The following is a 72,089-nucleotide window of genomic DNA, read 5'->3' on the forward strand; positions in this document are numbered from 1 at the left end:
ACGAGTGACGATTACTCAGTGATTCATGGATAGAACATGCGTAGTTCTTTGAATGATGCTGATATTGCACGTGTTCGCAAAATTGTGAACTTGATAATGGATTACTGATAATATTGATAGTTGGATCAATATTTGAGCAACTGATCAAGTATTGCACAATTCGAGGAATTACTGATAAATTACTAAATATTTAGCTGGATCAATATTTGAGCAACTGAGCAAATATCGCTCAATTCGACGAATTATTTATTGGTAACGTGACCCAATAAAATATTAATTACAATATTGGTAGATTACCTAATATTTTATAATTAATCCAGATGTTGATTGCTAAATCAACATAAATTTATTAGTCTTTCAATTTTTCTCAGAATGGTGATTCATGGAGCGTCTATTCGAAAACCCTAATTTTTGATCAATTGTTCATCACTTGACGAATTGCTGAAAATTGGTCGTGAGTGATGGAGGGAAGAGCACATGGGATGATGGACGTCCATGTGGCACCCGTGTGCTCGAGTGAGCGTGCACCAGGGTCCTTGGTTGGCCGGTTGGTGAAAGAATGATGATTAAATGCCGGTTTCATCATTTATTGAAATAGTGCTCGATTGAGCATTAGGCGACAAAACCTAATTATGGAAGAGTGAGAGACCGACCAAGAGGTAATGAGACTGGCCCTTGGTGGTCGTTGGACCAACTAATGGTCGTTTGAGCAAACTCCAGGTTTGTTGAAAAGAGTTTGGGCCCAGTATGAGCAATTGAGAAATTTATGTCAAAATTGTGAAAGTGTATGGGACCGGATTGTTGCAAGCCTTAGAGCCGCACTTAGTCGGTCAAGAGAGCATTCCCGTGTCACCACAATGACCGTATCTCAATCCTGAGAGTTTCAGTATTTTCTGGTGTGCGTTTGAGCAACATGTTGGATTTTCAGAAGAGTTTGATCTTGACTGAAATTCTTGTTTTTTGCTGGAATGAGCATGTATGCTCAATTGATCAATATTTTGTAAACATTAAAATAATGGTATTTTAATATTTTTCGTGAATGGCCTAGTCGGTCGTGTGACCATGTCCACTTTTGGCCTTTTCATGGTTTGAGAAATATTTGAGAAAATATGAAGAAATCATGATTTTTGCTCAAACTGAGGAGTTTCATGAGATGAGGGAAATAATATTTATGAAAGAATAGGGATTGCAAGGTATGAGACCGGCCACGACTAGGACATGGCCGGCCGTCCGGCCCAGTTGCCCAGTCCAACGACACCTTTCCCTATTTTATAATATTATTTTTCGTGAAACTATGGAGAAACCATGAGTTTTGTTGAAACATATGAGTTTCATGAGATTAGGGAAATAATAAATATAGAAGACTGAGGATTGGAAGGTGTAGGACCGGCCGCGGCTTGGGCATGGCCGGCTAGGTTGCCCGGTCCCGCAACACCTTTCCTTATTTTATATTATTATTTCTCATGAAACCATGAAAATATGGAGAAACCGTGAGTTTTTCTCAAACAAGGAAAATTCCTAGAATGAAATAGTTTTCATGAGTTTATGAAAAATAACAAAATAAAAAAAAAATAATGGGAGAGGCATGGGACCGGCCACGGTTAGGGCACGGCCGGCTAGCCGGTGGGTCCGGCCCATGAACGCCTCTTATTATTTTATTATTATTGTTTTTCTCCTATTTTGTACAGGATTCCTTGTTTGTCCATATTTTCGAATGCTCGTTCGTGCATTCGGGTGTTTGGTCGTGCATCATTGTCGAGTACACTTGCACCCTTTTATGGGGATTACTCAGTGATGGTCCTGATGCCCGATTGTTGAGTATTTATTACTAATTTATGAAATTCAGTGGAGAATAGTTCATGAAACAGAGTAATAAAAGTGAGCAGTTTTTTATTATCAATCCATAGGATCAGCCGTGGATTCTACCATGAATTCGGAATAATAAAGTGAGTATTACCATTCTATGGGATCGCGGATTCGATCATAGAATCGGAGTAATGGTTGTTTATTACCATTTCATGAGATTAGCCGTGGATTCGATCATGAAATCGGAGTAATCTATTACCATTTCATGAGATCAGGCGTGGATTCGATCATGAAAACGGAGTAATAATATATCTATCACCATTTCATGAGATCAACCGTGTATTCGATCATGAAGTCGGAATGATGAGATAAAATTGATTATCTTCTAGGAATTCAGTGGTGAATGTCACGGTAGAATCAATCCATTGCAGAAAGGATATTAGCCAGTTAAAGCGTCACATCCATCCTGAAAGGTGCATAGTCAGGGAGTCACAAGTGTTGATTACGACCTGAAGGCGTTAATGCTCTCAATTTAAGGAGAACCGCCTGAGTCTATACACTATCTCTCCACATAGTCAGGGAACAGTGAGTGTCACTGACGTCCTGAAGGCATTAAGCTCTCAATATGAGGAGAACCGCCCAATCGTTCTTCTATTTGGAGGGGGTCTCTCTATATAATCAGGGAAAAATGAGTGTCACCGACGTCCTGACGGCGTTAAGTTCTCAATCTGAGGAGAACCGCCCAATTATGTTATTCTACATTGAGGGCATGATGAAATGCAAGGCATCGAACGCTCATCTAGTGGAGGCCTTTCATAAAACATGTTCATCATGGTTCGTAAAATATGAATCATCACATGCCTGAAAGCCGTGTTAGGGACATGCAGTATCATGATTTTACGATTTTGACCTTTGTTGAAAATCCACCATCATGCCTTTGATTCGAGATTTAGGGTTTCAGTAGAAACAGTAACAAACTCGTTTACCCGTTATGGGATAAATATCCACGTTTCGACTTGCAATGCCTCTCATCACCATGTCTGGAAGCAGTGTTTCTTCAAGAAGTGAATCTCGCACAGAACGTCTTGCGGCAGTATCTGTTTCGGTGAGTTACACATTTTCTCTTATGTCCGTTCAATTAGGGTGATTGATCAAAAGAAAATAATTTGTCGTAGGATAATCAGAAGAATCAGTATTTTTCTTGTAGTTTGAGACCCAAACGGACTGTTAAAGATCCTGACCGATACAGGTCGGCTCATGCTGAAGCTGGAGCATCCGTAAGTAATTCCATAACTTCTCAACTGCAGTTTTACCATGCTCGATGTTCGATAAAATTAAATACTCTTTCACTTCATCGCAGGTTGATGTTCGTGTTGTTGTCGATGCTAGAAAGAGGAAGAATGGGAAATTCGTGGTCGTGGTTGACGATAGCAGCAACCGTGTCGACGAAGACTTTACTGATTCCGTGGGGTTTGGGGATAGAGTTCACGCTCACAAATTCCCAACAACGGAACTCCCATTTGAAGCTCCCATGACTAATACTTTCCCAAACAATGAGGTGGTCGGTGGATTCGTCATTCCCAAATGTCATGTACCTCTGTACACCAAAATTTGGAGACGGTACGGGCACATTGCTACGACCGAAGTATGGAGAGGCTTTCTCCCAACCTTTCTTACTACAGTTGTCGGATTGTTGCCGATCATTGAAGATATGAATAAGATGAATCTGCGAGATGTCAAGAACCATGAAATGCACAGGTGGGATGAAATGATTTCAAACTGTGAAACCTTGTGATTCAACGTAAGCTGGCTTCGTCATCGACTCGAGATTATCAAACTTCACAGGGCGGCGGCTGCTGCTGATGCGATTTCTGCTACCACTTCCATATTGGAGGAGGAAAAGGCACTTGCCTTGGAGTCGGCAAGAGTCGAGAAAGTAGTCCAGGATTTGAGAGTAAGAACCAAAAAATTTCAGAAGAGGCTCGACAGGAATTTCTATAGAGATTATCCATTGTTGGATGGTTTGCTCTGATTGAGTGTTTCTGAGAGAATTTTCTTTTTTGAGATTGAGATTTGCTAAATAAAGTAGATGTCTGGAAGAATTTTGTGAGATTCATGAAAATTTTAGATTTCGAATGAATGAGCATATTGCACACCCTTTGAAGGAATGGAAATTATATTTTGAAATTAAACATATTATTGTTTAAGCATAATATGTCTTGAGCCACTTGACATTAATGATATTTCCTTCCACTCCTCCATTAATAGCTAGGATTTTGTAATATCCGCTGGGTACTGCCTTGATGATTACATAAGGTCCTTCCTATTTTGGAGAGAACTTGGGAGCGGACATATCTTGTTGAATATGCTTTGTTGTTTTCAAAACCAAATCTCCTACTTGAAACGTTCGAGGTCTTACCATTTTGTTGTATGCCATGGAAACCCTTTGTTTGTAAGTTTCCATGTATTTTTCTACCTTTGCCCTTCTCGAATCGAGCATGTACAGTTCAGCTATTCTTGAGTTAGACACTTCAGCTTCGTCCCACTGCACTCCACTGGCTACTGCGATTCTTGTAGAGGGAATCTTGAACTCAGCTGGGAGAATAACATCAGCGCCATAAACGAGAGAATACGGCGAGGTCCCAATTGAGCTTCTTGGTGCGGTGCGGTAGGCCCACAAATCCATGGGTAATTCTTCATGCCATGTTCGTGGAGTCATGAACTGTTCGACTAAGAATCCGGATCAAGGTTTTATTGGTGCTCTCCGCTTATCCGTTTCCTTGGGGATAGTAAGGTGTGAAGAAAATCTGTTTGATTCCATATTCCTCGAGCAAGTATGTAACATGTTTGTTGGCAAAAGGAGTTCCATTATCCGTGATGATATGTTTAGGAACACTGAACCTTCATATGATGTATTCTTTGATGAAAGCTGCAATTGTGACTCCAGTGGTGCTTCGAAGAGGAATAGCCTCAACCCATTTAGTGAAGTACTTAGTTGTTGTGATGATGTATTCATGCTTCTTCGAAGATGATGGATTGATTTTTCCAATGATATCCAGTCCTCGGCTATAGAAAAGCCATGGGCTGCTGAAAAATGTAGTGGAAGACAAGGAGTGTGAATGGGATTACCATGCACTTGGCATTGATGACATCTCCGAACGTAGGAATCCGCGTCATCTTCCATGGTTGGCCAGTAATATTTCTCATGGATTTGGAGAAATAATTTCTTCTTTCCTTGGTGTTCCCCTTCGTGCATTTCTTTCAAGATTGTAGGAATTTCATGCTCAGCTAAGCATCTCAGGAGGTTTCCACCAAAGCTTTTGCGGTATAAAATCCCTTCCAAGTTGACAAATCGTTTAGCCCTCTGAATGAGTTTGATCGCTCATTTCTTCTCCGACGGTAGATCGTTGTCACGAAGATATTTTATGTAAGGTTCTCTCCAGTCCCCAGTATGGTGGATTGTTAGAACTTCCAAGTGATGAGGTGGTGTCTGACAATTGGGACATGACCCTTGTAGCATTCTTGACTGAACCTCCATGGAGGGCCAGTAGTACCCGAGCCTTTGCAGCCTACTGTAGAGTGTGACTACTAGGGTTTGTCCACATATCTCCTTATGTATGTGTTTGAGTTGCTCAATTGCTTCTTCATCTCCAAGGCATCGTGACAAGGATCCATCAAGATTGCGATAATACAATGCTCCGTGTAGCATAAAAAAGTTCTTCAACTCCTTGAGACTGATTTTCTCTTCCGTAAGAGAACTGCTCAACTCATGAATGATGGGTTTCTGACATCTGAAGCAGTCACTTTGTTGGTCTTCCAATTAGTGCAGGTTTCGACAGCAAGAATTTTATAGGATTAGATTTGGCCACCAACACGACTATGTTTGACAAAAGATAATGCCCGAATCTCTGAATTACATGAACCAATGCTAGGCACGCTCTTTCAGCCTTTGGGTATCGGAGTTGAGCATCCCTCATTGTGCGACTGAAATAATAGATCGGGCATTTGATGCTTTCTTCATCTTCTTGAGCGAGGAATGCTCCAATAACAACGTCACTGGAGGATGTGTAAAGTATTAGTGGTCGGCCTTGCACCGGAGATTTCATGACAGCAGGTGATAGTAACATCTGTTGTATTTACTGAAACGCTTCTTATTGAACAGTTGTCCATGTAAAACTTTCCCCTTTCTTCAGCAGAGGAGTGAATGAAGCAATGAGTTGATCCAGTCCGGGAATGAAACGCCGAATATAGTTTACCTTTCCCATGAAACTCTGGAGCTCTTTCACGGTCCGTGGAGGAGGCATGGTAGTAATAGCTTTCGTCTTGTCTGGATCAACCTTAATTCCTTCTGCAATAACCAGAAATCCAAGGAACTTTCCAGAAGAGACACCAAAAGCGCACTTTAGAGGATTCATCTTTAGTTTGTATTCTCTGCATCTTTCAAAGACCTGCCTCAGAATGTCTAGGTGGGATGCTCGAGTCTTCGATTTCACCACCACATCATCGACGTAGTTTTCTACTTGCTTGTGCATCATGTCGTGGAATATTGCAGTCATGGCTCGCTGATAAGTGGCTCCTACGTTCTTCAGGCCGAAAGGCATCACCATGTAATGAAAGTTTCCAATGGGAGTTCGGAATGCGGTCTTGTTAGCATCATGCTCATACATTTTGATCTGGTTGTATCCGCTGTAACTATCCATGAATGAGAACATATCATGACCGCTGGTTGCATCCACCAGCATATCGATATTTGGCAATCGAAAATCATCCTTCGGGCAACATTTGTTCATTTTCCTGAAATCCACGCAACATCAGATCTGGCCATTTTTCTTCTTGACCGGTACAATATTCGCCAACCACGTCGGATGTTGAAGAGGTTTGATGAATCCTGTTGTTAGTGATTTCTGGATCTCCACTTTGATTTGTTCCTCAACCTCGTATCGGAACTGTCTGGGCGGTTGCTTGACAGGTTTGGATCCGGGAGTGATGTGGAGATGATGAGTAACTAATTTGCCGTCCAGGCCGGGCATCTCTTCGCACGTCCAGGCGAAGGTATCCTGATATTCTTTCAACAGACCTATCAATCCTTCTCGTTCCTCAAGTGAGAGAGCAGAACTGATCAAAATTGGCCTTGGGTTCTCGTCTATTCCGATGCTGATAGTCTCAAGATCATCAGTTGTGGAATTCGTGCCATCATGCAGCTGTCGTGGCGCATCTCGAATTTCTTCATCGGGAGATTGCTCGTTCTGGCATGATTCTTCATGGCGGGGATACTTTTCATCGACCTCCCCTGTTAATTGCTAATCCTTACGACGGAGATAAACGAGTCTCCATTCTGCGTCATAATTAGTAATAAAGTTGGACTTTTTATTAGTCGTACATTGACCCTGACGACGCTTGAGCGGTATGGTAGACGGCTTGACGGTTTTAGCATCTGTTGATGATGGTTTGTCATTTTTCTCAATATATTTCCAACTTTGTAGTGGAGTACCACAGATCTTTCTTGGAGGTTCGGGGATGCTCTTTGGAGGTTCCAGGAACTCAGCATCATAAACCGGAGCATAAGGAGATATTGAAGCTGGGATACGGGCAATTATGTTGTTGAACAAAGCTTTCATACATTGATGGTACGTCGAGGGAACAACCTTATTGTCATGAAGTCATGGTGTCCTTACTTTTAGATCCACATATACATACCCGTATGTGTGACTCTGGTTTCCTTCAAAACCTGTCATCAATATTAGATGATGAACGATTTTGATTTGCGGAACTTTGGCCTCCTTGGGAGTATTCATAATGATGAGATTTATAGAAGCACCTGTATCGATGAGAACTCTCTTGAATTCAGAATCTTTAATAGAAGCAGTTACGAACAGGGCCCAGTTGTTCCCTTCTTCTGCCATGCGGTCTTCCTCAGTGAAAGTGATGTTGTTAATTGAATGTTCAGAGACCATGGACACTTTCTCGATTGCCAGAGGTGACGGAGATATCTGCACGTCAGATGATATTTGGTTGAGTGCAGTAAACGTGTTGGTTCGTTGATCTCTGGAGAAATGCAGGAGTTCACACATATTTTCAATCAGATGGGCAACTTCCTGATCCACCGGTTTCTCGTAAGTTGTTCAACTGTTGGCTTGAGGGGGATCATCAGTTGAGGGATTTTGGCGTTCCACCATTTCTGCTCCCAAAATCCTCGTCATATGTACCAGGCAAGTAAACAGGTTTTCGACCGCTCCTTTCACCCGGTCCACATTTCTTGACAAGTTTTCTTGTCTCCGTGCTAGTTCATCCAGGCTTGGTATTTCTCCGTTGATTGAAACAACAGAGATGAATGGGGAGGTAAAATATGAAAATTCATTGTAACCAGAATTATTTGAAGGAACATGAGGAGTGTTACCATTTGGGATATTATGGATAGGATTTGTAGTGGTTGAGTTAACCCTAAGACCAACCATCTTTGCGAAAAGTGAGATTGCAACCTAGAGATTAACCTCCCACTGTGGTCGCCAATATGTAGATAGGGAAAAAAGAGTCGCTAGTTTTTCAGGGAATTGAAAAGACGAGCGTGTTGTCGAGACTCCTTAACCGAGAAAACTGTTCAACCTCACACAGATGCACTGCAAAGGGAGTGCTTAGATTCAAGAGATCAATCTGTAGATCAATTTTATTTTTGCCTAAACCAAGTCAATGGCCATTCCAGAGTCAATTCGGTCGCAAAGAGGGAAATGGGTTGATCTGTAGAAGGGAAGATGAGAATTGTGCGGGATCAATGATGATCCAGGATTGTGGATGTGCTTAAGGTTTCTGCAATAATGATGAACTGTTGAGTTCGAATAAGTTCTGAGAGATTGACGAATTCTTGAGAGTAATTACTCGATAAATTCTGTGTAGACAATTACTGATGATGGTAATCATTCGTTGTTCTCAATCATGGATTCAGAGACTTATTTATACTGTTAGAATAGTAAACACATTGATCCCTGTAAGTGTGACGGTTTCTTGAGTAAAATAGTGGGAAAGTGGGAGATCATGGTGAAACCAGTTCCAGGTCGTGCAGAGACATGGTTGATCATTCACCCATTACTTTGCTAACTCCTTCAACCGTTTGCACGACTTACTCACACTTCTCTTCATGGATGTATCCACGTTCCGTAGGCCGCCATACAAAAACCCTAAGTGATATCCCCCCATGTGACATGATTGATGTCTCACCAATCGTAGAGTCTTCATGATAAACGTGTATTAATTAGTCGGTTGTTGACTGATTAGACAGTGAGTCTAGATTTTGTTGAATTGAGCACGAGTGACGATTACTCAGTGATTCATGGATAGAACATGCGTAGTTCTTTGAATGATGTTGATATTGCACGTGTTGGCAAAATTGTGAATTTGATGATGGATTACTGATAATATTGATAGTTGGATCAATATTTGAGCAACTGAGCAAGTATTTCTCAATTCGACGAATTACTGATAAATTACTAAATATTGATAGCTGGATCAATATTTGAGCAACTGAGCAAGTATTGCTCAATTCAACGAATTATTTATTGGTAACATGACCCAATAAAATATTAATTAAAATATTGGTAGATTACCGAATATTTTATAATTAATCCGTATGTTGATTTCTAAATCAACATAAATTTATTAGTGTTTGAATTTTGCTCAGAGTGGTGATTCGTGGAGCGTCTATTCGAAAACCCTAATTTTTGATCAATTGTTCATCATTTGACGAATTGCTGAAAATTGGACGTGAGTGATGGAGGGACGACCACATGGGATGATGGACATCCATGTGGCACCCGTGTGCTCGAATGAGCGAGCACCAGGGTCCTTGGTTGGCCGGTTGGTGAAAGAATGATGATTAAATGCCGGTTTCATCATTTATTGAAATAGTGCTCGATTGAGCATTGGGTGACAAAACCTAATTATGGAAGATTAAGGGATCGACCAAGAGGGCATGAGACCGGCCCTTGGTATTCGTTGGACCATCTAATGGTCGTTTGAGCAAACTCCAGGTTTGTTGAAAAGAGTTTGGGCCCAGTATGAGCAATTGAGCAAATTAGGTCAAAATTGTGAAAGTGTGTGGGACCGGCTTGTTGCAATACTTAGAGCCGCCCTTAGTAGATCAAGAGAGCATGCCCGTGTCACCACAATGACCGTATCTCAATCCTGAGAGTTTCAGTATTTTCTGGTGTGCGTTTGAGCAACATGTTGGATTTTCAGAAGAGTTTGATCTTGACTGAAATTCTTGATTTTTGTTGGAATGAGCATGTATGCTCAATTGATCAATACTTTGTAAACATTAAAATAATGGTATTTTAATTTTTTCCGTGAGTAGCCTAGTCGGTCGTGTGACCATGTCGACTTTTGGCCTTTTCATGGTTTGAGCAATATTTGAGAAAATATGAAGAAATCATGATTTTTGATCAAACTGGGGAGTTTCATGAGATGAGGGAAATAATATTTATGAAAGAATAGGGATTGGAAGGTGTGGGACCGTCCACGGCTAGGGCATGGCCGGACGGCCAAGTTTCCCGGTCCCACGACACCTTCCCTATTTTATAATATTATTTTTCGTGAAACTATGGAGAAACCATGAGTTTTGTTGAAACGGAGGAGTTTCATGAGATTAGGGAAATAATAAATATAGAAGACTGAGGATTGCAATGTGTGGGACCGGACGCGGCTTGGGCATGGCCGGCTAGGTTTCCCGGTCCATCAACACCTTTTCCTATTTTATATTATTATTTCTCATGAAACCATGAAAATATGGAGAAACCGTGAGTTTTGCTCAAACAAGGAAAGTTGCTAGAATGAAGGAGTTTTCATGAGTTTATAAAAAATAACAAAATAAGAAAAAAATAATGGGAGAGGCATGGGACCGGCCACAGCTAGGGCACGGTCGGCTAGCCGGTGGGCCCGGCCCATGAACGCCAATTATTATTTTATTATTATTGTTTTTCTCCTATTTTGTGTAGGATTCCTCATTTGTCCATATTTTTGAATGCTCGTTCGTGCATTCGGGTGCTCGGTCGTGCATCATTGTCGAGTACACTTGCACCATTTTATGGGGCTTACTCAGTGATGGTCCTGATGCCCGGTTGTTGAGTATTTATTACTAATTTATGAAACTCAGTGGAGAATAGTTCATGAAACTGAGTAATAAAATTGAGTAGTTTTTTATTATCAATCCATAGGATCAACCGTGGATTCGACCATGAATTCGGATTAGTATAGTGAGTATTACCATTCCATGGGATCGCGGATTCGACCATAGAATCAGAGTAATGGTTTTTTATTACCATTTCATGAGATCATTCGTGGATTCGATCATGAAACCGGAGTAATCTATTACCATTTCATGAGATCATCCGTGGATTCGATCATGAAATCGGAGTAATAATTTATCTATCACCATTTCATGAGATCAGCCGTGGATTCGATCATGAAGTCGGATTGATGAGATAAAATAGATTATCTTCTAGGAATTCAGTGGTGAATGTCACGGTAGAATCAATCTATTGCAGAAAGGATATTAGCCAGTTAAAGCGTCACATCCATCCTGAAAGGTGCATAGTCAGGGAGTCACAAGTGTTGCTTACAACCTGAAGGCGTTAATGATCTCAATCTGAGGAGAACCGCCTAAGTCTATACAATGTCTCTCCAAATAGTCAGGGAATAGTGAGTGTCACCGACATCCTGAAGGCGTTAAGCTCTCAATCTGAGTAGAACCGCCCAATCGTTCTTCTATGTGGAGGGGGGTCTCTCTATGTAGTCAGGGAACAATGAGTGTCATTTACGTCCTTAAGGCATTAAGTTCTCAATCTGAGAAGAACCGCCCAATTATGTTATTCTACATAGAGGGCATGATGAAATGCGAGGCATCTAACGCTCAGCTAGTGGAGGACTTTCGAAAAACATGTTCATCATGGCTCGTAAAATATGAATCATCACATACCTGAAAGCCGTGTCAAGGACATGCATTATCATGATTTTATGATTTTGACCTTTGTTGAAAATTCAGCATCAACAATATGTTTAACATTACTTTGCAAGTTTGGAGAGGAAGAACAACAACGGAGGCAAAAGCTAGGGTTTTGACGCGGTTCTCATCAATCGTAACGATATCTCTTTACTTTTCTATCATGTATAACATGGATGCTCCTACATCCATGAGTATCTAAATACCATATTGATTGAGGATGAATTCTGAGTTCTAGACAAGATTTGAGTTATTATATTAATCTATTTTGAAGTCCTTCTCATATGGTTATCGTTTGTTCATGCTAAAAAGAATGTTTATGATTGATTGATTGAATGTTTAGGTGGCCAACTGAATTGATTAGTTGATTTAATATATTGCTAGTATTGAGTTAGGAGATAAGTAATCGTCGAACAACTTGTACACAAGTAGAGAAGATGAGACCTTGCAGAGGGATTTTGTGGAGCAATTGTGTGCATGAACAACACTAAAAAGTGGACCTTGATATAAGAGTCTAACTAGTAGGATCAACCTATAAATTCATAAAACGTAAAGCATTCGACCAAATTATACCTTGAGTGATCTACTACTAGGTGGTTTAGACGAATATAATCTGGTAATCGAGAACTTCCGTGTCCAGTGACTTAAGGGATTTAGAGGATATCACTGATCTAGCTGCTATTCTATGGTTGGTGATAATCTGTACTAATGATGAATGGATATCGATGAATATAATAACTTGATGACGGTTTAGTAACGAAGAAGGATTCCTCGATCATCTCTCTCTATTTCTTACAACACAATTTTAATTGCTTTGTTTAATTACTTTCAAATATAAAACAAAACCCCATTTGTGACCTTTTTGACAACTAAAACTCCATGCTCTTTGTGGGAACGAACCTTATTTACTGTTATATTATTCATTAGTAAAGTGGAAGATAAGTGAATTAATTTGTGTACCTACGATACACATCATCTGACCTGGTGTGGTTGGCTTAGATGGGCGTTTAGGATATTTCCTAAAATTTAATAGCCAAGATTGGAACTTACCCAACCAATCTGGCAGGGTATCCGTTTAAACTCTCTTAATAATTTTAATTTTACGTTGAAGTAAATTACGATATATTTTGGTTATATTTTGGATTAAAATCATTGTTTTCATTTTTATTCTACATTTTAGAAGATTAGTACCTAAAGATTATTTTATTTTAGTTCATTTATCTCCAAATTCCAAATAGAAATTAAATTTATTATTATAGAACTTTAAAAGTACAAAAAAAAAAGCGTAACTTGCTGGCCTGCCTAGCATAGTTAATAGAATGGGATTTGGGTAAGCCTTGGACCTCAAAATAAGTGTTTTTACCTGCCTTTCAGAAAATGCCCCTATTTATATCCCTTGGCCGCCAAATGGTCCAATTCATTGCACAAGGTAGTAGTCTTTTGTACCTTACCATTTTTGTTTAATAGTCTATTATACAGTAAAACCTCTCCGGAAGAATTCTCCATATATGAATAAAAAATTTCGGTCCCGATTTAGGCCAGTTATATTTAAGAACAAACTCCATCTTGTAATAAGTCATAATTTTTTCGGTCTCGTCTTAAGAAACCTATCTCTATATAAAAATAACCGACAGTATAATATAAATAATATAGGTCTTGTAATACATTAACATTTAAGATTGAGAGATTCTTACGAACAATTTTACATGATCATTTTGCTTCAAAATGGATTCTTTTCTTTTTTTGTGCACAACTTAATACAAATCTCTGCCACTCATATGATTTCATTTGTTAATTTTCAGTGTCAAAGTCGAATTTTATGTGGATTGAGTTCATATATACATACTGTAAAATAAAATCCTCATTTAAGTAGTATTTATATTTACATAAATACATTTTTGTGTTTCATATGAATATATATATATATATATATATATATATGTATTTTTCGAAGTACATGTATGCAATTTCTTCTTTAGGTATATTCAAGGTAGACCTCCATATAAGAATATTTTTTTATGGTTCATAAGATATTCTTATACACTGTACTTCCTAGCTTCAAAGTTCTCCAACACCGTTTCATTTATCACCTATGTAATGCCAAATTGTTTTATGAAATAAAACCATATTTTTCTTGACATGATACTGTGTAAGAACAAAATTAACACTATCTTCCTCTTCTTGATGACACATAGTGTAATTTGTTTTCATATGAACAGTGTGATCTGAATGATATTTGACCATGAAATCTAGAAATTATAGGAAGGTAATATTAGTAATCTACTATTACTACTGACATATGGATTTTCCAAGCATTGTCTTAAATGGGGTGAATTAAAATATGCGTTCATCGTCGTTCTAGCAAAATGAGATGTGAAAATCATAGGAAAAAAATATATCAACAAGAAGTAGTATCATTTTATGTTTGAAAAAGTACATCGTGTTTAAAAGTGATAAAATATATTACTATTAGAATTACAACTATCTACAAAATGAAAACAATTTATGCAAACTTTAAGGGGAGCAAATGTTTGAAGTATTATTTTTTCTAGTGAATCTTCAATTACAGGTACTCAACAAGCATATGAAAAACGTAGAAGAAAAACATTGAAGATTCAAGAAATCAAGAAAGCATCATAACATTTGTACTAAAAATCAAATTTGTAAAAGTTCATATGTATTGTTTTTCGAGAATTAGTTATGTGCATTTACTAATTATATTTTCCGAGAGATTTCGATCATTATTTTTGGACAGAGCATTTCCAGGAACTATGGAAACCGAATTTGTGCTTTAATGAATATCTTGAGAATATTTTCGGTTTTGGAAATTCCTTGGTGTCCAAACTTCCTTGTCTATAAATACTTGAAGTTTTCCTTTCTAACAAATTAATCCTTCGTAACAACAGACTTCCTATTTTGTTGTTGTTACTGGTGTAGCCTCCTATTCGGAGAGGAGAGTAACCTAATTAGGAAAAATCTCTTACGACCGCTCAGTTTAAAGTCTTCTTTGGGATTGAGAAGCTCTAGCGTGTACTGTTGGTGGGAAACTATATAATTGCGGGTTATCTTTTGTTTTCGATTGATTCTATTGACTAACGGTGGTTGAAATCTGATTCCACCTAGTTTGTTTATGCTTGAGGATCTTCTCTTCTGATATAAGATTCACTCAAACTAGTTCAGAGTTTCGACAGTGAACTTTAGACTGTTGTTAGTTCTAAAGATGATCTTGTTATAATCCATTGTTAACAGATTCCGTTCTGTGCGGATGGATCACAAGAGACTCAAGTGATTACGTGCAGGTTTTTATTGAAGATTTAAAAAGATTTGAAGACCAATAAGATATTGAAGATCTGACTTGGGTTTATAATCTTTGGTGTGCACAATACTTGTTTTGGTAAAAGAGGATCCAATTAATAATCAGTTTATCCTTGTGGTAGATTGGATTGATTAATTGAGTAGATCTGCATCAACAGAATTCTTTGGATTAAGAGTATTGTTGGATTAATCTTGAACGATTACTTCGGTAATTGAACATAAGATAGATCTAAGGACCTGACGAAGGAGTTTATGTTAAGATAAACGGGAGAGCCTTTGTCCGACTCATATCACTCGGTTGAATAGAGTTGATACCAAAAAGATTTGTTGTTCCTTTACTGTTTGGAATACAAACCAAAGTTATTGTTCCAAGTACGTGACTTATTTATAAGTTGGAGGTATGGGAATACATACGGAACTAGGTGAACTATAGGTTTAGTTGCTTGGTCTCAACTATACGTAGTTAGGTGTAATTTTGTGTAGCGGCTTAATCCTGAGAGTATTCAATTCTGGACAAGGTCCCGGGGTTTTCTATATTTGCGGTTTCCTCGTTAACAAAATCTTGATGTGTCATTTACTTTATATTTCCGCATTATAATTGTTTTATTATAACTAAAGTAAATTACACAAACGTTAATTCTTATTTAATTGATAAGCAATCCTATTGTGTTTGGTTAAGTCCGAACCTTTGTATCAAGTAAACATACTTCGTTGTTGCATTGTCTCGATCTCGTATCCATAGACGATCACACGAAGTGTGAACCGATTAGTTGTATTTTCTCGACTCAGTCCATAGAAAATCACTTTCAGAGAAAGGACTTATAGGTAGAAAAAGTTTTAGCTTGTGGTATATTTGTGTACCGTCTCCTTTTCAATTGGTATCAGAGCAGGGAAACACGATAAGATCTAACAATCTGTGTTTGGTGCGATCCAACCTATAAGAATTGAATCTAATGTCTGATTCAGTTAACGTTATGCAAGAGTATGAATACTCAAAAGTTGAAGATGTTACTACTTCGTTGACTCATGATCCAGGAGTTACGAAAACATCTATGTCTATCTCTGATGAAAGAGAAGATGATGATAAAGAGTTGATAAAACTCCTAAAGCCTATACAATCTCTGTCTTCTAAAGTACTCATTTTAAAGACAGAGTCAAATCTTCTTAAACAAGAGATCAGAGAAAAAGACATTGAACTGAATTGTCTAGCCAAAAAGAGAATGGATCTCACTGTCAAACTAGAAGCTCTTGGTAAATCTCTTATAGATAAAGAGACACGTCCTATGATTCTGACTAATGATGTTGTTGTGATTTCTTCTGATGAGGAAACTAAAAGTCCGTGCTCGACTTTTACAAATTGTGATAAAACCGGTTTAATCACATCTGAAACAGATCAAGATGATGGTAGTTTGCCTAACTACATCAAGTTCGAAGAGGATGAGAAACCAGCTTCTAGATCTACTGATGATCAAACGAAATCTTGTCCAAAGGAAACTTTGAACCGATTCCGTGGTGATTGTAAGGAATACAATTTTTAGTCATTTGACAGGAAACTTATACTTCTTCAACATACTGTGGTAAAAATTTTGAAGGAAGTTTCTTGTCTTAAAAAACTGAAAGATCATTCCTCGGTAGAAAGACAAATTATACCACATCCCGATAAGATCAACTCAAAGGAGTCAGAGGAAAGAGTTGATAATCGCTTCTGGAAAAAGGTTCCTCCGCACCCATATCGAAACAATTATGGTTTTGATAAGGAACAATTTCAGAAGGAAGGGAAAGAGAGAATCTCTATCAAAAGAAACAATCAGGAATTTCCTATAGTTGTTTCAGATGATCACACTAATGTGAATAATAAGGAAGTCCTTAGAATGAGAAAATCTTATGAAAATATCATTGAAATAATTAAGAGAGATTTATCTATCTCTGAGAATTCTCAAATTAGTACGTTTTCTCCACATGATCATATCTCTCTAGTTAGAAAAGATCATCGTCTTGGGAGAAAATATTTTGGGCAGAAATTCCCAAAGAGAAACATGAACTATGTTTCTGATATTCACTGTAAGATGAAAAAAGCTTACTCCGATGCAACTTAGTTGTATCAAAATTGTTCATTCTCATCCTTTTTCGTGCTCACAAACTTGGATGCGAAAGGCACAATAAAACTGGAGCGCATTTGTTTTGTGTAGATTTTTTATCAGAAAAATTTCCGTGACACTAGATGGATAGCTGTGAATCCATGGTTGTCAGAAAAATGTTCATGTTTAACATGATTCTCCAAAAATAAGTTTTATTTAGAATTTTCGAATTTTAATAAACCTTCCAACTTGTGAAATTCGGATTAAGGAAATGAAATATTTTTTTTTCCGGTTTTCCAGAGATCTTTTGGTCCGAAAGTTGTCTCTTTTAAAAGAGAAACTTTCTCTTGTCTGTATTCAGAAACCCTGATCAATCCTTTATATTTATTTTATTCATAACCGAGCATGCCTCCAATAACTCGCAGTGTCTCAAAGGCTAATAAGGAGGAATCTCAAAAGGTTAAGGATTGTCAAGGAATCAATACAGAGAGAAAGAAGAAAGGCATCATGTCTGATTATGAATCTGATAGTTCAGTTGGATCACAAGATGAGTCATGTCTGTTGGCTTACAACCTACAAGATCCAACCAAAACCAAGTGGATCTGTTCTAATAGTATGATTGACTACATCCAGGGTTTTTAGGAACTAAGGACCAATCTCATTATAATGGTTCGAAATAAATATTGGCTCAAAGAAAAGATTGAGGAAATAAAAGCTGATATGAAGATTCAAGTTGAAAGACTTGAGAAACAAGAAGTGGTTGCGGACAAGTCTCTTGAGACATGCTTTAAGAGTTTGAATACTGAAAAGACCCCAGTGAACAACGAGAGCACCACTAAAGATTGTTATTTACTGTGTTACTTAATCTAGAATAATAGACATCAACTTTTGATTTATTTCATTGATTGTATTGGTCTATTATGAATAAAACTATTATGAATAAAATTATTTGATTGGTAATTTTTCTTGTGATAGTTTTCGGTTTACATATCATGTGCTTGAATGCTTTTATCTTATTGCTATGTATGTTTATGGGATGTTTGATTTCAGTTTTACTACCTTAATATTCGATCTCATATATTGTAAACCCTTGTGGTTTGGGTGATTTTTTGATTTAGCATGAATAAGTTCTATCCCATGTTGGTAGGCTTTATCAAAGAATCATGAGGGGTTCTGGTAGAAACAATATGTGAAAAAGTCACAATATGTTGAATCGGTTTTGGTTTAGCATAAAAGTATATGTGTTTCGACGGTTTTCAAATTTTGCTTGCAATTATTAAAACTGATTTTCAACCTTTCTATGGTAAAGCTTGGTTGTTGTTATTATTTTGTTTATGCATAAGGATGACAACATGATGATATTTCGATATCAATTTTCCCTAGACGAAGATGCAAACATATTGGAGAAGTTGATGCGAAATTTGAGGTAACAATCATGTTAGTTAATTGTTTTACTGTTTAAGAAAAACCTGAGTTTATATCATATATGTTTATTGCTTTTTGATGAGTGCCAAATATTGTATATATTTATCCCTTTTTGTTGGCATTTAACTCATCTTTTGCGCATTAATTCTACATTTTATCCCATATTCTGTATTTTCATTGTTTTCAAGAATAAATATTTTTATTAATTAATTTTGCATTTTTAGGTAATAAATAAAGTTCGGATGAGACGTGGAGCGAAAAGAGCAGAAAAGTAGTGAAAAGCCGGGAGAAATTACGCAAGGAAACCGCAAAGAATGGTGCGCACAACCTCATTTTCTACACACAAAAGCGCCTCCGTTCTCAGCCATCAGATCAGTTCTCAGGAGCATCCGACGGTCGCTCCTTCATAGAGCATCAAAATCTGATGTTTCTGCCGAGCACCACAGCGCTGAAATTCCAAGCCTTCAGATTAGATGGTAGTTGAATCCAACGGTCGCTCCTATGCCTGTGCATCAACTCCCGATGATTCCGCCTAACACTACAACACCTAACTCAATCTAGCACCGTTGACTTCGTTGTATTTTACATCCTACGGTCGCTACAAGCTGCCTCTTCCTTAGCCGTCCGATCTACCTACCATCTCCACACCCCACGGCTAAGCATCGCAAGACATCGAAATACGATGGGCCCGCCTCACACTCAAGCAGTCGAGAACCTACACCCAACCAAACAGATCCTTCTCCTCAAACCCATCGACCACCTCTGCCATCACCTTCTCCTTCACAGGCTCTGCAACACCATGTCCTGCCACCACCATCGCCTGCAACCCACTGCCACCACCAGACCTCGAGCTTCCTTCACCACCACCAGTTCCATCACTGCCACCACCATCTCCAACACCCGACAAACACCCTAGCCTAGCTATTTTCTTCATCTCACAACCTCTGAAACCCTAGGTTTTGGGGTGAGTAAAATAGCTAGAAATTAGGGGACAATAGGAGCAGGAAGAGCATCATAAGGACGATTCAGAGCATGGGTCGAGCAATTTTTGGAGTTTGGAGGCCAAATTTTGGGTAATAATTTATCCCTAAATTGTACTGTGTATTGATACTTTTGGGAAAATGTGTGTGAAACCCTAATTTGTTAATTTGGGTATAAATAGGCAATGTGTAGGAGATGAAAAACTTGTTCTTGGACTAGCCAAGTTTCCACCCAATTTGGGTTAGGTTAATTCCAATGTCAAATTGCACTGTTAATGTCTAAATGTGTGATATTCCTGTAATGCTTGTGTTCTTGTTATAATTGTATTTGCATCCTGTTAGTGTGTTAGATGTTTGTGTTCACATGTTAATTTCAGTTCAATGTTTGTTTGTTGTGTTCATGTTAGACTTTCTATTCATTGTTACTCACTGTTATGATGTTTGTCATGTTCTAAACCACCATGCTAGGGACTTGATGAATCTCTAATGTCTTATTGTGTAGTACACTGAATATATTGCTCTAGAAGGCTAAACAAGTTTAGGAAAAACTTGAACTTAGCTCATCATCACCTCACTTTCACAATGTATGCCAAGTATGCTTTGTAGTTAGGTTCATGAGCTGCTGATAAGCTGCAACTAAGCTGAATTCATAATCCCTTGACTAGTTGTGCTGTAGAAAGACAATTAGTGCTTTGGAAATAATACCATAGTTGTGTTTAACTTTCTATAGGAGAATACACAGTAAAAATTAGAGTGAATTCAACCCCTAGTTCCCATCCATAATCTACTTCATTCTCAACCACAATTCATTCTTCAACTGTTTAGTTTAGCTTTGTTCTTGCTTTGTTTTGCTTTTACCTTGATTGTTCCCCCCTGCCTGCAACTCTGTTGCACCCCTGCTTTGCTTTTTGTTCACTGCTTGAGCAGCTGCAGCTGCTGCTGCAGCTCTGTTGTTACTGCACTGCTGTGCATTTTCTGTGCTGCTGCCACTTCTTCTGGTGTGCTGCTGCTGGTGCCTGTTACTCTACCAGGTTGCTGCTGCTGGTGCCTGCTGCACTGCTTCTTTGCCTCTCTGCAGCTGCCGCTGCCAATCCACTTCTCTGGGCTGTTGCATTGCTGCTGATTGCTTTGCTCTCCACAGCTCACTTCCAAAAGCCCAGAGCACAATCTGAGCCCAACTGTAAGACCAAAATCAAAGCCCAGTTCAGTAAGGCCCCAAGTCAAATTCATAGTCAAGGCCAAAGCCTAGTTCTCTGTTAAGCCCAACTCTCAAATACCGAGCCCAATTACTGTAAAAGGCCATTTCACTGTTCAGGTGAGATTGAGCCCAAAGCTTAAACAAAGAACCAAAGCCCATTTGCACTTTAAATATAACTGAGCCCAGGCTCAGTTCATTTTATTTTAACAAACCCACTAAGCCCAATCCATTCAAAGGGCATTCAAACCCAATAGTACATTAAGCCCAACACTTCCAAAGGGCTTCTAAGCCCAAAGCAAATCTAGGAACCCAATTAGCTAAAACACTTCCGAAACACACCCGATCTCGTGGATCGACCCGTACTTGCACGAGCTACAACCGACGACCGTGCACTTGCGGTATTACTGTAGGCCCGTTTCCATTGCATCATTTTATACACTAGTCCTGGCCTGCCAAGTTTTTGGCGCCGCTGCCGGGGATTGGTGCTGTGTTTTATCTGTGTTTTTAGTTATTTTGCATTTCATTTCATAGCATTTGCATCTGCATCTGCTTCATTTCATTTGCTGTTGGACCTGCTGTTCTGAACCTGTTTTTCCTCTGGGGACGCCACCAAGGAAAAGAACCAAAACCCAACTGGGTTTTTGCAACAATATCAGAGCAGCTGGGCTGTGCTAAAAGGTAAGCCTAAACCCATTCATTGAGAGAACCCAACCTGTGGGCTTCCAATTTTTTATTTGTGGGCTTGTAATAATTAACCCAATTTTTTGGGCTTTTTATTTTTCTATTTTGGGTTTGTAATAATTTATTTGTGGGCTTGTATTTATTTTGTGTGGGCTTGTTTAAATTCTTCCATTGGACTTGTATTTTGGACTCTGGGTTTAAACCCAGCTGAGCTTATAACTGGTTGTGGACTTGTAAGTGGACCTCGAAACCAAAGTTTTAAAACAAACGTCGGGCCTTAACCAACTGGGCCAAATTAAACTTTCAAAAATTAAAACTTGGATTTTCGTAGGCCGCAGCCTTCATTTCATTAGAGGCTTGCACAGTGGGCTTGCTCCCATTTCAAAAACCAAATTTTTATTTTCTTCTTTTTATTATTTAAAAAAAAAAAAAAAAAAAAAAAAAAAAAAAAAAAAATTTACTTGCTCCCAGATTTTAAAAACCAAATTTTATTCTGCTCCCACATTAAAAACCAAAATTTTCTTTTTCCCATTAAAACCAAATGGCTCCCGCCAAAACCAAATTTTTCCCAACAAAACCAAATTTTTCCAAAAAGTCCAATCCCTTAAAAACCAAATTTTGAGCTTTGAGCCCAATCATGTATAGATCTTTTTCTACAGTTGGGGAATACAACAAATCCCTTAGAGAACTTGCGTGTGGACAAACTTCACGTTATGCACCTCCCATAGACCATGATGTCAATAGTCATAGGAATTATTATGGACATTTTCAAAGTCCCGAGCCGCAATACATGAACCCTAATGACTATTCATACATGCATCATTCGCCACAACGTGAAAATGAACATTTTGCTAGTGCCTCACTCACACAATCATCACTGATCGATCAATTAGAAGCTCGAATCGCAGCTTTAGAAATGCAATCACATGAGGAATCTGTCACATCTAATTTTCTTAGGCAACCTAAAATCTATGCATGTCCTGCATGTGGTAGTTTAGACCACCCTGTTGAGAATTGTCATATTTTGCATAATTTTAGGCAATCTAGAGAAAATCCAAGGTATGAAATGCCCATGAATTGTGAGAATGGTAGTCATTGGGACCATAATCAATCCTTTGAGGGTTGCGATCAATATTTTGTAGACCCTAATGACCATGCATACATGTACCATTCACCACAATTTGAACATGAAGAATTTTGTACTCCCATGAATTTAGACTCCACCACAGAAGCTTTCAGACTTAGTGAGCAAAACTTCGATAGATCTACATCACGAATTCAGGCATATTTAGATCAGATTTTGCTTCACCTACAAAAGGAGGAAATTCATGAGGAAATGTATGTTGTCCCTAATGAAGTGTCTAGTCCCATTCATGTAAATGATGTTGAATATGAACCTAATTTAGAGGAACATGAATCGACTAACGACACCACCACTTTTAATGAGGACCAATATGCATGCTACCATGATGATGATTATGATGATTATGATGATGTGTTAGAAGAACATGAAAATATTGTGGAACCTGTTGGTTCAATAACATATGGCTTCTCGCCCTCGACCTTCATGAATGTTGTTTTTTCTAATACTCATTGTAATTCATATGATTTTGATATTGACATGGGATTCGTACAATTATTCTGTGAAGATGAACATGACATAGGAATAGTTGAATCTTCTGTAGACACTAATATGCATGAAAATATATTTGATGTGTCTGATTCTCTACCTAGGTCACATTGTGATATTTCTCCTGATTTGCCGATGCATGAGAATGAATCTGTTGATGATTCTAAGTGTGAACTTGCCAATGTGAGTGATGATTGTGAGCATGATGTGACATGTGTAGATGAGTTAGAAGATTTTGATTTGATTGATAATGATATGCCTATTCTTCTACCTGAGTCACAATTTGGTGGCCTTCCACCCAACCTAGATTTGGTTTGTGCCAATATTGTAAAACCAATTTTTCTGAAAATTCCTAACCTAGGTTTGGAACTGTGTGCTTCCCAAGTCCTCTTGGACTATTTTGCTTCCAAATATAATACATTTGAGGAACCACAGTTGGAAATTGCATGTTTGCCCGTCCCTAGCACAGTTCATTTTGAGCTAGACCTTGTGCATGATGAACCCCCAAAACTGCGCGATTTTGTTTTCAAAATTATATTCTGTAAAATCCAGGTTTGGGGGTAGCTCATTTTGTTTCACAGTTTCACTTGCGTTTCTTTCCTGTTATTATTGTGTGAAGCTGTTGAAATGTCTACACTTCGTCTTTTGGGTTGATCCTCAACTCTTTAGATTGTTAGTGTATGGTGAATTTTTTGTATATAATCCAGTAGATAAAATTTTAAAAAACACTTTTGTTCCTTTTGTATATATTTTACTAATCCAATATGATCTCGGCTGAAATATGTTGGATTTTTGCCTTGAATAACGGAGTTTTAATTCTGCTTTCGCCGAAATCGGGTATTCTCTCTCCTTTTACTCTACTCAGCATGTCCCTTTCCATATGTTGCATTTTAATCTTTCCATATTTTGAAACATTGAGGACAATGTTTAGTTTAGGTTTGGGGGTATAGAGTAGATGCCATGATAATTGCTATAATTGAAAACAAAACTCCATCTTTTTGAAAAAATTCAAAAATTCAAAAAAAATTAAAAAATGAAATGAAAAATCATAAAAAATGGAGCTCATTTACCTTGAAATGTTGACTCTTGTGCAAATATGTATTATTATTAGGAGTCTTAGTCTAGATATTTAGGCACCCTGATTCTAGCACAATTCACATAGTGATAAGAAATTTGCACGCGCACGATCTACCAATACATGTATGGCCTCGATCTTCAAGGTGTTGGATAGGAAGTTACGATTGCCAATCACTTTAGAATACTGAACGAAACTTGACTAGCTTGTTCTTTGGTTGGTTGGGATAGAAGGTGGAGGTTACATTAAGAAAGACAACCATCGAATTTAACTGGGTGCATCAAAAAGGGCTACCTCTTGCAAAGTGTCATGTAATTTTTGTTTCTTCTTGTTATGTATCAAAAGTGTTTCCTTGTTAAAAAAAAAAAAAAAAAAAAAAAAAAAAAAAAAAAAAAAAAAAAAAAACGATGTATATTCAGAAAAAAAAAAAAAAAAAAAAAAAAAAAAAAAAATATCAGAAAAATACCAAAAAAATCAAGTATTTATCAATTCCATCATCTCTTGTTCCAAAAATAAAAAGAGATTTGTCAATGTAAATAAGAGTCATGTAAAGAGTTCTTTTGTGTTTCGTTGTAATAAGCAAGGAGGGTGTATGCCATTGATGTACAACGCGAGCAATTGTGAAATACCTCCAACTCATTCACAATTCTCGTAAAGTCCGGACAGCTAGCTAGATTTCGACCTCAGTTCTTAGCCTGAGAAACTATCTCTTGGTGATTAGTAGTCATGACTTCAGATCTTTCTTTACACATGTGTAGATACACTTTACACTCTTATCACATGTCCTTATTTGTTATCAGTGCTAGGATTGTGCCTTGATAGCTAGATTGACATCTCCATTTTGCTGTGAGCTTAACTGTTTTGCACATGTCACGTTTGATGGAATCTGAGCTTATATTTTGTCCTTAGGTTTTGTAGGCACACCTCTGGTAAACCTTCACGAGACTTCAACTCGTCCACTAGGGACACTTAGTGGTTTAAAAGGCTTAGTGCATACGCTAAATGCACTCGAGAGACCAGCGACAGTGGTATAGTTAGGATTTCCTTAGTTCTGTTTTACTTGAGGACAAGTAAAATTCAGGTTTGGGGGTATTTGATGAGTGCCAAATATTGTATATATTTATCCCTTTTTGTTGGCATTTAACTCATCTTTTGCGCATTAATTCTACATTTTATCCCATATTCTGTATTTTCATTGTTTTCAAGAATAAATATTTTTATTAATTAATTTTGCATTTTTAGGTAATAAATAAAGTTCGGATGAGACGTGGAGCGAAAAGAGCAGAAAAGTAGTGAAAAGCCGGGAGAAATTACGCAAGGAAACCGCAAAGAATGGTGCGCACAACCTCATTTTCTACACACAAAAGCGCCTCCGTTCTCAGCCATCAGATCAGTTCTCAGGAGCATCCGACGGTCGCTCCTTCATAGAGCATCAAAATCTGATGTTTCTGCCGAGCACCACAGCGCTGAAATTCCAAGCCTTCAGATTAGATGGTAGTTGAATCCAACGGTCGCTCCTATGCCTGTGCATCAACTCCCGATGATTCCGCCTAACACTACAACACCTAACTCAATCTAGCACCGTTGACTTCGTTGTATTTTACATCCTACGGTCGCTACAAGCTGCCTCTTCCTTAGCCGTCCGATCTACCTACCATCTCCACACCCCACGGCTAAGCATCGCAAGACATCGAAATACGATGGGCCCGCCTCACACTCAAGCAGTCGAGAACCTACACCCAACCAAACAGATCCTTCTCCTCAAACCCATCGACCACCTCTGCCATCACCTTCTCCTTCACAGGCTCTGCAACACCATGTCCTGCCACCACCATCGCCTGCAACCCACTGCCACCACCAGACCTCGAGCTTCCTTCCCCACCACCAGTTCCATCACTGCCACCACCATCTCCAACACCCGACAACACCCTAGCCTAGCTATTTTCTTCATCTCACAACCTCTGAAACCCTAGGTTTTGGGGTGAGTAAAATAGCTAGAAATTAGGGGACAATAGGAGCAGGAAGAGCATCATAAGGACGATTCAGAGCATGGGTCGAGCAATTTTTGGAGTTTGGAGGCCAAATTTTGGGTAATAATTTATCCCTAAATTGTACTGTGTATTGATACTTTTGGGAAAAATGTGTGTGAAACCCTAATTTGTTAATTTGGGTATAAATAGGCAATGTGTAGGAGATGAAAAACTTGTTCTTGGACTAGCCAAGTTTCCACCCAATTTGGGTTAGGTTAATTCCAATGTCAAATTGCACTGTTAATGTCTAAATGTGTGATATTCCTGTAATGCTTGTGTTCTTGTTATAATTGTATTTGCATCCTGTTAGTGTGTTAGATGTTTGTGTTCACATGTTAATTTCAGTTCAATGTTTGTTTGTGTGTGTTCATGTTAGACTTTCTATTCATTGTTACTCACTGTTATGATGTTTGTCATGTTCTAAACCACCATGCTAGGGACTTGATGAATCTCTAGTGTCTTATTGTGTAGTACACTGAATATATTGCTCTAGAAGGCTAAACAAGTTTAGGAAAAACTTGAACTTAGCTCATCATCACCTCACTTTCACAATGTATGCCAAGTATGCTTTGTAGTTAGGTTCATGAGCTGCTGATAAGCTGCAACTCAAGCTGAATTCATAATCCCTTGACTAGTTGTGCTGTAGAAAGACAATTAGTGCTTTGGAAATAATACCATAGTTGTGTTTAACTTTCTATAGGAGAATACACAGTAAAAATTAGAGTGAATTCAACCCCTAGTTCCCATCCATAATCTACTTCATTCTCAACCACAATTCATTCTTCAACTGTTTAGTTTAGCTTTGTTCTTGCTTTGTTTTGCTTTTACCTTGATTGTTCCCCCCTGCCCTGCAACTCTGTTGCACCCCTGCTTTGCTTTTTGTTCACTGCTTGAGCAGCTGCAGCTGCTGCTGCAGCTCTGTTGTTACTGCACTGCTGTGCATTTTCTGTGCTGCTGCCACTTCTTCTGGTGTGCTGCTGCTGGTGCCTGTTACTCTACCAGGTTGCTGCTGCTGGTGCCTGCTGCACTGCTTCTTGCCTCTCTGCAGCTGCCGCTGCCAATCCACTTCTCTGGGCTGTTGCATTGCTGCTGATTGCTTTGCTCTCCACAGCTCACTTCCAAAAGCCCAGAGCACAATCTGAGCCCAACTGTAAGACCAAAATCAAAGCCCAGTTCAGTAAGGCCCCAAGTCAAATTCATAGTCAAGGCCAAAGCCTAGTTCTCTGTTAAGCCCAACTCTCAAATACCAAGCCCAATTACTGTAAAAGGCCATTTCACTGTTCAGGTGAGATTGAGCCCAAAGCTTAAACAAAGAACCAAAGCCCATTTGCACTTTAAATATAACTGAGCCCAGGCTCAGTTCATTTTATGTTTAACAAACCCACTAAGCCCAATCCATTCAAAGGGCATTCAAACCCAATAGTACATTAAGCCCAACACTTCCAAAGGGCTTCTAAGCCCAAAGCAAATCTAGGAACCCAATTAGCTAAAACACTTCCGAAACACACCCGATCTCTGTGGATCGACCCGTACTTGCACGAGCTACAACCGACGACCGTGCACTTGCGGTATTACTGTAGGCCCGTTTCCATTGCATCATTTTTATACACTAGTCCGGACCTAACACTTTTGCTTAACAAAATTTCGGTACAATTGATGTTTATTCCATGATGTGTGTATGGATGTATGTGATTCAATTGGTTCCGGTTAAGAAAAACTATTTTTATCTTGCTTTATTGTGTTGTATCAATTGTTTAGGCTTACAAAATTTCGGTACAATTGATGTTGTGTGTGATTCAATTGGTTTCGGTTAAGAAAAACTATTGTTATCTTGCGCTTGTATGGTATCAATTGTTTAGGCTTACAAAATTTCGGTGCAATTGCGGTGCTTTAAATGTCTATGTTGTTTCAATTGCTTCCGGTTGAGGTGAATAATTATGCAATTTGATTTATGTTAGTTTGTATGAATTATTTATGGCTTAACGAAATAAAAGGTGTACGAGATGAGTTGTTTAGTCCAATTTGATTCCGGATAAGAGAAACTAAGTTAATTCTGATCTTAGTTAGACTTATCGAAGTGAGGTTTCGGTTATTCAAGTCTAATCGAATGCCTTAACAAGAAATGATAGTTAAATAACCTAGTATTTTTCTTGTTTAAAATTGAAAGGTCTAAGTTTATGGATAATTAGAACCTGATGAGAAAAATAGAGTTATTTTTATTTTGGTCTTATCGAATTAAGCGGTTGTTTTTGAACAATCGGTTTAGCAAAGGGACTAAGGTGCTTAGTTGATTTGTGTTTTTCTAAAATAAAGAGTAAAAATTGTTTAGGACAATTTTTTCCTTGGTAACATATCAAAATAAAACTACTTGTAGTTTCGGTTTTGATATTGGTTATCAGAACATGATGTGTGGAACCCTCGTGCCTAACTCTACAGGTTGCAAGTCTAATGAGATTTTTAAGATTCTTTTCGTGTTGTCCTTTATTTTTCGTTTCTTTGTCATTTTTCTGACAAAAAGGGGGAGAAATATATAGAGTAAACAGGTGATACTGGCATTGATTTTATATTGATTGTATCGCTAAGGAAAAGAACAGTGGTGCTTGAACGTTTATCTAACGAAATAGTGAAAGCACAGACTAAGGGGGAGTAACATGTCATATGAATTGGTATAACAAAGACGTGTAGATTTAATATCTACCTATATTCCTTAGGGGGAGTAATAGCTTCGTTATTATAATGTCAACAACGACATTTTCAAGGATTGAATGTAAGCAGTTTACTGTGCTGTTGAATTCGGGAATCAAGCGTATGTGTAATGAATTCTTGTAATTTGTTTATCCATATGATGTAAGAGTTTTGAAACTAAAATTGATAAAGGGGGAGATTGTTAGAGCATTGCTCGATTGAACCCACCAAGCATTGTTATGTCAAGTTTGGTTGTCATATTTTAGTGAATCAAAACTCATGTTAAGAGTCGCTTGATTATGTACTAGAGTCAACTTCGTATAGTTAGCTTGAAAGTATTAGGATATGAGACATTACAAGTATTGCGAAGACTTGAAGATGTGAATAATCAAGGAGCTACAACGACAACAATCATCATTCCACTTGAGGTTAGTGATATTTGACTTGAACTGTTTCATTCCCTAACGTATCTTTCAAGTCGTGCATATTGATAACATAACTACGAAGCATATTTAAACTCTAGATAGACATAGTATTAAGGAATACAATACGAGGTTTATTGCTTAACCATTAAACTTTGTAGATAAAACATCGCCATAATCATTTGAATGCTATTGTGATTATGTATGGGTATGAGGTGAGGATTTCATCCTAGGGAACAATGTTTACATGTGTTCTAAGGAAGTATGTTCATAAACTTGTTTGTGAACCGAAAAGGAAATTTCCAGGTGTTATTGGTTTTGTTATTCATTGCATATCTTATGAACAACCAACATGTGTGATTGAGTATAACCGCTCACAACTTGTTTGTGTTCTTGGTAGAACTATTCACAAAGGCCTGACTTAGGTATTGGTATGACTTTTCTTAGTGAAACCGATCTTAAGTAATCACCTGAGATGGTATGATCGAATTTTTGTGTTATGTCTGACAAAATTTGGGAAAGGGGAACTGATCCTAGTAAGAGGTGCAGTACATCCCAAAGGGGAACCGATCCTCGTATGAGGTGCAACAAGGTTTATAGCAGAAAGGTTAACCGATCCTATGGACGTGCAACACGTTTTTAGGCAAAGGGGAACCGATCCTATGGACATGTGCAACACATATAAGTTAGATACCATATATATGTGAGGAACCGATCCTAGTACCTAGTCAACCGAATTTTGGAAAGCTAGTGTGACTATGCACAGTACTCACATGGAGGTAGAACCGAAACTTGTTTTGGTAGAACCGTTAAACCCATGATTGTGATTGAATATTTGTTTGATCAATCACATAGATATTGAAAGTCAGATGAACCAATTCTAAACTTGTTTGGAAGTGTGGCAAATCGGTTTCAAGGTTGTAAGTATGAAAGAGAACTTACAAAGTAAGGATGTCGACATACTTTGAACACGTGTTGTGAATGTTTATTTCTTTAGTTTTTCAAAGTAATTCCTTTATAGCTAAAGGAAGAAAATCCCAGGACCGAAACATAAGTAAGTTAAGAATCTTTTAAATTAAGGTTATTAATTTCATTTTGCGGGAAAATATAAGAATTAGTAATGTGCATTTACTAATTAGATTTTCCGAGAGATTTCGATCATTATTTTTGGACAGACCATTTCCAGGAATTATGGAAACCGAATTTGTGCTTTAATGAATATCTTGAGAATATTTTCGGTTTTGGAAATTCCTTGGTGTCCAAACTTCCTTGTCTATAAATACTTGAAGTTTTCCTTTCTAGCAAACTAATCCTTCATAACAACAGACTTCCTCTTTTGTTGTTGTTGTTATTGGTGTAGCCGCCTATTCGGAGAGGAGAGTAACCTAATTAGGCGAAATCTCTTACGACCGCTCAGTTTAAAGTCTTCTTTGAGATTGAGAAGCTCTGGCGTGTACCGTTGGTGGGAAACTAGATAATTGCGGTTTATCTTTTCTTTTCGATTGATTTGATTGACTAACGGTGGTTGAAATTTGATTGAACCTAGTTTGTTTATGCTTTAGGATCTTCTCTTCTGATATTAGATTCACTCAAACTAGTTCAGAGTTTCGATAAGGATCTTTAGACTGTTGTTGGTTCTAAAGACGATCTTGTGATAATCCATTGTTAACAAACTCCGTTTTGTGTGTGATTGATCACAAGAGATTCAAGTGATTGTGTGCGGGTTTTTATTGAAGATTTAAGAATATTTGAAGACAAAGAAGGTATTGAAGATCTGACTTGGGTTTATAATCTTTGGTATGCACAATACTTGTTTTGGTAAAAGAAGATCCAATTAATAATCGGTTTATCCTTGTGGTAGATTGGATTGATTAATTGAGTAGATCGGCATCATCATAATTCTTTGGATTAATAGTGTTGTTGGCTTAATATTAAACGATTACTTCATTAATTGAACATAAGATACATCTAAGGACCCGACGAAGGAGTTTATGTTAAGATAAACGGAAGAGCCTTTGTCCGACTCATATCACTTGGTTGAATAGAGTTGATACCAAACAGATTTGTTGGTCCTTTACTGTTTGGAATACGAACCAAAGGAATTGTTCCAAGTACGTGACTTATTTATAAGTTGGAGGCTTGGGAATACAGACGGAACCAGGTGAACTATAGGTTTAGTTGCTTGGTCTCAAGTATACGAAGTTAGGTTTAATTTTTTGTAGCGGCTTTATCCTGAGAGTATTCAATTATGTACAAGGTCCCGGGGTTTTTCTGCATTTGCGGTTTCCTCGTTAACAAATCTTGTTGTGTCATTTACTTTATATTTCCTCATTATAATTGTTTTATTATAATTAAAGTAAATTACACAAACGTTAATTCCTATTTAATTGATAAGAAATCCTATTGTGTTTGGTTAAGTCCGAAACTTTGTATCAAGTAAACATACTTCGTTGTTGCATTGTCTCGATCTCGTATCCATAGACGATCACACGAAGTGTGAACCGATTAGTTGTACTGTTTCGAATCAGTCCATAGACAATCACTTTCGGAGAAATGACTTATAGGTAGGAAAAGTTTTAGCTTGTGGTATATTTGAGTACCCTCGCCTTTTCAAAATCAATAAGCATCATTTTGGAGGCAGGGTATTGCTAGTCTTCATGGAGGACTATGGAACAATGTAGTCCCATCGGGAACATCATATACGGGAATCAAGTGTGCAGGTCCTTTCGAGAAGCAAGAGATAAGTCACAAGTGCTGCAAAGTAGCTTGGAGGGTTTATTCGATCTCAAATATGTTCTAGACTGAAGTCATATAATTATATAGTACTTGTAGCGGCTTGATACAATGTGTGTTCATATTGGACGAGGAGTTTTTATGCAATTACAGTTTTCCTCGTTAACAAAATTTATGGTTTCTTTCTTTTATTATTTTCCACATTACGCTGATTCACTCTTTATAATTGAAGTATCAACAAGTTTTATATTAATCTTTCTTGTGATTCAAGAATCTTTTGTAGATATTATACAAGGAAATACTTCATCTGCTTTATCTTTTGTTAAACTTCACCACAGGGAAGTGTACATTAGGTTTGAAACAAAATATTTGGTGGTGTATTTATTACCTTCCCCTTTTCAATGTCGGACAAATTTTTTACATAAATCACTGAGCTGGGTATTTAATCAAGTTTTATTTATTTATTTTAGCATTTGTTTCCTTCTCTAATGTCCTCGACATGCTTCTTATTTGTTTGCAATGCATTTTATTAAGCTTAAGAACATTTTATTAGATTCCTATAACCATCCTAAGCATATCACTGGCAGAGGATAATTTACTTCGATGTGACGTGATTCTATATGTCTACAAGATGAATTCCACTTGAATTGATCAACATATATTACTCTGTTTGATTAGTAAGACATATCTTAATAATATCCTAGGGACCACAAAAAAAAATCTTATATGGGAGTTATTCTTATATGGAGGTCTACCTTGAATAGACCTAACAAAAAAAATTCCATACATGTACTTCGAAAAATACACACACACACACACATATATATAGGAAACACAAAAATCGACCGGAAAAAATTATGACTTATTCTAATATGGAGTTTATTCTTAAATATAACTTGCCCAAATCTGGATCGGGAATTTTTATCACATATGGAGTTTATTCCTATTTGGAGTATTCTTCCAGAGAGGTTTTACTGTAATTCACATGTCGTCCTTCAAGTATCATAATTTTCTCTTTGAACTTCATGTATAATGCTTATATTTCAATTCACAGGTTTTTATAACACAAAGTTTTTAATTTTCGAGGTTTCATCTTTAATGCATGTGAGCACATTCATGCTTTCTTACTCCAAAGGGTTACCTATCAAAAATAAATAACATACAACGATGAAGTAATGCAAATTATACACTTATACCATAGCATATTAGTTCGACTTATAGAGTTTGCACGAATATTCGTATAATATTTTTATAAGACTTCTTATATTAACTTTTATCATGGTTCATAATTCAACTTTCAAGCTTATCTAAGTCACCTTGATTCAAGGGATAACCCATATCATGATTCAAGATTGAATGAAGTTGCGCCAGATCATATTCCGCCTGGCACATAACCATTTAGCGCAAAGCAGAAGATGTTTGTTTGCAATAATGCATCAGAAATTTTATAAATTTACAGAGAACTTGATTTCTCTTTACAACTATTTTCTTCCTCTCTTGTTCTCGAAAAAATATAGCTTTTTACGGAATAAATCATGTTGATTTAGGTCGATTTTCTTAAAAAAAACTAAGGGGGTTCATACTTCTTTGATTTGCGATTCGATTCATGCTTTATTCAAAGAGATTCTTCCCCAAACCCAATCAAGGTATGGTGAAGCAACTTTGATTATTTTTTGATATTTTCTTATTTTGATATAAGTTTTGAATGGATTTTTTGTTGAATATGATCTTGTGTGGTTTGTTAATGCATATTGTGTAGTGTTGATTGAAATTTTTAAATGAAACTAGGGTTTCATTTGGGCACAAAAGTGGCATGAAGATTTTTTTGGCTGCTCTGATAAATTTATGGGAAATTAATATCCATAATATGATTGATAATTGTGTTGATGATGCTTGTGGTAAAATTGAGACTGTAAACATGATTAAATTGGGGAATTTTTATGTGTTGATTGTGCATGATTTAATGTTTTCCTCATTTGACTATGGAGAATATTGATTTGAGTGGGTTTGTGACACTATCTACAAGAAATGGTACGAAAAAGTATGTATGCAATGGTGGTTTGGATGCCTAATGTTAGAGCATCGATCCGTTGAACTCGCCAAGCATTGGTATGTCAAGGTTGTTTATCATATTTTAATGTCGAAAATTAGAAGTCGCTTGATTAGTTCACTAGAGTCAACTTTGTTAGGTTAGACTAGGAAGTCTAGAAATATTGAGAAATACAAGTATTACTCTGAAGACCTGAAGATTCTGAAGACGTATCGACATCAACAAAGACATCATCCTTCCAATTGAGGTTAGTAATAAAAGACTTGACATGTTTCCATTTCTATATCGTTGCTTTCAAGTCATTTAGATTGAAAACATAACATACGAAGTTATACACACGAAATTCTAGTATTAGAGACTTGATCATATTATTATGAGCAAAGTGTCAAGGAAGAATATACAATTTTTTTTACAACTTATGTATATTGAATTACGAAATATTACGCTTATCCTTTGAACTTCGTAATTGCGACATAGAGATAATCTTTGTAACTTGTTTACTAGATTGTGTAACGAACTTATGATTGATTTCATTCCTAGAAAAGTATGTTTGATTACATGAGTTTAAGGAAATAGACTTAAAAACTTGTGTTGTAGTTGAAAGAAATCAATATAATAGGTGGTCCGATTTTCATTGAATATCTAAGGAAGTTCTGATCTCTACTTATGTTGGAACCAAGTTAGAACCGATCCTTACATATGTTGGGAGTCAAGGTGGTACCAATCCTTACCTATATTGGGAGTCAAGGTAGTGCCGTTCCTAACCTATATGGGAGTTAAGGTAGAACCTATAAAGTGTTTGTCAATATAATACCAGAATGAACGGATGTAATTCAAGTTATTAACTTGAGTGAATTGATGGGCATACATCATTTAGATACACGAAACAAAAAAAAAAAATATTTTGTAGGGGAAAGATTTTTGAGTCAACTCGGTTTCAAAATTTTCTTCTATTTTCTTCAATCTTATGATCTAATCTCCTTTCTTGTTTGCAATCTAATCACAATGCTTCTTTTCTGAGTTCATATAATCTTTTTACTAATCTTTTAGTCTGTTCTATTTTCATCTTTACATCAATGCTTTTTATTATTATACTTTAAGTTTTTTAAAAAAAATATTATGCAAAAGTAATCTCATTTTCTCCCTATATGTGTTTGCAGATTGCTTCGTCCCAAATGGCGTTTTCCTTGTTACTGGTTATGATCCACGCGTTTGCAGAGTATGTTTTTCAACTCGTTGAAGTTAAGATTTGTTGCTTGAAGGCCATTTCCGTTTGGAAATTCAAACTGAGTCGTACTGCTGTTCTGATTCAAATATTCAAATCCTGCTTTTTGTTCAATTTCAAAATTGGTCAAATCAGTTACTTCTGGAAAATTAGTTTCCTTTTTTCACTCCTCGTCAAAGTAGACAGCTTTGCAAATAATATACCTGTCAATCAAAAGCACAATATTCCGCTCCAAGAAATCTTGATCATTATTCTACCTTTAGATAAAACAGGAAACCGTAATTTCACAAATTCTAGTAATATAAATTACCCTAGCTGCAATGTTTCTCAACATCATCTTGGTTATAACTTTACTCTTAATATGGAGCCAGAAAAAACCAACCCAGTCATGGATCTGGTTAACAAATTCAAGAAAGTTACTGTTGAGTTAGGATATACTTCTGAGGTTATCATTCATAACACTGTCAGTAATGAAGAAGATAAGGATGAAGTGGAATGGGAAGCTAGTCTGATTGGTAAGATTATTATTGAAGGAACAATGAGTCACAATACGGTGGAAAAATACATTGTTTATACATGGAATTTTATTTCCTATGAAGATTTGAAGGTGGTGGAAATTGATCCTAATATAATGGTTTTCAAATTCAGCAAAAAAGATCTTCTTAAACTGGTATGGGATTTAAGACCATGGAGTGTGAATGGTTATATTATGGTTATACATGAATACTTTCCAGAGAAAATTTATTCGGAAGTAGATTTGGGATTTCAATGTTTTTGGATTCAATTGAAAGGTTTACTGCCTGAACATATGAATCCTGAGTCTGTGAAGAAGATGGCATTTTTGATGGGTGAACTCATAGGTATTGATCCTGAAAATGCCATTCCTTCTGTTGGTGATCAAGTCAAAGTCTGTGTCCAGATTGAACTAACTGACCCATTAAGAAGAGGTGCCAAAGCTTTAACAAATGTTGGAGTTATGAGGTGGATAATTTTTTTTTTTATGAAAGGCAGCCAAGCAAAATCTGCACAGAATGCTACATTCTTAATCATTCACAGCATGTATGTAAGGCTGCAGCTGATTACCTTGCTAAGGCCCATGAAAAACCACATTTCTTTGGAAAAGTCAAGAAGAACAAAGGTACCCAAGATAAGAAGACATCGAATGAAGCACCAATGTCTAAGAAGAATCCTGAGAAACTGGAGAAAACACCATCTTTTATCCCTCCCAAAGATGGAGATGTTGTTAATATGGAGTTTGTTTTTGGGAAAATTGTTGAAAGTAGCTCAGACTCAACTAAAATTGCTAAGAGAATTAGATTGGATGAAGCAAGCTCAGATAAATCTTCCTCCTCTAATATTAATATTATGAATGGCCTTCCTGCTCCAAATCAAACTACTCAAATGGTCATAGCTGGGGGAAAGCAATCTAGAAACACGGGAAGGGTGAACAAGGTATTTACTTTACAAAACCTCATTCACATATTAGTTATTATTTCAATTTCTTCATTCAATTTTTTTCTATAATTCCCCATCATTTTAGATTTCATAAAATCACTCCCTGTTTTCTTATTGCTTTCACTTTTTTAGTCTCTTTTACACTCTGCAAGATGAAAATAATATCTTGGAATGTTCAAGATATTGCAAACAATTTTACTAGGGATCAACTTCAGAACCTGGTTAAACAACATATTTCATTTTTCTTGTTGAAACTAAAGTTGACACTCAAAGAATGGTCTCTATAGCTCAGTTTGATCACTACGATAACTATAATTGCATTGATAGGGTAGGTTATGCTGGTGTCCTAATTCTAATGTGGAAGAATGGTATATCTTGTGATATTGCAAGTACAGCTGACAACATCATACATGCTCTAATCAAACTAGATCCTATTAAATCAGAAGTCCTTTTTCCTTTATGTATGGCTCAACCTATAATGACCCTAAAAAGAAATAATGGAATTTTTTGTATGAACTTAGTGAAGTTGTCTACCAATCTTGGCTTATTCTAGGAAATCTTAATTTCCACTTGTCTAAAAATAACCATAGTTCTATATAGTGAACATCACTACAATTGGATATACAGAAACAGATCGGTTGATAGGATTAGAGATTATTGAAGAAGGATAGGGAGAATTAGAGGATTAGAAGATGAAACAGACGAATTAGGGAAAGACATAGATGAAGAAGAACAGATAAAATTGGGGAAAAGATTAATTAATTTCTTAATTGATTCCTTTCATTACAACGACGCTACTCTTATATCCCCAGACACAACTCACACAAACCACGTGCACAGCACGAGCCACACACATGAGTCAGTAACTACTACTACACAACACCCAACGCCCTATCCTATAACCAAGCCCACAATGGTTGCCCTTAACCATAATGTATAACCCCCTTTGGGACATGACAAATACCCACCCCTTCAAATCATCCATGTCCTCAAGGATGAAGGATGAGAATTGAACTTGGATACATAAGAGGCACCGCCTATACAACTGCATCTCGAACTAGTAGTAAACGTGAATATGACCCGGACATACTTCCAGGAAATACTCACAACCCATTGATCATTCTCAAGCAAACTGCAGGGCTCCATCTTGGCCACGGTTCCATGATAGCCACACTCAACGTCAAAAAGGATAGGCCATTTCGCTGTAGGAGCACCTCTGAGCATATATTCTTCATTATCAGTTGATGTTTGAACATGAATCATCAGATGTAACCTCTTGTAATAACCTGACATTTGGAGTTGGAGATGAAAACCGATTCTCACTGCTAAAAGATTAATTGCTTCGCTACTGGCAAGTAATTCAAACTTGGATATAAATTTGTAGCATGTGAGAATATACCTCATTTCTAACGGATCCACAGACTACCCTGAACCTATACAAAATAGTTTCTTGTTTCCAAGCACGATGTCCTTGATATGTCCTTCCCATTTACCTTTAGGTTTCTCATTCCCTTGGCTGAACTCATTTGATTTTTCAAGTACAGTATCACCACCCTTCAACACTACAAGCATGTCCATGGTTTCCACCACTCTTATAAGTAAATCCTTCCATTCTGAACACCTTGTAATACCACCACAACCCACAAAGCTAGGTAATCCCAGTTGAAGCTCAACAAGAATTAGTACATAACCACAGCCATTTACCATACCCCATAATCTGAGGGAGAACACAGAGAAACCAAACTGAGATGAGAAAACCAAATAATTGTACTCCCTTAGAATGATCAATTTCCACACTAGAAGCATAACCACAACTGGTGATGACGTTTCCATCTTCAACATGTCTAGTTTTGCAATGCATACTCTACATTCGATCTCTTTAGGTGATAATAACATGCATAAAGATAAGGAAGACTCCCACTCTCTATTTATACTCCCTTGCAGTCTAATTTCACTTCTAACATCTATTGTAGTCGAGCAGAAGGAAACAGATCCAATCCCTCCCATAGTAGCCAAAAATCTTGGAACAACATATGCAAACACTTTTAATTCAATCTTCAAATGTAGAAGTAGAACACTATGAACATCTCCATTAACTTCTATGAGTCTGTTCTGGAATTCCATTTCCCACTCATACAATTCTTCTCTACGATAATGCATCTTGTCCCATAACCACCGTGCTAACATTTGACTGTCACAAGGGAGGAGCTGTTGAGCAGCAACCAAAATGAGCATACCCCTAATAAGTAACCCACATCTCAGCTGCAAGTTAAAACTCCCTTTATTACAGATGAAATTCTTTGTACAATTACTAAACATTTGATCAATAAGCTCATGACTGTTCTCAAACACTTCAGCTGTAGATATTGTACCACTACCTTGTTGCAACATTTCTTCAAGGAACTTGTAAACAGCCTGACTGTCACCATTATTGCCAAACACAAACACAATAGAATGCTCCCATAATGATTGTGAACAGTATCGAAGTGCTAGAATTAGCTCATAAAAAAATTCCCCATTGTACTCATTCATCCAAGTAGACTCTGTAAGAACCAACATAGTAAGAATATTCAAGCATTTAGAACTACTTATAATCGATCCTAGCCACCGTCCTCGATCAAATACCTTTCCAGTAACAAACAAGCTACAATGGAAACCTCTTGCACCGTTCAGAATTCTTCTTACACAACCAGGGATTGTAAGTAAACAATATCTCAGTTGTAACTTTAGAAAGCCCACATTTCCCTTGAAACTCCATCTACTGTTGGAATGAATATGAAGACTTAGGTCACCAGAGCATGCAAACCAAAAAAAATTATTGCGATGTGGCTTCTCCTCAAAAAACATGCTGAAAACACGTTTGTATCCATTTTTTACCAAATCAAGTATATTTGGAAACTCAATAAACGGATCCATATGGTACCCAAGTTCAGAAAACTCAGAAACAAAATTTGCACTGAAACCACGCTTTAGAAACAACCCATTCAGAGCATGCAAACCAAAAATAAGTATACCAAAACTGAAATGAAAACTGTTGCTGTCATAATGAGAATACATCCTGATCATCTCAAACCACTTCCCTGGATCAAATAAAATTCGAGCCAAATCGAAACTACGGCAAAAACATATTCTACCACACAGCTTGTTGTCGACAACGAATAAGGCCTTATGAACATTCAAGTTTTCATAACACATCTTCATAAGTGAGAATAAGAACATTTTACTAAACCTGCTCACATAATCAGCCTTCTCAAATTGAAGAAAAACATCCCTAGCCAATTCTAATAAGGGAGGGAATGGTTTATCTTGGTAGTCTAGAAACATTGTAGTCGACTTGTAGACCCATCGATACTACCTGATCCATTGATACTAGATAAAATAATTAGTGGTGTAGATCGAAAATTACCTTCCAACTAAACTCAAATCACCTGAATCAAGTGAAATTGATTTCGATTTGAAAACAATTTCATCCTCGGTCATCTGCGATTCACCCGATTTGTGAGAACCATTTGTAGCAGGAAAAGAACCTAAAACTCCATCTGACGCATCTGGTACTGGTGGATTTGAAGATTGTTGAGTGAAATTACTAGCTGAACTTGAATCAACAGTAGCTGCTTCAAGTTTCTCATCGATTACTTTCACAATCAGCAGCACTTTCTTCATCACCGATCCAAATAATTCGAAGTTGTCAAACGAGTTAGATTTCCAGTCTTCATCAATAGATTCACTCACATATATCTTATGCTCTAATAGAAGAAGTATATTTGCTTTTGTTGTTAGAAATCGCTTCTATCTGGCTAACAACTCCGGAGATGGTTTACTTTGGCAATCACCCAACTATTACGATATCTCATCCAGAGCTAACACTAACGTATCAACTCGAAGCGATGGTTGTTCAATTTCAGTTAGGTTTACTAACTTATCAATTTTAAGGGATAGTTCTTCAATTTCTGTGAGGGTTACCATATTTGCAGTCGCAGAATCGACCTCTCTGATACCACTTGTAGTGAACATCACTACGATTGGATATACAGAAACAAATCGGTTGATAGGATTAGAGATTATTGAAGAAGGATAAGGAGAATTAGAGGATTAGAAGATGAAACAGACGAATTAGGGAAAGACAGAGATGAAGAAGAACAGATAAAATTGGGGACAAGATTAATTCATTTCTTAATTGATTCCTTTCAGTACAACAACGGTACTCTTATATCCCCAGACACAACTCACACAAACCAAGTGCACATCACGAGCCACATACACGAGGCAGTAACTACTACTACACAACACCCAGCGCCCTATCCTATAACCAAGCCCACAATGGCTGCCCTTAATCATAATGTATAACCCCCATTGGGACATGACATTCTAATGTTTGGGTTCAGAATAAAGTTAGAGACTCGGGCTTGCTAGATCTTGGCTATGATGGTAAAGACTATACTTGGAATAGTAATAGTTATGGCACTGGTCCTAAAAGAGCTAGACTAAATATGGGCGTAGGAAATAATGAGTAGTTTATTAACTTTGCAAGTGCTAAAGCTTTTCATCTAAGCCATACTGCCTCAGATCACTGTCCCATTCTTCTTGTTACTGAACCTCTTCCTAGTAGATTATGGAGACCTTTCAAATTCTTTAGTACTTGGATGCAACATAAATTTTTTAAAGACCAAATGCAGTCTGCTTGGAATGTTAATGTAGCTGGTAGTCCTGCTCATAAGTTTGATTATAAACTGAAGAATACTAGGATCACTTTATCCCATTGGAATAAAATGGAGTTTGGTGATATTCAAAAGAATATTACAAAACTCCAAAAAGTATAGAAAGCGTCCATCAAGAACCATCTTCTAATTCTCAGTTCAATAGAGTTAAGGCCTTGACCAGGGACCTTGAAAACTGGTATAAAATCCAAACTAGGTTTTATAAGGAGAAATCTAGAGAGAAGCATGTTCTAGATATGGATAGCAACACAAAATACTTTCACTCCCTAGTAAAAAGAAGGAAACATAGATACAACACTAGTGCCCTTTGTGACACTAATACAACTGGTCTAGAGATAGAAATGACATTAGTCAGCTTCTTACTGATCATTTTAGCTCTATTGCCTGTACCAGTAATCCTGTTTTATCTGATGATGTTTTAATATTCTTCCTTCTATTATTACTGAGGATGATAATATCAGATTGCTTTCTATTCCTTCTGCTGATGAAATTTCTTGTGTTGTTAAGTCTATGCCAGCATGGAGCTCACCAGGGCCTGATGGTTTCCAAGCTGGATTTTATCAGTCTCAGTGGAGTATTGTAGGTAAAGATGTTGTAGATGTTGTCCAATTTTTTTTTTGAGACTGGCTTCATGCCTAGATGCTTAAACAAAACATACACTTGCCTTATCCAAAAAGTTAAAGTCCCCAAAAAGCCTGTTGATTTCAGACCTACTGGTCTTTGTAATGTCTCTTATAAGATAGTCTCTAAAATCATTGCAAATAGAATAAGACCTTATCTTAAAAGACTTATTTCTCCATATCAGGCAGCTTTTGTGCCCACTAGATCTATTCATGATAACATAATCATAGCTCATGAAGTAATTCATACGATGAAACAAAAAGAAGGTGTAGGAGGAACTTTGGCTTTGAAACTTGATCTTTCTAAAGCCTTTGATAAATTAGAATGGTCCTTTTTGTTAAAGGTTCTTACTCATTCTGGATTTAATGAACCTTTTTGCAATCTTATTCAACAATGCATTTCTGCTTCTAGTATAAGTGTGTTATTGAATGGTTCTCCATGTGCTGAATATCTGCCTACAAGAGGAATCAGACAAGGTGACCCTCTGTCACCTTATTTGTTTATTATGGCTATTGAATTTCTTTCTAGAAGATTAAATATTGCAGAAACTAATAAGGTTATTGCAGGCATTAAAGTATCTAGAAGAGCTCCTCCCATTACTCATCTTTTATTTGCAGATGACATCTTGATTTTTTCTAAAGCTAATATACACCATATTGATAGCATTCTATCCATTCTGCATGAGCTCGGTAACATCTCTGGTCAGACTCTGAATTTTAATAAATCATGTGTCTACTTTAGCAAAAATCTTAGTCCTGAAGTTTGTTCTGAGCTGGCAGGTAGGCTTAACATGTCCAATTGTTGGAGATTCTGAAACTTACTTAAGTGCTCCTTTGTTGCTTGGCCATTCTAAAACTAAGTCTTTTGATCCTATAGCACAATCTTTTGATGCTAGACTGCACAACTGAAATACTGTCTCTCTTAATCAATCAGGTAGGACTACTATGATTAAATCTGTATTAAATGCCCTTCCTACTTATCAAATGGGTTGTTTCAAAATTCTCATTACTCTTATTGATAAACTTGAGACTTTGCAGAGAAATCTATGGTGGGATCATAGAGGAAACAAAGGTATTAACTTTATAGGTTGGTCCTCTTTTTACTATCCAATGGAGCTTGGTGGTATAGGATTTAGAAACCTAGAAGTTTTTAACAAAGCTTTGATAAGTAAGATTGCTTGGAAAATTTGCTCTGGAACTGACGATTATTTCATCAAAATTTTAGAAGCTAAGTACTTTAGAAACAACAATCCTTTGCATTTATAATCTGCAGATCATCTTTTCTTGGATTGTCCCTATGCCCGATCCATCTGGTTAAGTATGAATATACATGTGGGGAACATTAGGAGTATACATGGTAATATTTTTGATTGGATCCTTAGTTGGTTCACTGCTCTACCTGCACAACCTAGTACTCCTGATTATACTGATAGATTGCACTTGCTAATGATTACCAGATGAACCATCTGGAAAGATAGATGTTCCTTAATCTTTCAGTAAGTAAAACCTAATAGTATGAGATCTATCAGCAATATTCATGTCCTGTTAGATATTTGTAAAAGTAATTTTAATACTAATGCAGCTTCTACTAATAGTTTACAGGTTCAAACACAGGTTTGGGAACCTCTATGCAGAGACTTCATTAAAATAAACATTGATGCCTCCTTAAACTCAATTTTACTGGGGGTACAAGTCTAATTGCCAGAAGTTTTGCAGGTGAATGCTCAGGGGTCAAAGGAAAGTTCTATAACGGAGGAATGATACCAGATCAAGAGGTGGAGCAACTAGAATGTCTTGCTACGAAGGGTGCAGTGGTGTGGGCTATCTCCAAGAACTATGACAAAGTCATTTTTGAGCCCATTGGTTAGTGAACTATGACAGTGAAGTGTTAGTGAAATCAATAAAAGAGGATACCTCTTATGTCCATTGGTTAAACCAAAAATTATTCTGGATATCAAAACTTTGTTACAGAATCATGAATTTTTTTCTTGTCAGTCAGTTAATAGACTTAGAAATAGTGTAGCAGACTCTATTGCTAAGAAAGTTATGAGCAGTAAAAGTAATTTTGAGTATATGTTCCATTTTCCCCCGACATTCATAGCTAGATTGAAAAGGATATTATTGGGCTGTAATCTTTTCTTCTAATTAATAAATTTATTTTGCATCAAAAAAAACTTGAGAGAATTAACGTAACGAGAATGTGAGAAAAGATGGCTAATGTAACAATTATGTTGAATGATAAAAGTGCATGTGTCATACGTTAATGCAGCGGGTGCCAAAAAAATCGCATTTAATAACTTCTATGCGCCAAACCAATTGGCTCAAAAATAATTTTTTTTTTACACCAAACCATTTGGCGCTGGTTTGACTCACTCCATGAACAAGTGGCGAAACAACGGCCCTCTCCACAATTTTGCATTTGAAAATTGAAAGTTAGTAGAATAAAAGATGCAGAAAAATAAAAATTAAATTGTTCATCGCGTTGAGACGTTGAAAATCCTAGAGTCACTCATAATCTTGAAATCTCCCAAATTATTTCAATTATTGAAGCTTGGGTAGAGACTAGAGACATCTGAGAGTCAATCGTTTGTTCATCCACCAATGAGTTACAAACAACAGAAGATTTGATTATATCAAACCAAAGGAAAAGTAGAGAAAAAGAATAACAACTTAATGATAAAATAGAGAAACGTGATTACAAGTTCAGAATTTAAATCTACATACACATTCCTATCCCCTCACTAATTTAGAGTTCAAGAAAAAGAAGCGCAAATATCTACGAGAAAAGGTTGGTTGCTGTTTTAGTTTAGAAGATATCAAGAATCTCAAGAATCGAACGGTTACAAAGTGGACAAGAACCTCGATTTAACCAGAGCTCTCTGGAACAAACACGACAAAATGTATGGCCACATGGTATAAAAGCCGCACCTTTTTTCCTTCTCATACACACGCAACACATAACATCACTGCCCAATCCTCCTTTTTTATCATTCCCTTTCTCCGTTTCTTCATCTTCATCATCGAAATCATCATCCTCATCAAAATCTATACCATCCCCTTCTTCAAGCAATCTCATTAGTGATACTCTCATAGGTGTACCAGTTGGTATAGCATTATTTGATGTACTTCTACTACTACTACTAGTAGGACCCACTTCGTATTCTTGTGCTGCTCTATAATGTCTTTCGGCTGCTAACGCCATGGCCAAATTGATGCCAGATGCTGAACGAGGAACACAATCTCTACCACCGGTGGTTGTACTTGTACCATTAGTAGGACCCACATCAACTACATGTTCCGTTAATTGCATTTCTAAATCATCTTCTTCTTCCTCTTCTCTGACTCTCATGTTTGATGATGCTGCTCCTAAACCCCATATTCCACCACTACAGCATGTCATCGATTTTAATCCAAGCTTTCCTTTTAGAAATTTCCATCTTCCTCCTCCGCTTTGTGAATCGTTCATTTTCTTGCAAATACCTGCAAACCAACAAAGAAAACAAAGAAAAGGAGGAGAGTCTAGCCTCCTTTTCTCTCCTCAAGGGCAGAAGAGACTTGAATGAATATTACTAGCTTTTAAACGACAACAGACAAATTCAGACAAGAGAATCGAGAAGAGGAGAAAGAAACCGTTAAAGTTCTTGCAGAGAATACAGAAATGGATTGAAGAGGGTTTTCGATTTCGAGAATCGAAAACCGCTCTTCTGATCTTCTCTCCCCTTCCTCAACCTCTGTCGTCAATGAAAGAAAAAAAAGGTTCTGTAAAACTCTGTCAAACAAAAATGATAAACAAATAAATAAAGTGGTATCTCTATCGTTTGTTAACAGAAATCTACCCAAGAAAGGCAGAAGCTATATTTAAGAATTTATATATATTCGCGATTACATAAACAAGGATACAGTTTATTAATATAAAACTTTCATCTTCGAACCTTTGATTGACAGGAAAGCTGCATAGTACTCTTTCCTGTTTGTTCAATAATTTTGATACTATAGGACAAGAAACATTGAATCATTTGTTTTCAGTAAAGGCCGGCATTGACGAAGTCAAAGGTCTTGTAAGCCGGTCATTTGGCGCCATTTTTGGTGACTACATCTGTCCAGTAGTATCAACATCATCGATGGACAGGAATCTTATAGTTACACCCAACTTTGCACAAGGGTGGGGCTTATCAATAGACATGATGATATTGATCATCTTCTAGCACGCATGAAAGCCTTAAGTAGAGTGTACAAAAAAAATGATTTGCTTAGTGGTGGGCACTGGGGCGTAATGATTCAGTTTTACTTGTTTAACGGATAGGAACCAATGATTCAACACTTTTGCACTTAGGCCTGACTCATATAAGACCTTGGATCCAATAGAGAATGGACCCTCAACGACTATACAATCTTCTGTTCATTTCCCAGCTAGCGAATTCCTCTTTCCTTCTAGAAAAAAATGCTGGGAGTCAATTATTTGAAACCGGGTACAAACAAATAGTTCGGACAGAGGCATCTGGATTCTGCCATTTTTATACAATTCGGTTTCGCTCAAGTAAATACAAGGGGTACAAAAAAGAGGGGTGTAGATACAGTAATATGTTCCATGTTTGCTAGTAAAATGTGAACAGCTATAGTAGATAGACATCCATAATGTAGAGTTCGGTTAGACTTGCTGGAGTCGTGTCTATGTTTTAGTTTGGCAATGGCATTAGGTCGTTGCTTGGTACTGTACATCGGAATCATGGTCAGAACAGCTCAATCGTATAAAATAACTCAGGAGTAGTTCTCTTCTATGTTTGAGGCGTTCACTATGTCATCAATCAATACCACAGCCCAGCAAATTTATCTTACACGATAACATCTACAATAGACCATACAATGGAGCAGTGCAGTCAGCACTATCAGTTCTGCTCTATGCCAATTCTCACATGGCGCAAAGAAGAAAATGGTACAAATTTTAAGGCAAGGCAGTACCAAACATTCAATATATTCTGCAATCTTGTTTCTACAAAGTGTTATGGTCCCCCTTCGGGCTTGTACTTTATTTTCCAGTATTTCAAAATGAATGAGTGCAGAACAGTAGATTATAATTAGTACTAGCAAAAATAACGGGAACAACTAATAACTGTCTGTTCAAGACTGAAGAAATACAGAGCTTCCCGGAATTTACACAAATATAGCTAAAGTGTCTCAGTAAAATGGAAAATAGTAAGAATGTTGGCGTACAATCGCAAAATAATGATGGCTTCTGTTACTTATTATCTTTTCCTTTCATAACATGAAGTTTGTAAAGGGCCCTTTGCCCTTGCAATATACAGAGGTTTTTTTTTGTTGTAAACTGTCAATGATGATCAAATCTGTAAGTAGGAGGAAGCGAAGAATTTGAATAACAGATAAATATAAACGCAGTAAACAGATGATCAAAGGGTCAAAATTCATCTATCGTGTTGTATATCTCTGTGAAAGTTTTTTTTTTAGCCTGATCCCACCACACCAGCCCTGTTTTCCTAGTGCACTGAAGAAAAACATGAATATCTGTAAATAAAGAAGTGCCCTTTTGATATGGCTGTAAAGTTTCTAGGGCGGAGGAGAAAAGAACAACCAAAAACAAGTATACCCAGACAAAAATAAGATTTAAATATATGTAGAATATTGAATGCTTCTAAGAATCTTGAAACATGGACGTAGGTTTCAAATGGGAGAATGAGAAACGAAATTACCCAAAACAGTTACGCATGACATTAAAATAAAAAGCTACTTACATGAGTGACCATGTGGAGCAAAACGTGATAGTATAACAGGAATGTTCTCAGCCAGCGCCAACCTTGAGGTACAATTGTTATCAGCAATTTTGAGGTTATTAACCCAGTTTGAATTTAGGCATTCTATTTTCACTAGGTGTTGGATATGCTGAAGACTTGAGCTAATACAAAATTAACCACAATGAACAGATTAGCAATGTAAAGATGATACATACCTAAACATTCTATTTATAGCCTACTTCTTTCATCAGGTGACGATAGCTACGCCCACGAAAAGCTCGCTGCCACCAGTACCTAAGCGACTGCTGGAAGCTCATCTGCATCTGTTCTTGGACAAGCCTGTAGTCCAACACCAGAGGAGGTAAGCATACTTGGAGGAATAACTCATGCAAGTTTGAAGTTATCACGATTCATAAACTGCTCACCATCTAGCAAGACACCTCTGGATTGCTCCAGATACAGGCCGTACAAAGGATGGATCTCTCTGTGCATATAGTAAACCAACCTAGAAAAGGATGATAAAAGGAAATGGTAAGTAATCATATAATTGAGTTTCAAATGCTTATAACATACTTAAAGAGATAATACCTCCACCATTGCGTTTGCACAGGGATCATCCATAATCTCAAGACTACAATCAGCATGATAATTATACTACACAAAAGAGTAAATAACTGGTAAAGTTAGATAGGTGCAAATAGCTCTAATGGGAAAATTATAATTTCAGAATCCATAATGTATATTTGTTTTGCAAGACCAGATCAAACGATGCGGGTAGGTGGTACGCATTTGCGACAAATGTTGGGAGAAATGAAAACTAGAGTCGACACCTACCCCAAATTCACTTTTGACTAGTGATTGTAGGAAATCAAGTACTTGAAGCTTTGCCCACTCCAAACATATAGCAGGGTCATCAATACGTGGTGGATGCCTCCAAGGAGCACCAAATCGCAGCTGATCTTTTGAGATTCTTCCATTTTGTGCATCAACAGCAAATTTTTGCAAAATAGACAAGACTGATTCCATTGCTGGGTTTACCACTGTCACCTAACCAGATTTAACAAATAAGCATATAGAGCTGCCGTGATTGACAACTATTGCACAAATTGATGTCAAGTGATAAGAGATGTCCAATATTGAAGCACAAACATTTCTATCGTCTGTGTTAAAGTTGGAGAATATTCCAATATTAGAAATGGAATTTCATAAGAACATTACTTCTTTTGGTTTTTGGTTTCCATAAACATTACTTTTTTTTGTTTTTGGTTTTCCATAAGAACATTAGTTTAATAAGTTAAATTGACCATCTGGAAAAGCAAAATTTATTCCTTTTAGTTTTTCTCGTGTCTGCTGATCATAAAACACACATACTTCAAAAAATAAAAATGAGAACTTTGCAATCAGCACTGGTAACTTACTTGTATATATGCTAAGTACGCCTCTAAGATGTCCTCAAAAGTATTGCTGCTATTCTCCATGATCCTACAAGGAAAGGAAGATAAAAAATTTATTAACAAGTAACAAGGTGAATTGTATGACAAGTTGACAAATAAACAAGAGCTTCTTTATATTTCAAAACAAACACTGAAATACATTTTCTGATACATGTTCAAAGGGGTAGACACATTTCCTTGCGATCAGAAAAGTTGGGTAAAAACTGCAATTATAGTCTCCAGAAAAGTTAAAATTTTCACTACGTGAAATTTCAGCTTTAGGGATAACCACAAGCTCTGACTCTGACGGAAAAGAGATGAACATAAGAATGGATTGAAGATAACTACTTAGTATGCTAACAAAGTAATATGCGATGAAGAGCCTTGCACGATTATAGTCTATGACAAAATATGGCATCTAATAGAGAAGCAACTATAACTTACTTTTGGTAATTCCTGCTTTGCTTCAGCGCGTAGAGTTCAGACAGTTGTCGAGGGTTCGGGCCAAGCACCTCGCTAATCAGCTTCCACTACAACTTCAACAAATATGGTGTTAAAACTTTTCTTAGAGCTATAGTCATAAAAGATTCACATTAAAAGTTGTAAAATATATCCTACCCAAAGACCGTATAAAATAATTGGAATAATTTTGGTCCCGAATAAATGAACTGGATAAAAAAGCGTATCTTGTAATATCGCTCACCTCAGATTCAGTAAAGTACTCAGTCACAGTATGCATTTTAGCTTCATGAAGAGTCCATCCGAAGGTCTTTATATTGTATATATCACAAAGGTTAGATGTGTATTAAGTCTCCAAAAAGCAATAATTACAAATCCCTTAAAAGGACAGGACATATTCGAAATGGATAACCAAGTTTACCTCACGGGAAATAAATAAATCTGGAAACCCAAAATCCATATAAGCCCGATAAGAGTAATAGCTGTGAAAAATCAGAAAGTAGTACATTCACTTATACTGGACTAGAAAGTTAATGAAATCTAACAGGTCTACCTTTGCTAGAGGTTTGAATTGTCTTTCTAGTAAGTAATGAATGTGCTTGTCACACAACATTTGATCATCCAACTTTAATCACAGAATAAGGAGAAGTCTGATTTCAGCAAGCTCCATGAAACAACCGACTTTGATCACTAACTAAATAAACTCATAAGCTGATCTTGATTAGCATGCTTTTGGCTACATATGAATGTTGGAAGATCAAACACTATAGATTAAGAGCGAATGGCACAATAAGATGTGCAAAAATGGGTTCATCGTAACAAAGTTCTGTCTACCATAACTTTAATCATATGTTTTTACTTTAATCAAAGGTGTAACTAGTTGATCACTACATTGGCAACAAGGGTAACATCATGGAAGTAACAATCGATGTTAGCACCATACTAGAACTACTTCTGAAGACAATAGGTGTAAGAGAATTACTGAAAAACAGAAATACCAACAGCACAAAGTAAACCTGAAAAGCGACATGTCATACCTATCTGAAGTTATTAGTATAACAGGCAAACACCTTTCATTCACACACAATGATATTAATCTCCATAAGAAACTATCGTGATACATTGATGCAGAAACTGTCGAGTCATCAATTAATACTCCATCCTTAAGAACCTCGATATTGTCTATAACCAGCTTTGGCTGCTCAACAAAGCAAACCCCACGTTTAAGCAACTTAATCAATAAAATGACAAACAATAAACACCCAAATGAAGCTACCAATAAAAAATCATACCTGGAAGTGATCAACCTCAGCGGCAGCAGATAACAACTCTAACAACAAACAAGGCCAGTCAGTAGATGAATTAGCCAAAGTTCTGGAAAACCCACCATTTCTATTCAACTCAGCAATAGCACTAGCTCTCCAACTTTGTTGAACATCAATAACTTCTTTAGCTAATTTTAATGACAACATAGCTTCTCTCAGATACGCCTTATCTTTGAGTTTAACAATTTTCCCCTTATCATTTTTACCCTTTATAACCTCATCAATCTCATCAACTTTAGTTTTTGAAGACATTGCAAAAACAGCTCTATCCCATAACACAGATGTAGAAATTTTACGATCAAAAGAGTTACCAGAAGTATTAGATTGAAGAATACGACGAAGAGCAGTATTAAGACCATGTGATTTATTAAGTGTAGTGAAAACCTGGTGAGAACCAATCACCCCCAGACGAACTCCATCACCGATCATTTGTTCAAGACATTGTTCAAGCTGAAATCGAAGTGAATTGAGTGTGGGTTTTGTCGAAAGTGTAGTTGAATGAGATGCCCATGGTTTGAAATTTTCTTTATAGTTACTAAAATCAACATAACCTGTAAAATGAGGACCTTTGTTCCAATCTTCCAATAGTCCTGCAAACAGAAACACAGAGAGATTACCACAGAGAAAGAGTGAGGGTTTATGAGATTCGAATAGAAAGAAAGAGAGAGGGTTTACGATTGAGTATGAGAGTAGATTTTCCAACGCCTCTAGGTCCGTGAAGGATGAGAGGTTGAGGAACCTTATGATGCTGAGCATGATTATTGAGAACTGATTCCAGTAATGGTCTGGGTATTATCTTCCATGGTTTCTTCCCCATTTCGATCTTCTTTCTGTTTTTTGCTCAAATTGATGTAAAACCCTTTTGTTTCACTATTGATGTTCTGAGATCCGTTTGTGTATTTTAGGGCAAAAATTTGGGTCCATGGGATGACCGGTATGGGTACAAGTCGTGGACCATTTCTCTAGTCTTGTTGGCGCAAGTACAAGCACAAGCACAAAATTGCACATTTTCTCTAGTCTTGGCCAACACTATTAATATTGGTTCAAATTCTTCATTTCTCTGTATAAACATCTGAGTTTTAGAGGCCATAAATATATAAAGAAGTCAATTGGGAAAACAAAGTATAAAAAGTGAAAGCTCTTTAATCACATAGTGGTTTACAGGATTGTCTTACTTTACATTTATGTTTATCCATGGCAAAAATATTTAAGCTATATTCTTTGCTATAATCTTGTTTTGGTTCTGCAACCACATTTGCTGTTCTAGTAACAAGTTTTGCCGATTCATGGTCGCTTGATCTATGGCGCTGCTAGGAGGAGTTGTTGCGAAAGGATCATTTTCTGCGTCATTTGGATTCTGAGCAGAAAATGTTGGTTTTGCTTGAAATGTTGGGACCAACGATGAGAATGGATCAAAAACTGAATTACACATGGCGAGGGGACTGGTTGGAGTAGACATCACTTCGAGGTTGTTGGGGTTGTTTGTAAAACCAATCAAGTCATTCGTCGACGAACTTAGAAATGGGTTGCTGTAACTCAAGTTATTATGTTGATGATGATGGTGATGATGTACCGCAGCAGGATTATACAACTCATCTAAAAGAGATGAATCAAACCCGGTACGTGGTGCAACATTCTGTGATGGCGCTGTGGAAGAAATGTTGCTAGCGCATTCAGCTAACTCCAGCTCCCATCCATCTCTTGACATCTCTGGTGAACATCCGGACACTGATGCTTCTACTTGAGTTTGACCGTCAAATACTAAACCGAAATCCACAGACGAACTGTTTCTTTGTTCCATTGACATTGACCGACTAATTGATCCATCCATATTCCAATTACTCCCCAAGTCTTCCTCTTGAGTTTGTTTTTCCCACTGTTCCGAGTTCCGTTCATGATCATGAAATGAGATGGATGGACTAGTTCCAGCATCTGTTACACTTAAAAGATCCTCTAAAGACGAGTACGCTCGTTGATGGGTAGTGTGTAATTCTGATCCCATATCTGAATCTCGTTCTTGTTCCAGACCTTCCGATGCTTCATTTTGAATCGGACTCGCCCCAGATTCATCATTGTTAGAAGGCTCACCAAGAAATTGAGGAGGTTGCAAGGGTGAAGACCTAGTACCATTACCATTTGGAAAGGAAGATTGGTCTTTCAAAAATTCTTGTAATGTCTCTAGTAATTCATCCGCAATCTTTTGAACACTGGGGTATTCTGAAACTCTTCCGACTCCGATACTCTTACATAAAGTATAAAACGAACATAGTTCTTCATATTGTTTTGATGCTTTGACGCAGGCTTTAAATGCATCGCAACATGATTGGTATTTCAAATGAAAGAAACTATCAAGAAGAAGTGCGAGTCCGTCTGATATATCTCTATACAAATCAAAACTTTCTGTCACCACTGCATAGAGAGAAACTTGAACCAATGTGTTATTTTTGGCTGCACCTGTTGGTCTAGTCGCGATTGCACGATCAAGTAATCTTTGCCAGTAAGATATCTTGTCGATCAACATTGCGGGTTTCATGTCTCTAACATGCTCATTAAATTTTTTTGTAGCAGCTCTGTTAATTCTCTTATTATTCTCTCTTTCGCGCACCACTGCTCGTCTTTGCAGCTTACCAAGAAGGAAGCAATTTAGACGTTCATCGAGATAAAGAGCGTAAGTCCGTACAAATGCTGTGTAATCCCAAGGACTTGAATTTTTATCGTCTCGGAAACTTGAAAGGTTTAGAATTCTTGAACCTCTTTTCATTGCATGAAGAACTTCTCTGGGGAAATAAGGATCACCATCTTGAAAAATTCTTAAAACAAGCATAAGCGTTTTAAGGGCAACGATCCAGTTACGTGTTCGGCCTATTCTTCTAGCAATCGCTTGTGCACAAGCAGCGGCCATGACTTTGTTCGAAGATGTAAAGACGAGAACTTCATTAACATAACGTTCATCCAGTGGAACATCATCGTGGGTTGTTGCTTTAAGTACAGCTACATCAACGTTAGACGAATTAGTTGCTTTGGCAAGGCTAATGCTTGTTTGGTCCTTCACCGCTCCTATTACCTTCCTGAGCTTGCTCGGCATGGTTGACTTGTAAGCTGAATATAATGAGATTGGATGTTGAAGTTAGACACAATTCAAATTTCAACCACCGCGCTGAAGAAACAAGAAATAAATTAGAGGAAGGAATTTAGAAGGATGCAGGACCTATGCGTTTATATGCTCAAAAAACTTCTGTTTTGGTCCTCTTTCGAGAATGTGATAAACTGTACAAAATCTGTCTGTTCTGATTGAGAAAATGATCAAACAAAAAATTTAGTTTTTGTTTTTCTGGACATCTTGTTTTTCTTGGTTTGTTTGGTGGGTGTTGTGTTCATAGAGAGGGAGAAGGCTTCGGGAACGGCCTGTGAATTTAGAAAGAAATTGTAAAAAATGTGAAGTTAGTTATTTTGAGAGGTTGTGAACGACAAGAATTTGGTTGGAGAGAAATAAGAAAGGTTGAATGGATGAATGGGATTTTGACAAGGTCATTGGTTTTAGTTTGTTGTCTGTCTTTGTAAAGTCATTCAATTTCAAACCAATTAAGAGATGAGTTATCATGAGTCATACCCTGTACAACCTAATGGTGTATAATTAGTGACAAAATTGTAAACCGAGTAAAAAAAAAATAGTGACAAAATTGTAATCTTCACAGTAGGTAAACCCTAAATTCTTAATTATAGAGATGAGATATTGATTTAGCAAGCTTGACTTATTTATATTAGATGATCGGATCACCCTACGTGAAACCCATGATCATAGTTTGACATTTCTGTATCACATTTGCTAGTTTCAGTTTACCCCTTTCTTAATTAAAAACATGGCAGTGTTTATATGTTAATGTGGTTCCATTATTAATTGGAACTATATGTTCTAGACTTAGGCTAAGTCATATGGGCTAGATCTCTAGCTGTTAGATTGGCCATCCACGTCAGCATGGGCAATCTCCTAAGTTCTATGGGCTAGATATCTAGCAGCTAGATTGGTCATCCATGTCATCTGGGATCACTATAGAACGCTGTTTGGTTCAGCGTTTTAAATCTCAGCCACTAGATCATAAAATTTATCTCCCAACACTGAACCGTTCAGCGTTAAAAACACTTTTTGAGCGCTGAACCATTCACGTTTCAATCTCGCTGATAGTTGAACTGCGAGCACTTGGTAGGAGAGAGAACTATCCAATGCTAGTGTTAATTTTTTACCCACACTTTTTTCATGATTTGCAACATTTTTTGGCCAATCTAACAGTTTAATCTAGCCCATAAAAATTAGCCTTAAAAAGTGATTCGTTTTGTCATGCAACTTCGTAACAGCTTCTGAGGAGATGGGAATTGAAACCCCTCCCCAAAAATGTGGCAAATTTCGATCAAATCAGCTGCTCATGTTGATTTTATGCCGTCGGGTACATCGACAATAAAATTGGACGTGAAGGATCTAACGGCTGGTCTAGCTGGCACACTTCGAGCCCAAACTATATAATACCGTATATGGTATGGGGTTTTTATCTGTACCATCATGTGGGGGCATACAAGAAAATTCTGGGGCATATTGAATAAGACAAAAACATGGTTGGAATAGTGTTTTTAGGCTATCCCTTATCTAGCAAGTTTTTAAAAATGCTAAAATACCCTTGGATGATTAGTGTTTAATTATTGTTAATTTTAACGATTAGTTGTTAATGATTATAGTTTGTATTAGTGTTATTTTAGGATAATAATTATCTTTTTAAAGAGATTGAGTGAGTTATTAAAGAAGAAGAAGAGGAGGAGTAGAGAAATTTTTTTTTTTTTTCTTTTGTGATATTTGTGATTGTTGAAACATGTGTGATCCAAATTCGAGTGAGGAAGGTGAATCTTCATCACGTAAAGCTAAGAAAATACATATCAATTACGATGGAGATCCGGAGATGGCTTATTTTTTGGATTATGAAAACGATTTTACCCAAACTCAATCTCAAACTCAACTTTTTTCTCAAACTCAAGATGATGATTTTGTGGAGCCGAATCCCGAAGATGAATACATGGATGAGGAATCCAATGCTAATAATACACAGGTATGGTTGTAGACGTTATTTAATGTCCGTTTTGTAGCTTGAATTCACCAAAAGGTTGGATTTTTGAACTTAGTTCGGCGCAACAGGGTTAGGTTCGGCAAATAATTTGGATGACGAACCTTGAAATATAAGAACAATTCGGTTTATACGGTTGAATTCTATATAAGCCGAACTTTCCCTGAATTTTTTTCGCTCTAATTAATTTACTTGGTTCGGCTTAGAATGTTGTTTTATTATAAGCCGAACCCTGTACTAATATATTTCTGAATTACAGTGTCGCGTTCGGCTGTCACGTATTCCAGCCGAACATAGTTTTATTGTTTTGATAAATCTAAAGTGTGCTGGTTCGGCGTATAATGTTAGTCCCCAATGAGCCGAACCCTTATATGTTTAGTAGTTCGTCTTTGTAATTCTAACTCGAACCATCCGAACCGTAAGATCGGCTTTCAAGTATTTTTACGAATCAACCGAACCTTACCCTGAACGTATGTGATATTGTTGTAGATTTTTCCTGAAATGGAAACTATGAAGGATCAACCACCGCCTGTTGATGTCATTCATGAAGATACTAAATATCACTTCCAAACTGACTTGGTAGGTAATCTAATTTATGTTTTTTTATTATTTTTTCAAGTATGTTGTATTCAAAATCATTAATAAAACTTAATTTTTATACTTGTCACCATGTAGACGTGGAAAACTCGAGATGAAGTGTTCAATGGGCTGAGGAACATGGTTGGAAAATTGCGTCCTAGTTAAAGGAAGACAAAGCCGAAATGAGCGGGTTGAGATGGTTTGTGAGAGAGGTGGGAAAAAAGTAAGCAAGAAGAAAAAGGGTTAGGTGTATGTTGAGAAGACCGGGAAAAAGTATAAGACTAAATCAAGGAAGATAAATTGTCCCTTCAAAATCGTCTTCAATTGGAACTCGAATGAAAGGGTTTTCACCATGAATAATGATATGGATTGCCGTCATAACCATCCACGTCCAAAGGATCTTCATGAACATCATAGAGCCGGAAGACTCAAAGCTCATGAATATGCGGAGGTAGATAAAATGACACGAGCACGTATGGCACCCTCTAAAATTCTTAGTAAATTGAAGGAGAATGATAAGAATAACAAGACTACGTTGCAACAAATCTATAATGCTAGAAGTACTTTTAGAAGGAAGGATTTGCAAGGTAGGTTGGTGATGCAACAATTATTGTGGTTGGCGCAAAAGAAGAACTATGCTTGCCAAAAGAAATTGGATGAATTCGGCCATGTGACACACCTTTTTATTGCCCATCCGTAATGCGTAAAGTTGGCGTTATTCTTCCCACAAGTTCTCATATTGGATTGCACTTACAAGACCAATAAGTATGAGATACCCTTGATGAACGTTGTTGATCATACGTCAACCAAGTCACCTTTCACCTTGCTTTTTGTTTTTTAAAAGATGAGTTGAAAGAAAGCTATGTTTGGGCATTGGAACAAGTGAATTTAGTCTTCTAAGAGGATGCTCTTCCAAAGATCATGGTAACTGACCAAGATACGGAATTGTTGTTTGCTATAAGGAAGGTATTTCCAAAGGCGCAGAACTTTCTTTGTACCTTTCATATATGGAATAATGTTAGGAAAAAATGCCAACCGAGAATTCAACCGCTTAAGTTGAAAGAGCTAGAGAAGATTGCTAAATTATCGGATGGAGAATGATAAGTGAAGAAGAAACAATTCAAGAAAAAATATGAGGCTAATGAAAGGATGTGGGCATGTTTCACCAACGATTGGGATGCCTTGGTATGGTCAATCACCGAAGAAGTGTATGAAGAAAATGTTGCAAAACTCATTGCGAATTGGAGCGTCAAATACCCGGAAATCATTATATATTTACGCAAGCAATTATTGGATACCAACAAACATAGATTTGTAAGGGCATTTAAAAACCACCACAAGCACTTTGACAACCAAGCTACAAGTATGGTAGAGTCGGATCACTATCGTTTGAAGAGGAATCTATTTGGGTGCGTGGACACATTCGTCACGGTGTTTGACCCAATGGAAGACTATTTCATGAGTGATGTTATAATAATTAAAACGTTATTCAAGAAAAGTCGAATGATGAAGCATGATGAATTTTTGGATGATAAGTGGCTCCGGGGACTAACCTATCGGGTTTCTCATTTGTGCCTTGAACTTATAATTAAGGAAGTGCATTTGATGGACAAAATGGATGCTAACTCCGAAGAAGAGTGTGTTTGTAAAATGAGGGAAAACATGGGACTTCCGTGTCGGCATGATCTACTTCGGTACAAACAATTGAGTTTTGACCCTATCCCCGACGATGACGATGACGATGATGTAGAGATTTGGGACACACCTTATGGAAAAAGGTTGGCCGAGATGTACCGTGGGATGTTCCGATCTCAAAAACAAATCTTATGGCACAACATGATGTCAATCATATATCCTCACACACAACAAGGTATACTAGAACCGGAAAAGGGTCCACAAAAAGCTAGGCCACCCTCCAAAGAAACCCGAAAAGAGCAAAGAGCAAAAACGAATGTACTTGACAAAAAAAGGGTCTTATCGGAAGGGATCCAATCGGGGTCGAGTACCATGTTGCAAAGTACGAAGAAGACAAGAAGGTAATAGAGAAGATAGACAAGATGGATGAAGTGAAACTTTCAAAGAAACGTGGTCGACCAAGCAAGGATAAAGGTGAAACAAGTAACAAAGAAGTTAACAATAGTGGTCCTCTATGTCCTCCCCCGTTGCAAGAAGACGTCAAGCTTAAGGGTAAGATGTTTCCATCTCAACAATTGGAAACAACAAAGAGTACTCCGGTGTCCAAGAAAAAGGAGAAAAAGACCATATTTTTCGGAAGGTAAAATGAAAGGTCCTAAAAGAGAGAGTTTGGGAAAGTATTTGCGACCTACTAATATGATTTACAAAAACTACTTGCTCAACCTACCCGAAGCCATTCACGAGTATATCATATCTATGGAAGATGTCTAAGGGGATGGAAATTGTGGTTTCCATGTCACCACGGAACAACTAGGACCTTTTAAAGATGGAAACCATCCGGTGGAGCAAAGGGACGAAGTAAATTATATAAGGAAAAGATTGTTACAAATACTAAGCCAATACAAGGACTTCTACAAGTCAATGATGAGAGGTGGCGGATACCATGGGGTCTCACAAGAGTTCATTAGTTTTGAACGGTGTTTACATGGGGATATCGTCATCACAAGTGACCATTGGATGCAAATGCCAATATGTGGGTTTTTAATTGCGGAGACCTTCAATTGCGTAGTTCATTCTTTTGCGAGGGCTGGAAGTTGTTTCACCTACGCTCCGCCAACAAAACCTTGCCATGAGGATGTGAAAGATAGAAGACTTGTTATTGCATTTGTTCAAGGCTGCCATTATATCAGTCTTAAGTTTAGACCCGGTTTCCCAATACCTCCATTGTGTCCATTAGTCTTTTGGCCTCTTCTTCAAGAAAATTACTCGATGGATTGGTGTGCAACTATGCGACGGAAATGGAACTTTGGAGAAGTTTGTATCCACCGCTACAACGCGGACTAATAAATCTAACAGATGATGAGGATGAATATGATCAATAGGTTTTTGAAGATGATGAAGAAGATGTTGTAAGGTTAGGATCACCCTAATACTTAATCTAATACATCGATTGGATATATTTTGTTTTCATTGGATGCCGAGGATGATATGAGATTAGGAATGCTATATAATGTATCCTCAAGCGCATCTTATGAATTGAATATATTTTGTGGTCTGTATCCTTAAACATTGATTATGAATAAAATATTTTGCCGTTTTTTAAGAACTATGTTTGTTGGTGCAAAGGAAGTGAACTATGAGTTTCAGGTTCGGCTATCACGTATAAAATAATTTGAGTCGAACTAGCATCATGCACACTTACGTAACATACAGTATAATGTTCGACTCAAAAGTTATATTCAATGATAAGCCGAACCTTGAAGTCTAAACGCAATATTTCCAAGTGTGATAGTTCATGATCGCGGATGTGGTTATTTGTTTGCCGAACTATGTTCATGAAAATATACATGAACATACAATATAATGTTCGGCTGATTTGGTTATTTGCTCTACAAGCCGAACCATGTAAGATGAACAAAAGTTTTTTGTTCAAGTATGAAGGTTCAGCTTATATGTTATATTTATAACAATAGCCGAACTTATTACTGAGATTATATTACCAAACCCGTTTGAAATCATAAAATCACCATTACAAACTAATCATTACAAAGTAACCATTACAAGCTTCTAATAACCTAAACGAGTTATGAGAAACTTCCGAAGGATGATGTAGTGAGGTTCATATTTGAAATTTTTTCCTTTCCATTTTCTCCATTCCTCTAGAGCTCGAACAATAATCTCATCATTTGTTTCACCTTTAAGCCGATATCGGTTGACGATACGAACCATAGCTATGAAGTCCTTAACTTTATTTTTAATTGTTTGAATTCGACAAAACAATGATGCGCTATCCCGGTTGTTATAATTACCTGTTTAGTTGGTGAATGCTTCATGAATTCTGACCAAGTAGTGCATAATCATTATCCCCTTTACCCGTCACTCAACACCCTTCTCCGGATAGTACGTTACATAATGTTTGCAAAGAGACAAATCTTCTTCTAGAGTATACTTAGGACTAGAGGTTGACATTTTTGTTTTGATAATGAGATACCATACGTGGGTATATATATGTTTGATAAGTTGTACTATTTATAACGGCTATTTTTGTAAAGTCCAACGACTAGTTTTTCAAATTTTGAAAAAACTACAAGGTTCAGCAGACTCGAATTTTATTTTATACGCCGAACCTGAAAAATACTTGACCATCTAGTGTATCTCGTCGCAAAGGTCTCTCGGAATTCTTCTCTTCAGCCATCTGTAATATACTCCGAGCTCGTATATTCCTCCATGGCGTATTTCCCAAAGACTTTGAATTCTTGCTTCCTAAATAAAAAGAAATGAAAAGTTAGTTATACAAAAAGAAAATTAAATTACATATTGAAACATAAAGCTTTTGGATTACTCACTTTTTCCTCATTAGTTGCGCTGAGATGATATTGATTAACCCATCCTAATACTCTGATGTAATCTTTCATCGTATAACGGATTTGCTGGAATCTTTCAGCTAATTCCGGCCGCTTACACTGTTTCGGATTTCCATCTAACCGAAAATGAAATTCTTTTACTCTTTTCCAAAACATCGAATAATGCACATCAGGACGTTCACCATAAACACGATAAGTGCGGATGAAAGCTCGAACAAGCATTTTATCATCTTCTATGGTGAATGGTTCCATGAATGAGCCGTTGTACTGTACATCCATCAGTGTACGGTTCGGCTCATATGAACAATTTACTTATCAGCCGAACCGTATGAGCACATGGTTCGGTTATTACGAAAATACTCGTTTGAGCCGAATCCAAGGTACTTAACATATAAACCCAAACATATAAAACCAATTTACAGTAGATTAAAACATACGATTCAAGGTACTTAACCAAACAAGTGTATTTAACGAACCATAACAAAGTAAGAGTAATTAACGACTAATAATAAAGAAAGTGTACTTAACAAAGAAAATATGGAAATTCAAGGCAGTTTACACATCCAAACTTATAGTTCACTGACGACGACCTCTTTTCCCTTTTGGACGGACATTCTCGTCGTCTTCACCACTTGGCCCGCCCCTAACTCCACGACTTGAGCCTTCACCTTCTTGCCGTGCTCTCTTGATCGTCGGCCTTTTTGCGGGTTTATCCGGTCCTTTCCCTTTATTTATAACTGCATCCCACTTGTTGTACCAATCCTCTTGCTCCTCCACCATCATCGCAGTTTTGCAAGAAAGTCTTATCTTCAAATTTTTCAACAACTCCTTACCCGCTACAACCCGAGGATAGAAAAGTCAACAGTTTTAATATTTAAGAACTAACAATTAAACATGTAAAAAATAAACAAATAAAAATTGAAGAAATCATTTACCATTGTTTTGTATGCCTTTTGAAACTTCTTTTTGGAGAGCTTTGCCTTCTCCCTGTCATCTATAACTTGACTTTCTCTATTAATAATTAGGGGATGTGTAAATTCATTACACAAATCCATGTAGCCCGGATCAACTTCACGAGGATCTTCATCCAAAATTTGTAAGTGAGACGTATTTAACTTATTGAGTTCCAAATTTCTCCAGTATTCTAAGGTTGGTTCTGGATTATATTTGGGAGACCACGAAGAGGCGGTTCTTTTGGTTCCCTTAGAACCCAATGGCATCAACTTGAACTTATCGTCAACCACTGGGAGCGTTTGGATAGATCCTAATTGACGTAGTACTCGACGAGGATCATATATTACAAAACCACCTGGATAAAACAAAGGTCCGTAGTACATACCTATCAGCACACGATTATCTTGGACAACATAATCTTCTTGAAGATCTCTCAAATATAGATCAAATACCACGTCACTCCCATCCAAAGAGTCTAATGTCTCTCTCAACTTAATAAACACTTCTTTCTTATTCCTTATCTTTCTTTCCTCGAACTCATATCGAGCCGCAGTTAGCGTTGTATTAACCCAACAGTCATGTATTTTGGACAATTTCAATTTTGGGAAATGATCATATACCCACACCTATATATCCTCGAACAAAGAAAATGAATTCCTACTATTAATGAATAATTCAGAAAATATTCAAAAAATGATTTCCTAATGTTCAGTGCAAGGTTCGGCTGAAAACCATTCCTACAACATAAGCCGATTCTTGAACTGTCAAGGTTCGATACAGAATAAAAATTCACGAATTTTCCGAACCTTGAAAGTACAAGGATCGGCTTGTTTTTTATGTTTCATTTTGCGCCGAACCTTTCACTGAACTACCACTATTTTAGTTAGAAAGAACAACAAATTCATATTTCATGAAGATAATTAGCTGAAGCATAGTGAAATTCCCTCCAATGTTGGTACTTGCCAACCTAGAGGCTTGTGCGATTTGATTGAGTAGGTCGGCAAGTGACGCTGTCCCCCAAGCATAACTATTAATGGAGTGAACATCCTTGAAAAATTGGAGATATTGAGCACTCACCTTGTTCCCAGATAGGTCGGGAAAGATATCTCTTCCAAGTGTGTACAACATATATGTTGTTGCAGTTTGCTTCACTAACTCCTCATTCATCACCAACTTTCCATCTTTCACCTTCTCCGCTGTATCCAAAAAATAGTTTTTCAACCTCAACAACTTAAACTTCTTGTTTTTCTTGTGGAATGCACTTTATCATCTCGGATAGAAGACACATCTTTTACAGAACAACAAAACTCTAGTTCGATTATTGATCTTGGCCAACCTAGAGTTTCCTCCGCCAATTTATACAACTCATCCCAACTCATATTATAGAATGCAGCATCCACGCTTTCGCCGGTTACACTAAGGCTTGTAATCTTATTTGTGTCGTCAGGAGTGATCGTCATCTCGCTAAAGGGGAGATGAAATGTGTATGTCTCTGGAGAGAATCTTTCAGCAAAGGCGGATGACGTCACGCTATCACATTCCTGATGACCATATCTAATGGCAGGCCATAAACCATATGCTTGAACTATAGAAATCACCTCAGGAACCTCCTTATACAAATCCCAATGTGCAGCCCTTTGATGTCTTAAAACTCGGACTGCACGACAATGGTCAGGAATTTCATATATCCTCTTAGCCCAAGACTCTCTGTGACCAATCAACACCTTCCCTCCGTCGGCTGGAAGACTGTGTGGTACACCATCTTCTCGCGCAACGATTACATCATCATCATCAGGAATGTGCAATCCAACAGTACGTGGTGTAGCATCTTGCTTATCTTGGGCTGATTCTTGTTGAACTTCCACATCAGGTTGATCTTCCACATCAGGTTGATCTTCCACATCTTCTTCCAAGTTTTTACTTTTACCCTTTTGTTTCATATACATAGTACAAAACCATAATTAAGTATAATCCTACAGAAACATAGCACATCCTACATAATATAAATTACCCTTTTGTTTCCTATACATGGTATAAAACCATTATTAAGTATAATCCTACAGAATACATAGCACATCCTAAATAATAAAAATTACAGTGACAAGTTCGGCTTATACGTATCCCAGTCGAAACAGCCAAACCAAAGATATACGAAGTTCGGCAATGTTCGCCGAACTGTTCTTCAATATAAGTTCGGCTTGTAATAAATAACATGTTTTCAGCCGATCTTTTCTCTGTGTAAGAAAAATTCCTAGGTTTTTCTAATTAAACCTAATCTAACAATCAAAGATACTGCATTTAGAAACAAATTAAATAGTTGGGTTTGTAGAAATACCTTCTAATCCTCATTTTTTGGGTTTCTTCTTCACTTGATTGAACTTCTTTGTCAATTTCGATTTGAACTCCTTCTAATGTTTGCTGGTCTTCATTTGACGGAATAGAAGAAGATTTGGACCGCCTACCCATTGCTTTTTGTTTTCTATGAGCTATTTTATAGTTGTGTTTAATCGAAGATCAAATTTTTATGCATCGACGATTAATTTCGGCGATGAAATATGAACGTAACCGTTTTCTCCGAGTTGGTTCGGCTAGAGAAGAGGAGAGGAATCGAAGATGTTCTTTGATGTTTCTTATGCTTTGACCCTAATGAGGAATTTTTTGCTTTTATATCACCTTATGGGCAGTTTAGTAATTTACTCGTTTCTAGAATATTCTTATAACTTCCAAATAGTTCGGGTTATTATAAAATTGGATATTTGCGCCGAACCTGTTGCTACGAATATTAGGGAATTCACCAACATGGTTCGCTGATACGACTACACATTCAAGAGCCGATCTTTTTACTTTGCGTATCAAGTATGGTCAGCAATTAGGTTCGGCTAATACACATTACTTATATATAAGACGAACCTTACACTGTAACTTAGGTTTTAAAATAGTACTCAAAGCATAACATTTTACATAAAACATAACATTGTACTTGAACATAAAAGCATAATATTTTACTTAAAAATAAAAGCATAACATTGTACTTAAACATCGAAAGCATAAAATTGTTTTTTTCAAGCAAATAACATTGTGCTAAACTTGAACATTACTAAAAACCTTGTACTAAAAACCAAGTGTTCTTGAATTTGAACATATTTATTCATTGAGCACGACCAAGTTTGATACCTCCACCACCCTTTTTTCCACCACCGCGACCTTTTTTACCACCACTTCCACTCGCACCTTCACCTTTGTTGATTACTCAATCCCAACTGTCGTAAATATATTCTTTCTCTTTCACCTCCATCTGTGCATCGCAATCAAGTTTCTTCTTCATGATCTTCAACACGTCTTTACCCCCGGTCACCTAATAAAATGTAGTTCAAACAAATAAGCAACAGTATACAAAAAAAATTAAAAACAACTTTGAAATTATGCACTCAATATACCATAGTTCGGTAAGACTTTGCAACATCCTCAATGCCTTTGGAGTTCTTCTTCGACTTCGTCTCCACTTCCTTTTGTTTTTGATTTCCACTCCTAACATCTACCAAATCTTGACTTTCCCTATTAATGATTAAGGAATGTGAAATTTGGTTATATCAATCTATATAAGAGGGGTCAACTTCACAAGGATCTTCACGCAACTCTTCTAAGTTTTCCCAACTTAATTTGTTCTCTTCCAATTTATCCCAATATTCAATGGTAGGATCGGGATCATATTCGGCATTCCATGCACTATTAGTACTCTTAGTTCCCTTAGAACCCTTGGGCAACAACTTGAACTTTGATTCCTCTAGCAGCAGAACCGTTTGGATAAATCCATATTGACGGAGTACTCGACGAGGATCAAACAATGTAAAGCCTTCGGGATAAAACAAAGGCCCGTAGTATATCCCCAATGGCATATATTCATATTCAACGACTTCATCCTCTTCTTCATCCTGCTGGTATGGTTGAAATACAACGTCTTGAACAGTCAAAGAGTCTAACTTTTCTCTCAAAGCTATCAAGATTTCCTTTTTATTCCTCTTCTTTTTTTCCTTGAAAATCCATTTGGCCGAGGTAGGGAGTGTATCTACCCATTTGTCATCTTCCTTTGCCTATTTCAATTCCGGGAAATGGTCATATATCCATACCTACATCAAGAATATATGAAACAAAAACAATATTATGTATCATAATCAATGGGATTGTATCATTGAGACTAATAAACAGAGTAATGTTCGGCTAATAAACAACATCAACCTAGCGCCGAACAAATAAAGTTCGGCTCAAATGTCAAATATTGCATAAGCCGAACCTTGTTAAAGTAGGTTCGGCACAAACATAAAATCTAATTATAAGCCGAGTTTAGTGATTAAAATTTAAACATACTGTGCAAACTTACCTGAAGCACGGTGAAATAACCTCCAATATTTGTACTTGATAACCTAGAGGCGGTTCCAAGTTGCTCGAAAAGGAAAGAAAGGACTGCGGTTCCCCAAGAGTACTTGTGGCAGCTTTTCAAATCCTTTAACAATTTAAGATATTGAGCATTCACCTTGTTCCTACTGTTATCGGGAAATATAACACTTCCTAGAGTATACAACAAATACGCGGTAGCAGTGCGCCTAGCTGTGACTTCGTCCATAACCATCTCTCCATTTGAAATTTTCTCATTTGTATCTCAAAAACACTTTTTCAAAGCGGTGACCTTGATTTTCTTCAACTTCTTTGTGCTAGAATCCACAAACTTCACCTCTTTAGCAGCGCATGCAAACTCCAATTCTGTCTTGTCTTTTGGCTAACTAAGAGTTTCCTCGGCAAGTACATACAAATCATCCCAAGTCATTTCATAAACCTCAGATTTCACATTTTTCCCCTTCATTATAAGATGATGTGTTTTCAAAGTTGTTGTAGTAAAAAGGTTCGTTGAGACTTGTGAAGGAAGATTTTTTTAGACTTAATTTTTATAAATAAAAAAAATATAACAAACTCAAATAAAAAGTTATTGTGAGAATTATGGAGAGACTGGGGCTAGGATTCCGCTATTCACTAATTCCAAAGTGATACTAATTATAATCATGCAATTTCACACGTTCAAATTGATTCTCAACTATTGCAAAAGTAGATTTTTAGAAAAAATAAATGTTAATCCAAAGCATGAGACATCAAAACCCTAGGCCAAGCATGTTCCATCAAAAGAAAATACAATTTTTTTAACTAAAAACCATAAAATCTATTTTCAATCTAGGCAAATAATCATAAATAAAAATTGCACAAATTAAATAATTAAGAATTACCACTTTTTCATTGGAAAGATAACATCCTCCGTCGCCCCAAGGATTGGGTTTAGCTCCGCATATTGGAAACACACTCAGAATAATTTTTCATTGCTCAAAAGTGTTTACAAGTGATGAAATGGGAGAAAATAATGATTAAACCGGGTTTTCTCTAAACGATCCACAAACTCTCAATCTCTCACTGATACCCAAGACACTCTTATTTATACCGTGAAGCCAATCTTAGGTCGACAATCATCTCAATTACTCCAAAAGATCTTTGCAGTTAATGAAAGTATTTCACGGGAATATTTCCTCTCCATTTTCACACGTCTTCTGAGTTGTATGGTATATCCAAATCTTCTCATTTAATTGAGTCAAATAATGAAGAGAATATCTTCAATTAATTCCGTGAATAATTCCTTCCCTGTTTTCGAAAATATCCAAAAGTATACGATTTCCTTCCATTCAAGACACGTACAAAATCCTACTGTCATGGTAAGAAGATAATCATGTCTTAAAGACACAAATATCTCCATAATATCATGACCAGAATCTCACACAGTTGAGATTTCTTTTCCCGCCAAATATCTTTCCCGTGAAGAAGAAGATGGGTGCCCCCTATCCGGTCCTGGGGTGCGAATAGAAGATGCCATGAGGGGTGTCTCTGTTCAGCTGCTTGGGTGCAAATATCCTTTGGGTAACCCTTATCATTAGGGCGCCCCTTATCCACAAGTGAGAGTCTGAATAACACGTTCCTTCCAGTGCTTTAGACGACTTCTCGAGCCGATTTTTCCAAGAATGTTTATTTCCAAAAATACCTAAAAACACATAAAATACCATAATAAGTACAAAAATCGAGTACCAACAATACATGAAATTAAGGACAACGTAGACACAAAAATGTGTCTATCAAATACCCCCAAACTTATTATTTGCTAGTCCTCGAGCAAAACTAATATAAAAAATAAAATGACTACACTTAGCACGTGCAGCAAGCCGTTAGACCGCTAGGTGGCCCTAGCGGCGGAGTGTTGTCTCCGGAGGGTTTACCAGAGGTGTAACCACAAACCTTTACTACAGACCCTAGCTATCTATGCAGAACCTTGGAAGGCACTAAAGAATCTCTTTGGTTGGCATACAATGATTGACTATAGGAGGAAGTACCCTGATGCGAAATTCCAATTTTTGTACACGAGTTTGCACTCAGCATACTAAAATTCATATATAAGTGACAGAGCTCTACTCAGATAGTTTATGTACATCATAACCGGAATCAACCAATCACATGGAAAGATTAAGAAGATGGTTAAAAGTGAATGGTGTTTCCCATATCTGTCTGAAGGCTTCTGCCAAGGTGAACCTATCCTAATGGACTGAGATACCGGTCTGATTAATATCAACACAACTGGCATATACAAGGGGACCAGTGGTCGATAAACCTAACTCTAGGTCAACACAACTGGCATACACAAGGGCACCAGTGGTCGACTTTATTGAATTTATTCTGGTTGGTCTAATGGTCTGGTCTTTTTTTTTTTTTTTTTTTTGATGTTGGTATCTCAATTACTCTATTCCACCCTAGCAAAGGTAACAACTTGAATCGTGTGCCCCACCAAATCACTTAAAAAATAAAAACAGAAGGATTAGGATTCAACGAGATATGGCGAAACTACCATGTTTTTTTTTTAATTCTAACACCTGAGATCTGTGCTTTTATGAATAGACTCTTTAGATGTTTCCATCTAATCAGATTGGTTCCTCAACTCCTACAACCAAGATGTTCCCATCCACTTAGATTGGTTAGTGCCAACCTTAATAAGCATAAATTTCTAGGCTCTGGAGTTTATTTATTGCAACTAAAAGTTTCTCCCATACCCCCAAACTTAAATCTAACATTATCCTCAATGTTCTAAAGATAAAATTAAAAGCATGAACAAGGAGAAATTGTTACCACTTGAAGCAAAAGAGTTAAGGAAAGATATTACCGTATTGCATGAGCATGGGTTACCTCCCAGGAAGTGCTAAGTTTAAAGTCTTCAGCCAGACTAAGAAAGGATTAGTCACCACGAAGAATCATATAGCATCAGCCGGAATAATTGCGGGTCATCTGAATCAAAAAGTGTTACCCAAACGAAGAGAAAATCGCAACAGACCATGAAGATATCGAACATACCCTTACTTAACTTTAAGATAACAATATCTAGTTGTGGTTCAGGTTCGGGTTCTATAACTGGGTCTAGATAAAAGGTTTCATCGACTGGACTTCCTCAAAGGCAGGATCCTGAAGGTCAGGTTGTAGAGTCTGGAAATACTCAACTAAGAATTTAGAAGCACATAAAAGTAACCTGAATAACTGGGGATCCTATAAGTCAATCAAATTTGACTTACACAACTGACCATAATGAACGTGGTGGTCTTCCTTAAACAAATGTGTCGACCCTAATCTCCTAAAGTAATTAGGTTTAGTCTCAAAACTCAATAATTGACACATCTGAAATTTATACGTTCCCACAATTGGTTGAAAAATATTTGGTGGGAAAACAAAGTCAATTTGGGTACTATCGCTTGGGTAAACCACATCAACCAGAGGATGGGTTTCTAACAACTGAACTTCTTCCTGGAAATTATTAGGTTCAGGAGATCTAGTATGAAAGTATTCTGGCACAATGTTTGAGGCACATATATCAAGTCCTAAGTGAGGGACTTTCTGAGAGTTAAAGGTAAGGAACTAGGAAAGTGATAATCACCCCCAAACTTAGAGTTTTCAGTGTCTCTAGATATACTAGTCACAATCTCCCTAATTTCTAGATCATCAGATTCCTGAAAATAGTCAATTGATTCTTCTAAGTTACAATCAGCATCCTCACTTACCTCTACGAGTTTATCTTCTTCTAAGACTAGCGTTTTTAACTCGCTAGACTCTAAAACAATATTCTCAGGGTAAACTCTTTCCTCTAAACCATTATTGGCTTCGCAAAAAGGAGATACTACATCGTCTAAAACGGGGATACTTCTAGTCAAATCCTCGTCCTTTTGAATAGTTGAATAATTACTAAAATTATTTGGATTTGAACTAGAAATAATATTATTATTGTAAATCTCAATTGGAGTAACAAATTCCTGATCACTATGCATATATGTGTCTGATTCTTCATCAACACTATCCTCATCATAATCATAATAATATGAAAATGGTTGAACCTCATCTAAACTAGTAGTGTTACCAATTCTAACCTCGTCATCTTGATTATGTGAATAAAAACTATCCTTATTTTCAAGGGTGGTATTGGGAACACTATATTGGAAGTTGAGACTATCTTGAGCAAATCTTTCCATAATCCTATTTGTACTCTCATTAAACTGCTTGAGGGACTCTTCTAGAGAAATCTTAGTTGACTGCTCTGCGGACTCTTCTGGAAGCGGAATATTATAAGTCTCTTTCATAAATAAGTGAAACTTCTGTGTTGACTCATTGAAACTCTTGAGAGACTCTTCTAGAAAAATAGGAGGATCGTTTTGCTCGTATGACATGTGGGTGTGTGAATAGTAATTAGGATCATCATGGTATGACCCATAACCTTCAAAAGGTGGATGTTCCCAACCACTATTCACACTATGGTTAAAGTAGTAATCTCCATTTTGTTCAATTGGATATTCGTTGTATTGGATATTGTACCAGTTTGACATTCTCAAAATAAACCCACTGACAAGGCTGACTCTACCATAGAAAACCTACTGATTTCTAGCAAACAAAAAGCATGATGGCTCCACTTAGATTGTTTCTAGACCAGCTTCTAATCCTTCAAAAGGGAATTCGTTACAATTTAAGCAAACCCCCCTGGAATCAATCAGAGTTAAAGTAAGTTGAATAGAGGCGAGGGAAGCTCGGTGGAGCTTTGATACTCAAGGCCTCACCGGTATTACAAGGCGGCGCAGTCACGCATTCAACTTACAGAAACCGTCAAGAACTTCGAAGTTTTCTTAAAAGAGTAACCAATATTTTTCGAATGACTTTCCTGTTAAGCTCGTTACCCTATCGGTCTCGTTCTAGTCAAAATTTTAGGCTCAGGTTCGCGTTTGGTGTCGTTTTCCTAAGGCGGGCAAGAAGAGAACGGTGATGAAATCCGAACCCTTATCTTGTATGTCCAGTCCTTGCCCTTTACTAGGAAATTAAAGCAGCCGTTTTCAAGTCCTCAACATATATGTATACGAAGGAAGACAATAACTCGCTGATAGGGGATTCGCGAGTGTTTCGACAAACTTACCTCCTGTACCAGACGGGGGATGAACCTTTGTAGTCAACTCGGGCCACGACTCTTATGTCATGAACGAACTCGAGGGGCCGAGGTGATATCGTAATCACCGTCCTTCTCTGCAAACAGTTTATATTTAAACTACCCTTTCGTAGGGTTTAAAAAAAATAATGTCCCAAAATTTAAAGTCCAAAGTCCAAAAATATAAAGTGCAAAAGAAAAAAAAAGTCAAAAAAAAAATCTATAAAATGAAATGTCTCTCTCTTTTTTATAAAACAAAAATCTTCTTCTTTCGATCCTTTCGCTTTGCCTTTTACTCCAGTCTTTAAGTATTCACCAAAAGTTTTGGAAAAATTTTCTTTT

General features: G+C 37.1%; 3 protein-coding genes across 4 annotated transcripts; all 3 read right to left on the bottom strand.

The window, feature by feature from the left end:
- Window positions 1–44,687: 44,687 nt before the first annotated feature.
- On the bottom strand, window positions 44,688–45,897 carry LOC113288052 (probable E3 ubiquitin-protein ligase LUL4). Its single transcript, XM_026536994.1, has one exon. The coding sequence runs from the start codon at window positions 45,578–45,580 to the stop codon at window positions 44,921–44,923; it is 660 nt and encodes a 219-aa protein (XP_026392779.1). The 5' UTR covers window positions 45,581–45,897; the 3' UTR covers window positions 44,688–44,920.
- A 1,417-nt stretch (window positions 45,898–47,314) lies between these two features.
- On the bottom strand, window positions 47,315–52,092 carry LOC113288054. Of its 2 annotated transcripts, none has more exons than XM_026536997.1 (13): window positions 51,754–52,092; window positions 51,046–51,668; window positions 50,791–50,951; window positions 50,175–50,235; window positions 49,998–50,063; window positions 49,739–49,824; window positions 49,280–49,343; window positions 48,696–48,908; window positions 48,450–48,515; window positions 48,287–48,366; window positions 48,077–48,200; window positions 47,862–47,923; window positions 47,315–47,437 (listed from the first exon to the last, which is right to left on the bottom strand). In XM_026536997.1, the coding sequence occupies exons 1-11, from the start codon at window positions 51,893–51,895 to the stop codon at window positions 48,086–48,088; spliced, it is 1,677 nt and encodes a 558-aa protein (XP_026392782.1). In that variant the 5' UTR covers window positions 51,896–52,092; the 3' UTR covers window positions 47,315–47,437; window positions 47,862–47,923; window positions 48,077–48,085. The 2 variants fall into 2 exon arrangements, with proteins under 2 accessions (XP_026392782.1, XP_026392781.1); XM_026536996.1 differs by having other exon boundaries at window positions 47,315–47,614.
- Window positions 52,093–52,201: 109 nt separating this feature from the next.
- On the bottom strand, window positions 52,202–54,448 carry LOC113288053 (clathrin coat assembly protein AP180-like). Its single transcript, XM_026536995.1, has one exon. It carries the CDS (start codon window positions 54,161–54,163, stop codon window positions 52,286–52,288), a length of 1,878 nt encoding a protein of 625 aa, XP_026392780.1. The 5' UTR covers window positions 54,164–54,448; the 3' UTR covers window positions 52,202–52,285.
- Between the last annotated feature and the right edge of the window lie 17,641 nt (window positions 54,449–72,089).

This window comes from Papaver somniferum, chromosome 6, assembly GCF_003573695.1.
Source record: "Papaver somniferum cultivar HN1 chromosome 6, ASM357369v1, whole genome shotgun sequence".
Classification (NCBI taxonomy): domain Eukaryota; kingdom Viridiplantae; phylum Streptophyta; class Magnoliopsida; order Ranunculales; family Papaveraceae; genus Papaver; species Papaver somniferum.

Coding starts and splice junctions, on each gene's coding strand:
- LOC113288054 (XM_026536997.1), bottom strand. CDS start 51,895: ATGGGGAAGAAACCATGGAAGATAATACCCAGACCATTACTGGAATCA. Junction 49,344..49,738: donor CAAAGCAGGAATTACCAAAA/GTAAGTTATAGT, acceptor CTTTCCTTGTAG/GATCATGGAGAATAGCAGCA. Junction 48,909..49,279: donor CGTACTTAGCATATATACAA/GTAAGTTACCAG, acceptor AAATCTGGTTAG/GTGACAGTGGTAAACCCAGC.
- LOC113288052 (XM_026536994.1), bottom strand. CDS start 45,580: ATGAACGATTCACAAAGCGGAGGAGGAAGATGGAAATTTCTAAAAGGA.
- LOC113288053 (XM_026536995.1), bottom strand. CDS start 54,163: ATGCCGAGCAAGCTCAGGAAGGTAATAGGAGCGGTGAAGGACCAAACA.